Consider the following 72089-nt stretch of genomic DNA (forward strand, 5'->3'; position numbering starts at 1 on the left):
CCCTCCTGCCCACCCCACTCGGACTTCTGCTGCCTGAACTTTCATCCTTGTCCCGTCGCGTTTCCCCTGACGCTGCCGAGAGCCGTTAAACTCTAACAGCAACTGGCCACGCATCATGCCGACATTAAAAGCCGCCTTTTTTCATTGGTTTTTGATGCAGCAAGTCACCGCCCAAGTGCCGGAATTTGACAACTTGGGAGACACCTGAGCAAGACGCCTGCCAAGCTGCAGGTGTTCTTTTACGTCCCGTCACATTTTTTCCAGAGGGGATAGTGCCATGAAAAGCGATTGTTTTTTTACCCAGACATCACTGCATTTCCTGCCAAGATGGTGCTACAAAAAGCGAATGTTTGTTACCGATACATCACTGCGTTTCCTGCCGGGATAGCGCCCCCACACATGGTTGTTTTTTACAGAGACATCACTCCCTTTCTAGTGGGGATTGTTCCCTCAAAACTGGGTCTTTTAAGCTGAAACACAATCTTTTCCTAACCATAACCAACTGGTTTTTGTGCCTAATCCTCACCACAAGTTAACCACAGCACTGTTAAACCTGAACGTTTCAACGTGTCTGCTTCATAAAAACATAAGAATGTACAAATGTAATGTTTCTATGGTTTTCAGAAACATACAATGTCAACTTTTTTCTGGCGATTTGGTTAAATACCTCCATGCCTGGTCTATTTGGTGTACACATTGTGCCCACACAGCTCTGAGTGGCAGTAATTTGTTGAACTAGACCCACTCAAACAACTAAATTCCTTCCTGAAAACAACAACTGTTTCAAATTTGCCTCCTCGATGCAGCCATTTCACAAAGCGGATGCCTATTTGGTATAAAGTGGCAGTGGCTGCTGCATGTGTCCTAAATTAAAGTGCTTCCCTCTGTTCTATGTATCTTTAGAGACAGACTGTCCATCACAAAGAGTGAGCTGGCAAATCGTGTGCATCAGCGGTACACAGAACAGCCAGCGGACATCTGCTTACCCTTTGAATTACCTCACCTCTTAAAAAATAAAATTAATTTTAGAAGTTATGTTTGTTTGCACTCTCCCTGACCGTCTGGTAAACAAGTCAAATTAAACTAACAGCCCATGCACTCATACATACACATATAGTTTTATGCTTTCCTTTATTTATTTACATGCCTTTGAAATTTTGGAATAATCAAGTTATAGCTACACCAAACAACTTCAAACTTTCGGTTTCAAAATGTTACCAAAGGTCATTGGCATTTTAAACCCAGGTAATTGGCGGTAATTCTCACAGTGCAGCACACTGGCACAGGTCACCCCTGCCTCTCTGAGTGACGTCAGACGCTGACCTCAGCCGTGGCAGGGTCGCAGGCAGTGGGTCAGCCTGTTGGCAGTGCATCCAGTTCAGATTAACATTAACAGAACGTGACAGTGCTGAGAGGCTTTGAGCTCTCTGGGGCAGAGGATTAACTACCAACTGCTTTACCTGCAGTGCCTACCTACAACTAATGCTGTCCCAATTCCATACTACATACTAATATAAGAGGGTTTAGAGTATGGAGCGCAGTCACACTGGGAAAGTGACAAAATGAAGTATATTCAAAGATGTCAGCGGGATGTAGCTACTCACAGATGCAGATTTAGAGGTGATTCAGCTCCAGGAACATCTCTGAGCAAGAAGGAAAAGAAAATTTTGAGTCTTTGGAAAAACAATTTGCTTTGTGTTTGTTGGGAAAGGGGCACAACACCGATTTTACACGGAAAGGTCAGTTTACTCGTCATGGAGAGGACTACTCATCCTGAGAAAACAGTTATATAATGTCTACTGTAGACTTGAGACTTCAAAATATTTGACAGCAAACCTGCTTTATGAAACAGGGGCATGGAGTTTAAACGATGACGGTATTTAGCAGGCAGGGAGGAGAGGTCTACTGACAGATGCTACTGGGCTGCATTATGGGAGCTGAGGATCCTAAGTCAACATTCAATACTTTGTCAGTTCAACATAGTTAATGGGGATTTGGTTTGGTGAGCTCACACACACACAAAACAAGAACACTATTAACATACAATGAACACCTGAGGACATAAATAAATTCAGGCTGTTCTCATTCACTGACTGTATTTATACCTAAAAAAAATTACTGCGCTATAATTAATGTGTAACCCACGTAATCTTGAGCCAAGAGGCTGTGATCATGTAACGTTTGTGCTGCAGGCTGTCCTCCATCATACATTCTTGGAACCCATTGGCTGTATTCGGCGTCTGACTTCCAGCAGACGGCGATACAGCCTCTGGGGGCAGACCCCTGATTTTTTGGCATTCCGGTTTGATTTGGGCGGAGGAGGCGAATTTCCGTTTCTGACTTCCGTTTATATATAAGTAAATATGCTGAACCATTGCGATGGATTCAGAGTTTGCAGTGACGCCAATTATGTTCCGCCTCGTTAGTTCACCGCACGGACCGTTTAACCTGGCAACAACTGCAGCCGGCTCAAATGTGATTGGTCAATATCACGCGGACTACAAACAGCCTACCACCGGAAACCAGGGCTCTTCTGCTCATCTTCCAGAGGCAAGATCTCCGGGGTTTGCCTACAGACTCTACATTCACTGAATGTAGAGTCTGTATATAGAGACTATCCATCATATGATGTGAGCAAAGGAGAAAGTTAGGTAACGTAGTATAAAGAGAGACAAAGTCCATGAACATTGGGGTGACCTGGAGATTAAAAAACCCACAGGACTGGGAACAGGGTTAGAAATTAGCACCAGCCACTAGCCAAATGCTGGTAAAATATGTTGCTAGATTTGCTTCACTCACCAGCCCAAAAAAATAATGGTAGTCTATCGAGTGGCTGGTAGAGCTTTGAATCCATTAACAACAGTGGAAGGAGGACAAAAAGTTAATTTCCAACCGTGACTTTGACCTAGGAGACCACGGTTTGTGTTCCAGTGTCAACGTTGCATTATTTTAAGTTATGTAGGTACGTAACATCACGTTGTCACGTCATATCCTGTTACGTTGTCACTTCACGTTATGTTACGTGGCAATGCCAAACCATGATGTTTTTCTCAACCTAACCAGTAGGATCGCTAATTTGTAAGACATTATACGAACCGTTGCTATGATGCTGTGTACAGTACAGTATCTACATAACCTTGTGTATGTGACATGAAATATCAGTGCAGTATTCACACTTTGATTGACATCCATCACTGCATATCTTGTCATTCCCTGTTATGGTAAATGCTACTATACAGTATTTGTTGTCTACTTTCTACAAAACAGTACACTGCAGTTCGGTCCAGGTGTGTGGTGCAAAGAGTCTAAAAGCAATCTTTCCGAAGTCAGTGTTAGTTCTAGGAACCTGCAGTACGAACCAGTGCTGCGAATGTGTGTTATGTGTCACAGCTCTCCAGCCAATAAGTGACGTCAAATATGAGTCCTTTATAAATAAATTAAAACAAATACTAGTTCCTCCTAATAGAAAGAGAAGGCCAACCCACCTTTTGATAAAGTATACGACTGGATAAAAAGACTTGGAATATACTGCACGAGTTGTGTGAGAGTTTGTTAAATTATGTTTTGGTATAGTTTTGCTGCTGTTAAACATGGACGCCTATGACTTTAATTGATCAGGAATGTTTGCCACTTCTGGATTCTCATGGCGTGAGTAACTGACATACAAGTGATCATTTGGGGGTTAGGTGTTCCTTTAATGAATGTCAATACAGGTATCACTCCACATCTGCATCAGATTCTTTCTTTCTTTAAATTATTTAATTACATTTGATAAAGGTTTGAGCTTTGAGTGATTTGCTGATATCTTCACCGACTGTGACTAAAACGTTTGTGGGAGCAAAAAACAGGCCAGAAGAGAGAGCTCAAGCAAATTTAAATCAGCAGTGTAGCCTATCTGCCCATTAACCATGTCCCTGTTATAGGCTTATTGGCAGAGCTGGTCCTGAACCAGCTGTAAATATAATTAGTGACCACATTGTGCTGGAAGTGCCTCATGTTGAGTCCTGCTTTCCAGGCCACAGTTTCCAGACCCTCTCTGCTGGCTACACCTCAAACTTCTTGTAACACTAAAACTCATCTAATAACTTGTTTGGTGTAGCTGTACTTGATTTTTTATGGATTTGCATCACACCATCCACCGTACACTGTGACAAATTCTGCTCAACGCAGACAAAATAAGTGGCTGCGCCGCGTGCCAGCGAGGAAGAATCCTGAGAATCAGATTTCCTGTGGTAGTGCCAAGTCAGTGAACAAAGTGTAACTGCTCCCAGCCAGCTTTCGTCTAAGGAGAAAAATATTTTCCCTCAAAATATTATCATACGAATATTACAGACACAGACAGCAATGCTATTCACATCAAGAATGCACATTCATCACTATGTAAGAGCTCATAAAGTGGGTAATGAGGCGCTTGTAACAGTGTTTTTCACAATATGTAAAGACTCTGTTAATATAATATAGGTAGCAGAATAATACGTTTTACAAGTGCAGTTTGGTCATAGAGGTTATTGGGGTCCGTTCGCTGCAGTGTCTGTGGTGTAATTAAATGTTCTGCAAACTAAGCACAATGACATCACTATAGGGTTACAGAGAATTTATATCAGAAGTTTATAACAACAAAAAAGTGTCGGATAAAACACAGTGTACTGTTTCACTCGAAGATTTGTCTCTGCAATATTATCTGGCGTGTCCAGCAGTTATACTTCACAAACCTGGTTTTCATTAAGTGCATGAAGCAACACTTTTTAAGGATCACTGCATAGGTTACGGTATGGCCAAAGCCAGGACAAAGAATGTCATTCCTTATTAACAGAGGCTGCAGTTCAGAGCCGAGGATCCGATTTCATCAGAGGGGAAGGAGAGAGTGAGCTGAGCAGCCAACTTCGGCATCATCCCCCCTACACACACACATAGCCACCATCCAGAGATCTCCCCTATATTATGTCTGTGGTTTGCACTCATCAGTGACTGACAGGTTGTTCTACAGGTAATGAAAATATTATAGTAGACCATTTCTCAGTGCTATCAGCAGAAATGATCTTACAAGCTGTCAGCGCTCATTTTGGCAACAAAATATCAGTTCAATATAGTGAGAGAAATGAGAATATATTACATTTCTTTAACTGCAGGATAGGCTGTATGTTCACAAAATGGTGGATACACACACGTGCCTTTTAATGTATGTTCACATTGTCCATATTGCTCACTACTTTAATCGTAGAATGTGCATGTCTTTATGTTTTGCAGGCAGCAACCTCTGTGACTGAAAAATGAAGCCGGCTCCAAAATGCCAAAAACTGTAGTTCCTCAAATGACCACTTGAGGCTGGCTCCAAGAGCGAGTCAATATCCATAGATCCCCATGTTAAAATGCTTAACTGTACTGAGGGTGAATATTTTTAAATGTTATTAAGGCTTAAACGTATGCATATTTAAGAGTGGGGCCACTTTGAATGCAAAGCGCATTCAGTCCATCTATGTTGGTTGGTGTTACCATGGTGTTACCCCAGATTCACAGAGTATAGCTGTGTTTTCACTTCATGAAAGTTAATTATAACATCAAAGTCTTGTTCAGTGTTTGGTTGTACTAAAAGACCCTCTAAGGAGTCGGATATTCAGTTTTTCCGCTAAGTTTTGTTTTAATGGTTTTAAGCCTGTTTTTCGTTAGCAGAAATTAGCATTAGCTTTAGCATTATCACAGTTAAGCATAGCTGAAAACGTACCATGCTAACGATAGACTGTATGAAATAATGGACGTAGCTACCATGGCATCACCAATTCATTTGAGGATCACCATTTTGAAGACTTGAGTTCGGCATTTCAGCCGTTGACATCTTGTTTGTTTTTTGTGACCATATTTGGAAGAGACGGTGAAGCTGTGGAGGAGCGAGGGGTGGATCTGATTCACAGACTGTAGTGACACCTCGCAAACAGCCTGTCACTCATGCGGCCCTGCCCTTGAAAATGCATAACTTTAGCCTTAACAGCATATACTGTAAATGGATAAGTTATATTAAAATTCACCCTCCGCACAGTTGCCATGAACGCTGAAATTAGCCATAGAGCTAAAGTTTTTTTTTTTCTGCTTTAAAACTGGGCATTAACACGGAGCTCTATGGCTCTATGCCATATGTGGCATTTCCACATTGGCTTCATTTTTCAGCCCCGTAGGCTGCTGCTTGGTGCTAACTAAGCTAACAGCTAGCATGAAGATTAGCTCTACCCTGTCGTCCAGATATGGTCACTTCTGGCTCCAAAAATCCAAGATGGCTGCAGCTAAAATGCCAAAGTCAAGGCCTCATAACAGGCGTCCCTAAACCACTGGGTGAGGTCTCAGTGGCTATGTCCATTATCTTATACAGTCTATTGTGTTTTGCAGCCTTTTGGAAATGCTGAGACCTATTTGTACAAAACAGACCCCAAATAACCTGTAACTATATCCTGACTTCTCTCCGAGTCGTAGGACGAAGATTGTTGAAGCAGTTAGTTCCGCGCCCACACTTAAACCCTTACCTTGAGTTAACCATTCAGGTCTTAGATTCACTACTGGAGATAATTATTATACTCACCATTTTAAATGATACAGTTGGCTGGTCGGCCCTCCCTGCATGCAACATATAATAATTACCAGTATTTTTTATTTTAAGAAGCCCTGATCAGAAAAGCGGCATTGATACATTTTATCTCTACTTCTCTGGAACTGTGACTCATATTTTTGTTTTGCTGCAATGACTAACTGGTGTTTCAGGAACCATTTACCGGAAGTGCTTTGATAAAGATTACATTGACCAGAATTATTTGCAAGGCCACCAAAAATTAAAGCACTTATACCCCTCTGTAATTTCACGACCATTTTCAATAATCACCCCAAACCTGTCTGTGACTGTTCTAACTGATTCTGTTTGTTTATTGTCGAGTTCTGTTTATGTCTGTTCCTGTTACACTGCAATATTATATTCAATTTTCAGTATAACTGTAAACAGGGCGTCACTGCATGTTCAGCCAGCCTACACTGTGTAAATAAAGGGTAAAATGTGTGTGTATGTGTGTTCATGTGTGTGTCCGTGTCCATGCAAACACAGACTAAAACACTGTGGATGGACATGTGGCATTTGGAGGAAATAAAAAGAAAAACAGAAGAGAAACTACTTCGGAAAGACGATGATGTAAAAATTGGTTGAGAGTTGAGAGACGGGAAGCAAAACACCGTGAGTGAGTGAAAAACTGAATAAATAGAAAACTGACTGCAGCAGGATGTTTTAGCGAAGAGGGGGGAGGAAAAATGAATGCGCATGTATGGGAAAAGAGAACGAAAGAACGAACAAAAGTAAAAAGACAGAAAGAAAGCAAAAAGGACAGAATTAAAGAAGAAGAAAAAGAAAGAACGAAAAAATAACTAAATAAATAAATCCAATATGACAGGAAGAAATTTTGAATGTAAAAAGTCAAGAAGCAAATAAAAGAAAAGGAAAGACAGTATTAAATGACCAAATAGATAAATTCAGGAAAATAGGGAGGAAGGATGAATGTGAAAAGAACAAATAAATAAATAAATAAAAAACTGAAAAATAGACAGAAAAAAACTAAATGAATAAATAGATTAATTCAGGAAAATAGTAATGAAGGAAAGAAGGAAGGATGAACAAAAAGAGGCAAAAAAAAACAAAAAAGGAAGAAAATAAATAAATACATTCAAGACAATAGAAAGGAAGGAAAGACAGCAGAACACAATAATAAGTAAAAAACAGAATGAAAAGTGAAAAAATAATTAAATGAACATAAATACAGGGCAAGGAAGGAAAGAAGGAAGGATGAATGCAAGAAAGAAAGAAAAGTAAGAAAAAAGCAAGGACAAGAGGAAGGAAGAGAGGAAAGGAGGAAGGAAGAAATGAAGGAAAGAAGGAGGGAAGAAATGAAAAAAGGAAGGAAGGAAGTAATGACGGAAGGAAAGGAGGACAGAAGAAAGGATCAAATGAAGGAAAAAAGAGGAAAGACATAACAGATGCAATGAAGGAAGAAAGAAATTAGGGAAGGAAGGAAGAAAGAAATGACCGAAGAAAAGAAAGAAGGAAGGAAGAAATGATGAAAAGAAGGAAGGAAGAAATGAAGGAAGGAAGGTAGAAATGATGGAAGAAGCGAAAGAAGGAAGGATAAAAGGAAGGGAGAAATGAAGGAAGGAAGGAAAGAAGGCAGAAATGACTGAACAAAGGAAAGGAGGAGGGAAGGAAGGAAAGAAGGAAGGAAGAAATGATGGAACAAGGAAGGAAGGGAGGAAAGAAGGAGGGAAGAAATGAAGAAAGGAAGGAAGAAATAATGGAAGAAGGGAATGAAGGAAGGATAAAAGGAAGAAAGACATGATGGAAAGACGGGGGGAAGGAAGGAAAGGAGGGAAAGAAGGACAGAGGAAATGAAAGAAGGAAGGAAGGAAGAAATGGCCAAAGAAAGGAAAGAAGGAAGGAAGAAATGAAGGTAGAAATGATGGAAGAAGTGAAAGAAGGCAGGATAAAAGGGAGGGAGAAATGAAGGAAGGAAGGAAAGAAGGGAGGAAGAAATGACAGAAGAAATGAAGGAAGGAAGGAAAGTAGGCAGAAATGACTGAACAAAGGAAAGGAGGAGGGAAGAAATGAAGGAAGGAAGGAAGGAATAAATAATGGAAGAAGGAAATGAAGGAAGGATAAAGGGAAGGAAGACATGATGGAAAGAAGGAGGGAAGGACGGAAAGAAGGAGGGAAAGAAGGACGGAAGAAATGAAAGAAGGAAGGAAGGAAGAAAGCAGGAAAGAAAATAAGGAAGAAAGAATTGACAGAAGGAAGTGAAAAGGAAGGAAGAGAGGAAAGAAGGAAGGAAGAAATGATAGAAGGAGGGAAAGAAGGAAGGAAGAAATGAAGAAAGGTAGGAAGAAATTAAGGAAGGGAGGGAGGAAGAGAGGAAAGAGAAAAACAAACAAACAAGCAAGCAAGCAAACAAACAAACAGCGGTATAAACAGTAACAGTATGAGAGTAAAATGGTTGCCTGGTTATCGGCCCTGTGCTGAGGTACTCTGTGCTTGTGAGCTCTTGTGGCCACACGCTGCAGCGGGGGAGGGGCTCCCCTTACACAGAGGTTAACTGAGGACAGGACACTGTGCGTGTGCACATGTAGAGTACATATATGAGGCTGCAGCTCAAATCCTACTTTTATGGGAAGCAGTAAAAAAAGCCGAGTAATTCTCAAAATGGCACAAGCTGTGACCTAACGCCACATCTAGTGAGCCACTATAGGCAGAGAGGGATCAGCTACTGAACAGAGCCAGTCACACATCAGCCTGATGCATATGCCTCTCAAATTAAAACCATATGAGACGGCTCTGGTGGAAAGGACTTGATCCAGATTACACACAAACTGTGAAAGAAAAGGACTCACAGCAATTAGGTGCAATTGGAGAAACTCGGGTGAGGGCAGGAGCTCTAATGAAAGGAGCACGAATTCAGACGTTTATGGGAAACTGTTGCACTTCTCTGCATATGAGAATTATATAATCCACCGTATTTAACCTGAAATGAACTTATAGTGAGGTGCAGTGATTCAGTCCTGCCTGATGCACCAGCACTGTGTAGAGATTTGTCCGTCGTCACACATAGGTTCACATGCATGCTCACCTCCATACACACAGAGAAACCATTGAGAAAAGTAAGTATGTATACACACTCTACGAGCCAAATCTCCTTAAGCCTGTAATTTCCTGGCCGCACGTGCTGAAAAAGAGGCAGGACTTCGGGAATACATCTTGACTGAGTTACTCCTATCGGCCCTGCTCCTCTCGCACATCATCAAAAATCACCCAAGTGACAACAGTTCATTGATTTGTCTCCCAGTGCTGCATGTGCGAGCACGTGCAAACAGATACTTCATCTTGCAGGACTCTGACCTCCTACCTATCCCAGTTACAGGACGCCCGTGTGAAGGAAATTACCACCTTACTAGGGGAATGTTTTGGAAAAGTGGTATTTCCCAAAAGGCTTTTTTACAGCAGTGCACCGCTCCAGAGGTATGTGGAAAAGGCTCGTCCCAGGTGGTTGGCTGTGAATGTGCCCTACAGAAGGAAATTTTCCCTTACAGAGATCTCGGTGGTTTGTGCGCAGCGTGTTCCAGCATAAATCATAAGCCAATATATCTCTGATGGAAGCTTTGGGGACTAAACGGAGATGGCTACACTCTGACGTTTCCTGGGTTGGAAAATGGTTACCCTTTTGGGAATGGCAGATGTAAAGGGAAATAATATGAAGACCATAAAGAGTGATGAAAGAAATTGTGTAAGATTAACAGATACTAATTTTACAAGCCGTGAAAACACAACATAAGGAACTGAGAATGAAAGACAGAGCACACAGGGCAAGAATAAAAAAGAAAAGACAGAATGACGCCAGAGGATGAAAAAAAGGAAGGCTGAAAAAAAGGAAGTTCAGTCACAAACACATGATGCTTAAACTGTACTATATAGCCACTTTGACACACACACACACACACACACATAAAAGTGCTCATTCAGATACAGGCAGTCTGAGATGCATTAGATTGTTGCAACCGCCATTTTATAAGGTCTCTAAATGTCACTGGTTATACAACAAACATGCTTCTCCAACGATATTAAAAACTTATGAAGACCTTATTAACCTTTACAAATTTTAAACAGATTCTCAATACAGAAAATTATCTGATACTTTGGTATAATGATGCCAACAATAGCAGGCAGCAGCGGTTTGGGAGACAGCCGGCGGCTGTAGCGGCTCCAATTGACCTTTCGCTAAGCCCCGCCCATTCGTGATGGTCCGACAAGCTGTCAGAGTAAGCATGTAGCCCACACTGTAACTAACTGCACTCCCTGAAGAAATATGATCATATTTTTGGAGAAATGAAAGAGTGATTCCAGAGAGAAGCAGACAGAGGGGTCTACAGTCTGTGTTTGAAGGATATATCCAGGATGTCAAACTGACTCAGCAGCAACAACAGGTTAAAAAGACAAAGATAGTTAGAAGCTAAAGCCGAACTATAGGCTACAGATCACAGTGTAAAAGTGAACCACCACATCACTGCTGATCGCCACACAAGACAATGAATATAACGGGAAACTTTGCTGATATTGAACCAGCTGTGTGGCATCACAGTGTGTGCAGAATAATGGTGGTTGGCTCCGCCCCCGTGCCGATGGCAGCATCCGGACCTCCAACACCGGACTGTCAGGGATCTCCAGGGGAAGTCAAACAACGTTCATCCAGCTGCTTGAATATGAGCAAAGTTTCCCTGCTTCCCTTCACTGGTTCCTGTACAGCAGGGTCGGTCTTTGTTTCACTGTTATAATCATTAAAAAGCAAAAGCAGCATGTGTATACATTCAGTAGGCTATATCTTCAGTAGCTAGCTAGCTAACCCTACACTTTTCAGGGTCTGATTTTGGTTTTGGAACAGGGAAGAAACACAATCTTTTTCCAACCTCTCCAGGTAACGAGTATCATTAATACACGACGTGCCCCAGGCACAACATTTAGCTCCAAATCCACAAAATCAGCCTGAAAATGAAGGAAATCTGAAACAATTGCATTAGAGTGGTACTGGCCAATGTCCCATCCCAGACTAGACTTTTTTACAGCCTAAAAACAGAGCCAAAAGGAAGTGTCTAAGTCTAGTTTTCTCTCAGTCTACTTGAATTACTATATGCTTTGCCCAATGACACAAAAACTGCCTACCCCAGCTTTAAAGAATGCATGTTTGGCTCCATATTGTTTGCTGCTCTTTTTTTATTGTACCCATGTTCAACAGAAAGTTTGCTGATCTGGCGGGGAGTTAGGGCTGTTCTAGTCTCTATATACAGACTCTACATTCAGTAAATGTAGAGTCTGTAGGCAAACCCCGGAGATCTTGCCTCCGGAAGAAGAGTGGAAGAGCCCTGGTTTCCGGTTGTAGGTTGTTTGTAGTCCGTGTGATATTGACCAATCACGTTTGAGCTGGCTGCAGTTGTTGCCAGGTTAAACGGTCCGTGCGGTGAACTAACGAGGCGGAACATAATTGGCGTCACTGCAAACTCTGAATCCATCGCAATGGTTCAGCATATTTACTTATATATAAACGGAAGTTGGAAACGGAAATTCGCCTCCTCCGCTCAAATCAAACCAAGATGCCAAAAAATTGGGGGTCTGCCCCCAGAGGCTGTATCGCCGTCTGCCGGAAGTCAGACGCCGAATACAGCCGATGGGTTCCGAGAATGGGGCTGTTCAGTCCCCCCTGAGCAGCTGCCGGCTCCTCTCCTACAGATGTGGTCTGTAGTGGCATGGACAAACTGTGATTTGAGGTTCTAGCTCACATTAACTACATAAATGTGAACTTGAAGCCGCAGTCGTGAGCCTTTAGCTGGTGGGTGGCGGCAGATCTAAACTATGTAACAGCAGCAACAGAAAGTTTGCTGTTTCATCAGGGAGTCTGGGTGTCTGCATGGGTGGAACATGAGACAATGGGCCCCTGGGCAAAGACATGCAAAAGGCCCCACCACCTCTCCTACATAGGAGCAAGACACATGAATTCATAGTTTTTTGGCGTCTTTTTGTTGTTGTTTTGCGTCTTTGTGTGTCGTTGTTGTTTTTTCTCTCTTAGTGGTCTTTTCATTCTCTTTATAGTCAATTTGAGTCTTTTCTTAGTTGCATTGTGTCCCTTTGTTGTTGTTTTGAGTCTCTTCCATGTAGGTACATGTCGCTTTAAGTGACATTTGGGCCCCTGACACTTTGGGCCCCTGTGCCTGTGCCTGGTAAGTCCATTCAGGAATCCATCCATGGCTGTACAGGGTTTGCGCTAGCTAGATTTCGGTTGCTTTGGCTGTTGACTGGGTGTTCTACGCTGTGATTCAAGCTACATGAACATGAACGTGAGCCTTTAGCTCCAGTTAGCAGGAGGCCACTGGTAGGAGGCCCCGGGGCAGACCCAGAACACGCTGGAGGGATTACATATCTTGTCTGGCCTGGGAACGCCTTGGGGTCCCCCAGGAGGAGTTGGAAAGTGTTGCTGGGGAGAGGGATGTCTGGGGTGCTTTGCTTGGCCTGCTGCCCCCACGACCCAGCCCCGGATAAGTGGATAAAAATGGATGGATGGATAGCAGGAGGCTAAGCTATTAGCCACACTTTTTTTCCATCTCTGAAATACTACGCAAATGTTGGCACGTGTTTATTTTGTTTATTGTCAGATCCTCTTTCTGGAAAGTCCGTCTTGTATTTTTGGTTTGCAGCACAGGTAGTTGTTGCCAATGCTGGAATTCTCTGCAGGATTCTTCGCCATTGAGTCAGACTTTTGCTGAAGGAATGTACATGCACATCTGCATTTGTAAAACAGCCAACAGCAACGCCCTCTTTCTAAAATTACCTGTACTGGCCAGTGTCCCATCCCAGGCTAGATTTTTTACAGCCTAAAGACAGAGCCAAGAGGAAGTGTCGAAGTATAGTTTTCTCTCAGTCTACTTGAATTACTATATGCTTTGCCCAATCATGCAAAAACTGCCTACCCCAGCTTTAAGAATGCATATTTGGCTCCATATTGTTTGCTGCTCTGTCCTTATTGTACCCGTGTTCATGACTCTGTTCTCACTCTGAAATCTTGCATCCTGTTTCCTCGATCGTCCTATATGTCTTTTGCTATTTTTTCAATTTTTATTCTCTCCAACTTGAATATCATATTCCAGGTCTCTATATTTAACCACAAAACACCACTGAATCTCAAAAAGATATTTTTCATTATTATATTTTCAAAAATGTAACTATTTCACCCGCATATCACTAAGGGAATATATTTTTAAACACCACAAATCTGAGCAACCACAACTCAATGGGACTCACTTTCCAGATGTCACATGAGCCGTTCCACTCGGCCTGCTGCAGCCAAGAGTTGTTAGTGCACTATTCAGGGCTGTTCTAATATTAAGTGTATTTATTCACCCCGCAATCTGCAGCCAACCCAGCCCTCCAGGTTGCCCTGATGTGGTCGGTGGAACTACAGACGAGCAGTCATGACATTTGTGATTATAGGACCGCCAACGTGCCTCCTGCACATTCTGAATTTGCCGCATTCTGAATGCGCCAAACCAAAGGACCACACAGACATGAACGTGTGTGTGTGTGTGTGTGTGTGTGTGTGTGTGTGTGCAATTAAGGGAGGTAAGGCTGATAGTGTCCAGGCAGGCAGGCAGGCAGGTGAATCTGACAAAACCACAGCAGTAAAGCTCTTTTTTTAGAAGTGAAACACCTCATGAAAACTAAGTAGCAGCTCATTCACAAACTCACACATTCAAATTAACCAGGCTGTAAATGATCCTAATGGGGAATCTGTTCGGTCATTGTCAGACCAGTTCTACACGAGCCAACCTGCACCACCTAAAGGATGGGACAGTAATGCCAGCAGTAATTTAAGCTGCAGAAGTAGACATAGAGATGATGTAGACATAATTACACCTGCAGGCAATGAGCATGAAGGCTGCAAGCGGCCTGAAAATGACACATATCAATCTGTTACTTTGTCAACTCAATTCAATAAAGTGGAGCCGTTACAAAAGGTTAAACCTACAGACAAACACAGCAACCATGAGACTGTCTGAATTATGTTCTTTTGCAGCAACAAACTTCTTCTCCATGACCATGTGCTTTCTTTCATGCGCAACCCTAGGCCGGGATGGGGAGGACGATCTTAAGATTGTCAATTTTAGAAATGAGAGGTTCTCTGTTGCCTGAGCAAATAACTGCAAGTACTATAATTACAGTGCAATTGCAGTCATGAACTGAACCATCAAGGCTAATGTGGACTAAGCTGTGCCAGAGGAAACAACTTTTCAAGTGCATTCTTTGTAGTGTGCATACGTAATTGACTTTTGAATTTACATTTGCTATTATCCTTTCCGCACTAAGTGGATTAGATGGACATCTTTAAGACTCTTTATTGCGTTCATACACAAGCTGTGAATTCACAGCTAAAGTAAATGTGCATATGTTATCTTTCATCTGTGACATATCTAACAGCATTCAAACACAGCAGCCAAGAGGAAACAAATGGAAACACAACCGCCGCTTTATTCACACCAGCAAAAAACATGAGGTACCGTACAGTGTTGTTTTGTAGAAGTGTCTATTTAATAGTGCAGATATCCTGTATATTCTGAAACAAGGCCATATTCATGGAGTCAAATTTGGGGGGACCGAATCTGCCAGGTGGGTCGTATTATATTCTAATCATTTGCATATATGCAATTAATGAAAGCCAGTCGTGTCTACATAAATTACAAATGCAGCGCAACATTAATGATTGACACTTTACTTAGACTTCATGTAAGCTATCTGACAAATCTAACATAATAAAGACATTAACGCTTCAAGGTGAAGCTGCTTTATTCACTGTTTTTACCAGTTTAAATTAGAAAGGCCGTTTGTTTTGGAGAGGAAGAGACATGGTAAAAATCTCAAGGCGTCTGGATTGGAAATTAGGTGAGTACACAATAAATTATGAGAGAAAAAAGGTGACCACATACAGTACAGGAGGCGCTGGGTGAGCAGCCCATCTGTGACATGCCAAACTACATAGAAGAAACACCAATTTTTAACGTGAAACTGCTTTATTCAGTAATTTGCCAGTTTTAATTACCAAGTTTGCTCATTTTGGAGAGGAAGAGACCTCAGCGAATAATTCGGCTCATGGTAAAAATCTCCTGAGCGTCTGGATTAGAAATTAGGTGAACACACATAAGGTTATGAGAGACAAAAGGTGAGCACATACAGTATAGCAGGCGCTGGGTGAGTGGCCCTTCTGCAACCTGCCAAACAGCATAAGAAAAACACTGATTTTTAACGAGAAATTGCTTTATTCAGTGTTTTTACCAGTTTTAATCACCAGGTTTGCTCATTTTGGAGAGGAAGACACATCTGTGGATAATTCGGGTCCCAGTAAAAACCCAATGAAAAATGAATACTGAAGGAATAGGGCAAAGTTTCAATTGGTTGCAATCCTCACCACTAGACGCCACTGAATCTCCCTAAATCTTACACACTGTTCCTTTACATTTGTGCATCTGACAAACAATATGACTTCAGTCAAAGTAAGAACTACATAATTGAAACAGGAAAAGGACAGAGCGATGGAGCCAGGGGCCCAAGTGCAGTTGCACTGGGGCCCGTGGGATGGAGGGGCCCGCAGATAGAGCGGACTCTTGCAAGTGATTCAGATTGCCACCTTGAATATATACCCATCTTCAAAAAGGCATGACAGTAAAAGAGTGGTTCGAATTTAAAAGTTGTGCCATTTGCTATATACATCCTTAAAAAGGCAAACCTGTCTATGTCATGGTTTACTTTATTATAGTCAGTTGCTATGTAAAACAAAACTATATGCCTTTTCTACATAAGCTATACAATATATAAATAAACTATAAAAACATTAAATTAAATGATCATTTCTTACTTTGTTTGATATTTTTTTAGATATGCAATGATGATTGCTGGGTAAAATGTATGTTGATGTTGTCCAGTGTCAAATCTCTATTTGTGTCAAGACAATACATGCATGATACCCTGCACTGGGGCCCTCTGTAACTTCCTTACACCACTGAATAGATGGAGCCTCTCTGAATCAACCAACTACACATGATGTACTGCAAATGAGGCACCATGGGCACTCCTTCTCTTATCCCAACTAAATTTCACTCAAATGTTTGGTAATTAATTTGTGTTTGTACAGTGACTGTGCAGTTTTTGACACATAACAAACCGTCAGTGACCAACGGGTGTCTAACTAGCAGGGTGTTTGGGTGGACCACAGGGAAAAGGGAACTTCATTGTTGACTTACTGTAACAGAGTCTCCCTTCAAAGAAACCTCATCTCTGGTTGCTGGTGTGTGTCAAAGAGGGCAGGCGAAATGAAGATCCAATTATGGCTTGACGGCACCATCTAGTGGGATAACCCGGGCACTGACGCCATGTTGTCAGCTGCTACCTGCAGAGCCAAATACATGGATTTAGACAAGTGATTTTAAGATGTGGAAACATTAGCTTTGTTTAAATACACAAAAAAGAACATGGTGGAGGTTTATTAGGATGATTTAAGTAGTTTAGACGGCTAGAAGTTATTTTGTGGGTTAATATGTGTGTTAATTGGTCATTTAGCTGTATAATAATGGGAAAACGCCGAGGAAGAACAGAGGGAAATAATCGTCTTGTCACACAGAGCTGCCGACGGCTGCCGCGCGCGCACACACACAGACACACACACACACACGAGACGCGAAGGGTGAATTCCCGCATGCGCAATACCGTCTGGCTTCTCTGTGTGTAGGAGATTGCAAGAAGATGATGCGGCTGAGCGGCCGGCACGGACTGAATGCATAATTGGCCTATCTTAGTCATAGATTTTAACTTGCCTTGTCTAGTTTCTTGCCAAATTGCTGTTTAATGTCGAACTGTAGCCGGAGCGGCGTAGAAACTGAGTAGCAGTAACGGCAGCAGAAGAAGAAGAAGAAGGAGACGAAGAAGAGGAGCGCAGCCGTAACTGAGAGGAGTTGGGCATCAAATTGCACCGGATGTCATTACACGCTTTTAAATATCGAGGACGTGAGTAACGGTTTTTTAACGTTGTCGTAATTTGAGCATGCTAATGCTATTCGTGTATTTATATTTTTAAAAACCGGCTAACTCCCAGTTTTAGTGTCATTTTGGGGCTTAATTAAGAAGCCTTAATGGAGACGAGCCCAGCCCTTTGTTCATGTTAAAGCTAATTGATAATGTGGGTGACAAGAAAATACGTTTCTTAACATTTTTATAGTTTACAGTAACGCTAGCTAACATTATTGTCGTCTTAATTCGCTGTTAGCACCCACCCACCTGTTAAGCCTGGGCAAAAGGCACATTTGAATAGCATTTAAATTACCGCTAACATCCCTACGATTAAACAAAACGATTTAATTGACTGTCTGTAAGCTACAGCTTTTAAAACACACATTTATTAAATGTATTATTATTTCAGAATTACAATAAGAGTGTCATTGTAACAGTGTGGAAGCTTTATCCCCATATTTTTCTATTTTTATTGACCAGTAAAGCTTTTTTTAGTGTGTCATAGGGCATGTAGGCAGATAACCATCAAACAGGCTTGTGGGTCGTTGGGCATTTGTACTTAGGCCTACATCTAAGCTCGTTGATCAATTGAATTTAAGCCTCTTGAGCGGTCCGAGCGAAACCTGCTGACACATGCGCCCCTGTCTTTTTGTGTGCGCACAAACCCGGTTAACCCTCCTCTATCTGATTTCCCTCCGCCGGCCACTGCAACTAAACCAAACCCTGTGTTGGGTATGTTGTTTTATGAAGTCCTGCAAAAAAAAAAAAAGTAGTCCATGCTGCAGATTATATGGTGGGTGCTCACACCCATGTGCAATATTGCTCCAAATACTCAGCACTTTTCTTGTCAGCGTGGAGTGGACGCTCATTGGTGCACATTAATTATTGAAAGGGCAGCTGATCTGACGCATCGGATTAATTATAGATTAATATGGAGACACCTGCTCTCAGCTCTCAGGTGGATAAGAAGTGTTTGTTATGTAATGCTGCTTAATTACAGACAATAAGGTGCACATATCTCCCTTGATGAATAGGTACCACTATTACTAAGTTAAAGGAGGTTAATAGAGGAATTAAGTCTATCTATCCATCCATATCTATCTTTCTATCTATCTATCTATCTGAAGTGTCAGATACAGAGACAAAACTAATTACTCATTTCCTCTAATCATCTCAAACTGTTGTGACCGGCCAGCAATCATAAGAATCAATGCAAAGTGCATTAGCATCTTGCCATGGCTAATGTTACAATATTGTTTGAAACGACGGAAAGAGAAGAGAGGCCTAATGCCATCTTTTGGGATGTTTGCAGCAATGCTGAGTGTAATGGATTTCATCCATTCATTTATAATGAGCCGAATAAGTCCATTGTGTACTGTATAATATGACACAGCATAATACAGATCCCTGTTCAAAAGGCTCTTATACTTGGGGATGTCAGTTTGATATGATGCTGGCAAGTGTTCTCTTTGGCCTGATGAACATGTGCACATCGTCAGTTGGAAGTTAATTATGGCAGAGATGTGTCTCAGTGGTTCCGTAGCGTAGCTCCTCATGCTACTAGTTAGACTGATAGGATACGTATGGTTTGTGATTTAATTATGGTGGCTCCTCTCACCGATGTCTGCTCCCTTACCTCTCTGTCTCTCCTTTTCTCTCCCTGCCACAGTATAATCAGGACCAAAGGCAGAGCCATGGAGGTTGTAACACATCTTGTGAATGACACTGTAGAATTTTACAAATGGGGCCTTACTATAGCAGGTAAGATCTTTACATCACTCAAGAGCAGCATGTGCCAATTCATATATGTGACTGTCGACTGTCATTGTCATGCAAATTATCAGGTAAAATGGTATGGGTTATGATAAGATTATAGTCATCAGCGTACCTGTAGAGATAGGGCACAGAAAAGTGCCCAATTTAGGATGTTATCTTTCCGAAAGTTTGAGCATACTTGTCATGAACATAGATGGTTTTCATGCCACTTCTTTTTGGTTTGATTTACAGAAGACCCTTTCCACAAAAAGAAAAATATATCTTACTGAAAAGCTTTAGAAGTGTTTTTTTTTTTTTTTGGCATCAATTTAAAAGATAAAAAGGTTGATAACGGGGGGGGAAGAGAAAGGGGTATAACACGCATGTGATATGCGCTGTAATCAAAATGTTCCATACTACTCATTTTAAACAATCCTTATTTCTCATCAGACGAAAATTACATATTTAACTTAATTATTATTTTAGTAAAATATTATATGCATTAAACGATTTGCCTTAAAAGACTTTGTATTTTTTTTTTTTTAAGATACTTATTTTTTTTCCCCTTTTCCGTACTTTTAATTTATGTATTTTATTTGTTGTACAATTGAATTTATTTATTTTTTTTAATATATTTTTTATTTCTTTTGACAGCATTTTACAAAGCAACAACATAAAATCTGTTAGGCAAAGTAATTTCCCCTGCTGTCTCAATTGAATTTATTTTAAAGTTATTTCTATACTATTGAATATATTTTCAACAACTTTTATCATAAATTTCTGAAGTGCGCATACTGCGTAATGCATGTATTGAATATAATGGAATTTATGAACAACAACAACAACAAAAAGCATGTACAAGTTTGCGATAGCATAACTACATGATTAAATCTGGTAGGTCAAAGTTAAACCAGGAAGCAGCCACAGGTAGCCTGGGCATAAATTTAAAAACAATTAAATACATAGTTTAGTAATGTTGTTTTACAGGCAACCAAAAGGCTGTTAAGTAAATTAGAATATTGTATAGAGACACAAAAGAGCAAAAAAATGTATAAAGTATCTTTATAAAGCTAGATTTTACCTGAACTTTTCCTTCAAGTGATTAATACAAAACTATAATGTAGTAATCTAACTCAGTGCAAACCTGATACACTTGTGTCACACCAATCAAGTGTCATGTGGTTGTTACAGTGTGTGTGCATGTTCTATAACTGCGTGGGAGTTAACTGTACAAATTAACCTTAATACAGCAGGCATGACATGTGTTTGAACTTTTAAAATGAACCTTTTTTTCCTCCAGACAAGAGGGTGGAGAACTGGCCAATGATGTCATCTCCAGTCCCCACTCTGGCCATCAGCTGCCTGTACCTGTTCTTCCTGTGGGCGGGGCCTAGATACATGCAGGACCGCCAGCCCTATACACTCAGGAAGACCCTCATAGTCTACAACTTCAGCATGGTGGTTCTCAACTTCTACATCGCCAAAGAGGTGAGGACATGGAGATTACTTCGTGTATCACAGTACACATGACTTGTAGTCTTGTTTTTTGTTTTTGTTGCCATGGCAACTACATAATAAGATCCTAATATGTTTTCCCTTTACAAGTGTTAACAAATCTTTTTCCCTCAGGCTATATCAAAGAAACACTGTGACAGTCAAGTTTGGCTTTACGCTCAGATTTTAATATTATAATCATCATATTATCATATTATTAGTATTTGAATATTTCAAAAATAGAGTTTGTTTCTTTAAAAAAAAGTGCCGGGGGAGGTTTAAGATAAGCCCTAAATATCCTCAAATCCTAAGACACACCTGCATACAGCAAACGTTGAAAGGTTGAAAATGGCCATTTATTATATATACTGGTAAATAGTATTAATGTTTGGTTTAAGATTATAAACTGTCCCCTTGCCTCCTGTCATTTTGCAAAAGTGGCCCCTGGGCAAAGGAAGCTGAGTATCCCTGCAGAACGCGATTTATTTTTAGATAACGTCAAGTTTATTTTTCACTGGCCTGATCAGAAAACTGTATGAGTCGTCGGGCCTTGATTTCCTGTTTCTCCCTGCTGCCTGCTGAACAGTGACTCTCATTTGTTCTTCGGAGACTATGAAATGAGCAAAATAAAATGACAAAAATTGCCCAAAATAACCAACTGGCGATACACAGATATTCGTCCAATTGCCCTGTCGTATCACCGGCTGATTATGCATGTTTCATTTTGCTGGTTGCTCACACAGAATGCACAGAAAGGCAAGAAAAGACAATAAGGATGGTGCAGAGCAAACTACAGCAGCGTGTGTCACTGTTGATACTGCCCACTGTGACAAACCTACTACTTAATGTAAAGGGAGAGAACAGATACTCTCAGTTGAACCACTTTAATTTGAAATTTAAGTGGTTGAACAGGCGTTCTCTCTTTGATAATGGATTAATTGGTTTGAGTCATTATAAAGAAAAGCTTCTTTAATGTGAATGTTCTCTGGCTTCTTAGTCCTCTATGATAATAAACTGAATATCTTTGGACAAAACGAGACATTTAAGGACGTCATCTTGGACTTTGGGAAACACTGATCCACATTTTCAACATTTTCTGACATTGTATAGACAACTAAACAACTAACTGATTAAAGAAGAAAGATGAAAATAAACGTTAGTTGCAGCCCTACTCTACATATTTTCTTTTTCAGCAAATAATGTGTCTGGTGATACATCTACTCTAATGAAAAATAAGATGCAGCACCTCCTGCAATATTACAGAATACAGATTCTACTGTAGCAGTGATTTCCAATCCCTGATGTCTACTGGCGCTCAGTAGTGTCCGGTTTTATATAAAACTCAAAACTTATTGGTAAATTATTGGTATCCTTCTGAGAAAACAAATGCGCGAACAGGGATTATAGCAGTAGTTGTTGCATTCTTCAAAATATTAGGAAATGTCAGCCATTGCTCTCTCAGCCTCTCTCTGACTTTGTGGTTCCTTTCTTCCCATCAGCTCCTACTAGGCTCTAGAGCAGCCGGGTACAGCTACCTCTGTCAGCCTGTCAACTACTCCAATGATGTCAATGAAGTCAGGGTGAGCTCCCTCCAACACACACATCACCTCAGCACACACCTCTGAACACAAACTTAACTTGAGAAACCTTTGACCTCGAGGAGATCTGTGCATTTAGTTTTGCTGGGGGTTAAAGGAGGATATCAACAGATATATCTGTAGTGATTTCAGGACAAACAGGGCGTGGCCTGCGCTCAGATAGGCGGGGGTAATTGGTCTCACCACTGTAACACTCCACCCCAACCTCCACCCTCTGGCCTCGCTCTGTCACGGTGGCATGATGCCACAGCACCTCGGCTCAGAGAGCAGCCATGTGTACTATGTGCATGTGTTTAGCAGGCTGGTAGGAGTGAGTTGCCTGGTAGTTCACTGCGGTTGTTGAGCCACATTAAGCAAAACCATAGGGAGCAAACAATGCTCAGATCAAAGGGGACTGTGAACTGTGTTCGCAACAAGTTGACAAGCAAGATTACCCATCAGTCATTGCTCCATGCCTGCTTTTAAGCTAAACTTTATGCTAGCCAAACCAATATTGAAGTTACAGCTTCGTGTAACTTCAATATTACGATGAACATTTTTATTTATATTTCTGTAGCGCAACATTTCACAGTAGCCGCAACAGGTATGTGAGGTGTTTATGTTACCAGGGTAAGGTATGGAGGAAGTGATGTGTGCGTAGATAACATTGTAGGGTGTTCTGAATGGAGGAAGTTTGTGGTGGGAAGCTCCCAAAACCAACATTCCCTGAACAGGAAGTAGGGAGTATTTTTTATGTACACTGTGGAGCGGAGGGCAGCCTAAGATAGAAGAGCACAAAGAGTGATGTGTGACATGTTGCAGTGGGACAATAGGACATCTAATCGCGACTACATCTGCAATATATATACATTTATTCACATTCTTCCTGAGACCCGAACTTTTGTTTGGTATGCATTTTCAATTTCTCCTAGCAATTTGGGATCAGTGGGACTCGATAAGTATTGAAAACTAAACATTTACAGTGTCTGAGCTTGTTACTGTTGCTAAAATTGGTCAAATTTGTTGCCATATCGAACTACAAACATCAATAATCATATGAATATTGCGACAATATTGTAGAGTTGCCTTTTGGGGCACTCACAAAAGATTAAAGCATTAAACTTAAATTTTAGCATTTTGTTCCTTTTTTATACCTTGTTCACATATTTATTCTTAAAAACTGTTCTCTGCAGTGGTGATTATTCGTAGTATGTTACTCAACTGCCCTACATGAATGGAGTCAGGTTGGGGCTGTAAAAGGCTGATTAACCAGGGCCTTCAGTGACACTAATGAGTGCTGCACACTGTATCTGCAGTCTTAAGCTGTTATCTGTCAGTGCTGTTATCGCGAACAGATCCACCGGAGCGAGCTGCAGTAATTCACTCCACCTTATTTCATGTCTTCAGATAGCATCTGCTCTCTGGTGGTACTACATCTCCAAAGGAGTGGAATTCTTGGACACAGTGTTTTTCATCCTGAGGAAGAAGTTCAACCAGGTCAGCTTCCTCCACGTCTACCATCACTGCACCATGTTCATTCTCTGGTGGATCGGCATCAAATGGGTCCCCGGTGGACAGTGTGAGTAAAAGGATCTTGAGTAACCACATCCAGATGTCGAAATTATCAACTGATCTTGTCTTTTTTGCCACTTAAGAAGCGACTTTCACTTGCACACTAGCCAATTATAAATAACACAACCACCATGCCATCTTATACAGATTTAACCCTTCTATCTTTCCACAGCATTTTTTGGTGCAACCATCAACTCTTCCATCCACGTCCTCATGTACGGTTACTACGGCCTGGCAGCTCTGGGACCTCAGATGCAGAAGTACCTCTGGTGGAAGAAATACCTCACCATTATTCAGATGGTGGGTATTACTTATTTTTGCATGTGTCCTTTGAGTTGTAAAAAATTGCAGATGTGTATTGAGTGCTCCAGAAATGAGGTAACATCTATGCACTTCTGGTACCCTCGTCTTGAAGTTAATGGGTTGTTTAAATGGGTTTTTGGTTCAATGCCTGAAATAAAGCCTGTAGAGGTTTTCACGTTTTGTTCTACAGCATAAAATATGTCTGTAAATACCCCACTCATGAATTTTGAAGCTTTTATGTGTCTAAAAAAAACTGCTAACAAGTGGTGAGACTTTAGAACGTCACCATGCCGAACACAGTTTTATGGCCTTGTTGTGGTGGTGACGTTGAAGTCAACTTCTGGGTTAACGTTACCTTCTACCACTCATACGGCTGCCACGCCACAGCCCAAAGCACGTCACTTTGACAAAGAAAACATAATTGTGCCAACAAGGGCTGGGTATTGTTTAAAAAATTACAATAGCAGTACCTTTGAAGTGATACCAATACCAATAGAGCACTTCATTGGGTTCCAATAATTTGAATGGGTTGGTGTGTAGTATGGCTATACTTTCAAACATTTGGTGGCATCTCAGCATGCTGAACTGTCTGCTCCATCAAATACACTGCGCTCAACTTAACCACACCACAGACTTTGTAGTTTATAGCTGCTGCTGCAGGAGTGTGAGTTCCACACTGGGGACCATTGTGAGAGTCTGCCTGGCCACACACAGAGTGACAGAGCCAACTGTTGGCATCACACAGCTAACATTACCTGATGGTTATTAACAACAGAGTCGAGCCACGGATGTGTTGAGATCATTCAAGACCTCAGTGCTGGATATTAGTCACCACTGCTGTGTTAGCTAATGCTAACCGGCAGATGTTGAACTGACTGTTTGCCTGGAGGAGAGCAGCTCTGGAGAAGGCAGCAACAGAAAGTTTGCTAATATCCATCGGGGAGACTGGACGGTCTATGATCAGATCTGTGGTGCAAAAAGGGTTCTATGCAAGTAGCACTTCACTGGAGATGTTTTGATACTATTTAGTATGGGTCATTTCGATGGATACCTCTAAAGTCATCGAATACCGATATCCAGCCCTAGTGTAGTTGTTCATAACATTGCAGTTAGGTCATTGAAGAAACTAGAAATAGACAAAAGAGATCAAATCTGTAGATTTTTTTTGGTTCAGAGCAAAATACATCGATTCAGAAACAGTAACAATATGTGGCAAGTTAGTGCCCCATGTATACGGTTAGGTACCTAATGTAATGTTATGTACATAATTTAAAGTTATGTAGTGTAGGTTTAAGAAAAGAAACACGGTGAGGATGCACCTTAATGTGACTCAAGTTTACTTGGTATCAAACAGTTTTGACCACGGATCTTTAGGAGTAAGGACACATTCCCAACTTGTCAAATACAGACACTTTGGGTTGGCTGGCAGTCGGGCCGAACCACTAAACCAAAGCATTGGTATTTGACGACTTGGGCATGAGACTCAACAATCAACTATCTTTTGCATACTGCACCTTTAACCCTTTCATCATGACATTTTGTATGTTCAACAGATCCAGTTCCACGTGACCATCGGCCACGCCGGCCACTCCCTCTACACAGGCTGTCCGTTCCCCGCCTGGATGCAGTGGGCTCTGATTGGCTACGCCGTCACCTTCATCATCCTCTTCGCCAACTTCTACTACCACGCTTACCGACGCAAACCCTCTTCCACGCATAAGGGAGGCAAGCCTGTCGCAAACGGCACATCTACGGTAACTAACGGTCATAGCAAAGTGGAGGAGGTGGAGGATAACGGGAAGAGGCAGAAGAAAGGACGAGCGAAAAGGGAGTAAAGAAGGAAGAGGGGCCCGCGTGGCGATTAAAGGAAAGAGGACAGTTGTTTTAAGGGCCAGAGAAGCAGGGAGGGTAGGGAAGGGATAAACAGAAACCAGACCGGCTTCATCATCCCTGCAAATAACGTAGATGGATGTGATTTGTGACCAACTCGGGAAGGTGAAAGGGTAGAAGTGTGTGTGTTGTGTCTGTACGGGGGTTTGAGAGGAAGAGAGGGGTGTTGGTTGTCTCCATTACAGTTTTTTTTTAAATATCAAGAAAAGCAAGATACTGATCACGTAGGCTCCGCGCTCTGCTGTCCAACTGTGTTTTGGACCGTAACAGGACCAAAATATTAAAGGACCTACACACTGCTCAGCATCCTCTAACTTATCAACCAAAATTCACCTCCAACTTTTGTACTCTGGATTCCAGTATTGTTTTAACTGAAAGCTTAAATAGTCGTTAATATGCTAATTTATTTTATAGTGCTCTGAAAGAGTTTTAATGACTTTAACTATTACCAACAAAACACATGCAGATGTTTATACCAAAGGTTTTCGGGGGGCTAATTATTTTTGTTTACGAACACTTAGAGCAAAGGTAGCGAACGGAAAAATCACAATACGACGTTCTCACAACTGCCATCAACCAATCATCGACCAATCCAACATGTCACGGACATTCTCTGCTGTCTGATAAACTGATATAACTGTGCTGCATTTACAGATGACTATTTTCTTTGTGTTCATTGTGAATTAAAAACCTGGTTTAAAACACTTTGGGGGAGGGCGACTGTAGTTTCTTTTAGTATTTATGCAAATTTGTGGGTATCTTTGTTAATAATATTTTTTTTTGTGGGTCCTCACGATTTATTCCTTTTTTGCTGTGTGACGTAGCCGAGGTGCAAGAATAAGAGATTTGAAATTCAGCTCAATATTGTCTCACTGCCATGTAGGACTGAAGGGAAACTCCTCCTGACAAGAGCTTTTTTTTTTTTTTTTTTTTTTTGTAAAGAAAACAAACAGCTATTTCATTGTCTTAATAAGAAAGCGGACACAGCTTCTGGCTGCACATATAACTGAAATAAAGACAATGTCAGCACCCCATAGATCATGTTTGTGTGTCTTTGTCAAGTCAAAATCAGCTACTTTAACGCCACAGTAACTCAACATATAGGATCACGTTATACCCCATTAGGAGCCTAATCTGGAGCCAAAGCCTTCCCAGCCCCGATCTTCCCATTTCCTCTCCCTCGTCCTTCCTCTGCTCCCTTCATCCCTCTTCCATCCCGGGATCTGCGGCATGGAAAGGTCTCTTCTAGGTGTGTGTGTGAGAGGCAGAGGTAGGCTGTGTCTTTGGCCTGTCCAGACAGATCTGCCCTAATCTTTGGGGGTAAATTGGCTTTAGCTTCAAAAGAGCTTATTTCCACGTCACTCCATGAGTTACCCAGGAAAGCAGGTCACTGGAAGAGAAGCCTTCACTAATCTGCCACCAGGTCCCTACTGCAACTCAAACTGTATGGATTAGTTAACATTTAGCTGTTATACAGTGTCGATTTTTCATGCAAATGACTTAACAATACTTTAAAGTGATAACGGTTAGAGCAAAAAAGAGCCCTAAACATTAGCAAGATTTTATCTATTAAATTTTGTGTGGCATCTGTGCTGTGAATTTAACATCCTGGTTCATCTCAGGACTTTACCTCTGCCTCCCATCCACATAAATTTCACACACTCCGCATCCACTTTGTCATTAGAAACACTATATCCCATCGCTCTTTCACCACATTGTGGATTTACTAATGGCATCTATTAAATTATTCATGCACCATCTTTTTTTCTTGTCGTCCAAAAGTCTCAGATCACACCCATTGTGTTACTTTTCCCCACATCCTCCTCCCTCCAGCCTACGGTGCAGTACATGTAATGCACTACTTTGCAGCGGTCCACTTTATTACGCTGCAGCACCACCTGTCTCTTTGTACCCATTGGCACCAGTGTGGAGGTGGAAGTGGAAAGGAGGTCTCAGGGTGTAGATGTGAATGATAGACCTGATGAGATGAGTGAGAGGAGGAGTATTTGTCCTCCATGGGGACACAGAGGGATCTAAGCCAGGGACTAAGAGGATTGCAGAAGGGCCAAGGCTTTTCTATCAAAGGCATTTAGCTCAGGTCACTATAACCCGCATCCCTGCTGCTGCAGGAACATGCAGACATATACCTGTATGCTCACATATACTATGGAGTCCATAGAACTGTATGCCACATAACTAGCAGAGGGCTACAACATTTACACTTTGATACAGAACTCAATACATGCCTATAAACGTATATACAATTAAAGTCATAATATATAGAATGACATTTTGAAAATATGGAATGAAACTTGAATATATGAAATTAAATTTGAATACCTTGGCACCTTGGTTCGCTGCATTCAGTCTTTCAGGATATAAACAGCAAACAAATTTCTTCATCTGTAGAATACGGTAACCAGTATTATTTTGGCCGTACACGCATTCGCCAGGATGTTTATTAATTGTCGTTAGATTTCATTTAATATTCTCAAGTTTCTTCCATATATTCTGACTGTCATTCTGTACATTCAAATTTTCATTCCATATATTAAAACTTTCATTCCTTATGTTCCCATTATCATTCTATATATTTAAGTTTCATTCCATATATAACAAAGGTTTATTCCATGTATTCAAACTTTCATTCTGTATAATGCCTTTCTTTCAATATATTCATTCCATATATTTAAACATTCATTCATTATGATCTGATTATCATTCTATACCTATAGTCGAGTTTCATTCCAAATATTAAAGGTTCATTCCATATATTTGAACTTCCATTCGATATATTCTGACTTTCTTTACATATACTCAAGGTTCATTCCATATATTCAAATTTCCATTCTGCATGTTCCTATTATCATTTTATATCTATATTTAAGTTTCAATCCATACATAATACAGTTTTATTCCAAATATTCAAACTTTAATTTGGTATAATGCCTTTTTTTCCACTATATTCGTTGTGCGTTCCATATATTTAAACGTTCATTATGATCCGAGTATCATTCTATACCTGTAGTCGAGTTTCATTCCAAATATTATAGGTTCATTCCATATATTTAAACTTTCATTATGATCTGATTATCATTCTATACCTATAGTCGAGTTTCATTCCAAATATTAAAGGTTCATTCCATATATTTGAACTTCCATTCGATATATTCTGACTTTCTTTACATATACTCAAGGTTCATTCCATATATTCAAATTTTCATTCTGCATGTTCCTATTATCATTCTATGTCTATATTTAAGTTTCAATCCATACATAATACAGTTTTATTCCATATATTCAAACTTTAATTTGGTATAATGCCTTTTTTCCACTATATTCGTTGTGCGTTCCATATATTTAAACGTTCATTATGATCCGAGTATCATTCTATACCTGTAGTCGAGTTTCATTCCAAATATTATAGGTTCATTCCATATATTTAAACTTTCATTATGATCTGATCATCATTCTATACCTATACTCGAGTTTCATTCCAAATGTTAAAGGTTCATTCCATATATTTAAACTTTCTTTCAATATATTCTGAATTTCGTTACATATACACAAGGGTCATTCCATATATTCAAACTTTAATTCTTTATATTCCACCTTTCTTTCCATATATTCATGGTTCATTCCATATATTCAAACTTTTGTTGTATATATTCTTTTTTCATTCCATATATTAAAGGTTCATTTTATATATTCACAAATATGTTCAACATTCTTTCTCCATCTTAAAGTTTATTACATATATTTAAACTTTTGTTTTATATATTCAGTTTTCATTCCACCAATCCAAACTTCCATTCTGTATGTTTCGATTATTCTATTCTATACCTATATTCAAGTTTAACTCCATATATTCAAGGTTCACTCCATAAAGTCAAAAATGTATTTTAAATACTCCTAGTTTCCATCCATATGTTCATTGTTATTCCATACATTCAAACTTTCATTCTATATAATCAAGTTTAATTTCATATCTTTAAGGTTCATTCAATATATTCAAACTTATTCTATATATTCCGATTTGCTTTTCATATATTCCAGGTTCACTCCATATATTCTGACTGTCATTCTGTATATTCAGACTTCATATTATAAATATATCATAATTTTCTAAATGGCATGCCATAATGTATGTAAATGTGTGTATATACAGATGTGGATGGGTGACAAACTTAACACACTGAATAGATTTAAGATGAAAGTTTGGTCATTTGGTCTTATGGAGATGGTGGTGGGGTGAGCGTTATCTTACAAAATCTTCTCGGTGTTTAGCTGGGTTAAGGTGTAGTGACTGTGAAGGCTGTAGCATTTCAATACATTATCAATGTGCTGATACAATACATATCATTTTCTCACCAAGTCATTCAATAAGCCCTGCTGCACTGACACATCTGTATTTGATATATCTCTCCGCTCTTTTATTCAGGTTTTTCCTTCACTTTGCCCCCCCCCCCCGTATGTAGGCCTGTGGATTCATTAGCTGAGTGACTGCCGACTGACCCACCCAGGGTGAGAGGGCCAGTGTTTTAGAGGGTGAAGGGTTAGTTTGAAGGGGTTAAATCTCTGCAAACTCGACCCGTCACTCACTCATCTCATTAGCAATTATATGACTAAGAAGCTCATTCTAGCCTAACAGAGTGGAAACAGTCAGCGTTTTACTGGCTCTCCGTCTGTGGGGGACAGATTGCCTTCAGAGCTTGGGCTGACTCACTTTCATGTGTGGAGAGCGCCTCCTGCTGGGCCTGAATCTGCTTACACTACATATATGAATCAGACAGAGAAGGGTTCTCTCATCAAGCTCAGCATTTAGACACAGGTTAAAGTTGTAGAGGCTGAGATAGATCCTACAGTTTTCATGATGCAACCCAGTGGTGTTTTTTGTTGGACCCTCCTGCCTGATAAATGACTATGATATATTTGTACACCAGAATATTTTGGCTGGATGTTCACCATCATATAAGAAAGAAAAATGGGAAACAATTCAATTTCAGGATGAAGACATTTGTATATGTAATAAGAAGGAAAAAGACTTAATTTTATTTTATTATCTTGTTTTTTTTTGTACAATTATTGAATTATTGGGAAAATTCCACGTTCACAAAAAGAGATGGACTCCAAACACGAATTTGCACTTTTTTTTTCCTTTACTCAAGTGCTGCAACAATATGGCACCACAATAAGAGGCTTATTAAAACTGATAGACTGCTACATTTGATTATCTTTTTGATGGACTGATGATACATTATCTTGAATTTATATCTTTTTTTTTTTTTGCAATAAATGTGTTTAACAATAACCTCAATTGTGGCTAAAATACAATCAAGTGTGTAACAATACAAATTCAAACTCCGAAGTGAGCTTTGTTTTTATGTTTTAAGTATTGATATTCTTGTTTTTACATATTTTGTGTGCTCTTATGAAATGTGCTCTGATATATGTACAGTAGAGCTGTTCCTGTTTTTATGTATTTCATGTGTTTTTTGTAGCTTTCATCACACACACAGGAACTACAGTTGAGTAATAGCCAAGTTAACTAAATTGGCACAGACATTATGTGCACGGTCCCTGTAGCTAATCTTAAACCATATGAAGACACAAAAAAATTGATCTTTCTCTAAAGAAAACTAAAATAAATGCCCATGTGTTTCAAATGTTCAAAGTTCCTAATACAGGCTTTCTGTTATAAGACTCAAGAGAAATCAGAGATGTTATCTGGGTTATTTTCTCAGACATTAGGGACTGTTCCTTACTTATGTTGGGGGAGGGGTGGTGCAAAAAGAGAGAGGAATGTCAAATCATTTTTTAAGCCCTTGGGAGGGACTTCTGTTTTTGATTTTGGCTTAGGAAAGGAGGGATATACAAATTTAAATGGTTGTATTCTGTATTTTTAACAAGCAATTTTTAAAGAAATCAGCCTTTAAATTTGCCAAAATTAGGGGCTGTACACATGCCAAGACAGGAACAGAATAGGGTGCACAGAATCATTCCATAACTCAGACAGCTCACTTTCAACAGGTCAGATAGTAATATTCAGGTGGATGATGATGAAGAGGAGGAGGATGTGGAAGGGATACAGGGAGGGAGTGGTGACAGTCAGATAGGTAACTCCAGTGGAGAGAGGAAAAGGAGTGAATGTGTCTTTTTATTGTGTCACGTATTGCAAATTTTTGCAATGAATAGAACAATAAAACACATCGGAATCAGTGTGCAAGGTTTCTGTGCGTAAGGATTTTTTGGATGACGTATTAAAAAGCACATCTGAATAAACAGGCTCAGTGTGCAAAGGCCTTAAGTTTAAAAAATCTAATAACTCATTTTTGGTGGAGGGAGAGTCATGCATTTTCCACCTGTCACTCAGGGAGGCTCAGAGAAAAATATTTGCAGCTTTGGGTAACAGTTTTAAAAAATGAAAATAAAAAACGAAGTCACACCCCAGTCACCCACCCCTTCTTCTGATAAGTAAAGAACAGTCTCTTAGTGGGCCAGCTTTACTCATAGGTAAATTCATTTGTGGTAACTTGGGGGCTGGGGTGGAAAAGAACAACCGAAAGTAAATAAAAATGACTATAATATTCTGCTTGTTAGTTTAAATCTGTACAGGCTACTTGCATTGTAAATATTGTGCAGCCTGCTTTAACTTTAATGCACTGAACCACAGTCATGAGAGTAAAACTTCTTTGCAGCAGAGAGGGAGAAAGACAAGGATAAGGGTGCATTGATGGGCTGTGGGAGTAGTTTGCTTTCAGGGCTTTCTGCCAGGAAGGGATTTCTTCAGGGGGGGTGGCTGCTCACTTCCTAGTTTGACGTACATCTCTACGTCATATGGTCAGTGCCCCTGCAGTGCCTGGTGGTGCCCTGTGTCAGCGACTCTGTTTACTGCTCTGCGGTAAGGTTTCACCCATCATGTGGAGCTCTCTGTGAACATGCATCACTTTGGACTTTTATTATTTATAAAGGTGTCGGTCAGAGTGTGTCGGTCCAGCAGGCTGCAGGCCATCTTTAATGGACCTGGACTAAACAAGTAGGCCTTTGTAAAGTTGGACTGTGGGTCAGGATGAGTGGGTGAGAGTCTAAAGCGGCATCTAGTGGCGCCTCTATGGGACGCATCTTCATCTGAGTTAAAACTCTGGACTTGTGTGAATGTTATGATATAGTGACAATATAGTTTTGTAGTTAAATAAGTGTGAGCATCCTGTGTGGATATGTTTAGTGTCACTTGTGGTAAAGAGGAGATTGCAGCGGATGTTTGGAGTTTGTGTCAGAGGAGCAGAAAATGAAGGCTGCCGCCGGCGGCGCTGCAGATCCTCCATCATCGTCAACATCATCAGGAGACAATAGCGCAGGGAGGAGGAGGAGGAGGCAGCACCGGGCTCCCTCGCCGGCTACAGCCCAGGAAGGGCCAACCAAGCGAGCTCCGAGACGCAGAGACAGGCCCAGATCCCCTGCGCCCGCAGGAAGGAGCAGAAACACCGGGGTGAAGGAGAGTTTAAGATCCGCAGACGGAAGGGAGAGGGAGCCCGAGAGCCGCGGCGGGGCAGCTGTTCACCCGGATGGTGCTGAAGCTGATGTAGTCAGACCAAACAGGGCGGATGCTGTCGGGGAAGATCCGACAGATTCATCATCAGCATCAGCCCGTCGCTCCGCTTTGCGCCTGCCCTGCCTCAAAGGCGACTCCTCCCTGCGTCTGTTGCCCGGCAGAGCGTCGCTAGAGAAGGGGAAGAAGCCCGGAGAGGAGGCGGCCGGCCGCAGGGAGAGGAGCGGCGCGTCTGTGGGCTGCGGCGCGGGCCTCGGTTTGGGTTTGTGGAGAGGAGGATGCTTACAGGCTGAACTCATCCAGTTCCACCTGCACAAGAGACTGAGGAGGAGCGGGACGAGGATGCAAAACACGGCGGATAACATGGAGACGCAGGAGGCCGCGCTGGGAGAGCCGGAGCCGGCTGCAGAGGCGACAGAGGCGGGGTCCGTGACACAGCACGACCAGGCCTATGAAGACGAGATGGAGAGGCTGCTGGAGGAAAATGAAGATCTTAAGGTTTGATGCATGGCTGTTTTTATGTAGGATGGTGCTCTGGCATCAGCTAGGGACGATTTCAAATGTGGTATGAGGATGCAATTTGTCACCTCAACAGAATCCACTGCAAAACAGCCATTCTTGGGACAGAAAAACATGTTTGCATTTAAAGCCTGTGGGCCCATAACCACATTACATTACTGCACTGAATCTTGTGTTTGCACTGTCATAGATAAGCAAGCATCACTTGATTTGTCTGGTAAACATCCTCCCTGTCTTACAGAACATGAAGCTAAGACCCAAGTTGAACATACCCCAGCTACAGATAATTGGTTATTGATCAAACTGGTATGGATCTGCTAGGATCAATGATATCATGTGTCAAAATGAGGGACAACCAAGAGAGCTGACAGCTGGGTTTGCATGTTTATATGCCAGCAGCTGCAGGAAACATCTACTGCAAAGTAGGCACAGTGATAAATAAAATTCAAGTAACTCACATCTATTAATTTCAGATAATTTTCAGATTTAAAACCATGTGCACGTGTCTGAAGCTGCCTATATCTGGCTCAGCTCCAAAACATCCATTACTGCCTCTGTGGAGTCAAAAGTCAGATTTCTAAAAACCACAGACAGCCGAGATTAAACCATCTCATAACTGTGACACATAATCTTCACTCTGCACCCACCAGTGTGAAATCGAGGAGATGAGGACCGAGATGGACGAGATGAGGGACACATTCTACGAAGAAGACACGTGTCAGCTGCAGGAGATGAGGCGTGAGCTGGAGAGGGCCAATAAAAACTGCCGGATCCTGCAGTACCGTCTGAGGAAGGCCGAGAGGAAGAGGCTGCGCTACGCCCAAACGGGAGAGATCGATGAGGAGCTGCTCAGGAGTCTGGAGCAGGACCTGAAGGTGCAGAGGAGAGGGGAAGGAATTAGTATTCTCATTAATGTGCAAGCTGTCAGTGTAATCACAAACACAGTCACCATGGTTTTAGCTTTGACTCCTATGCATATGGCAGGTTTTTAAGTTGAGTTTATTTATTATTATTTTGTTTTAGAAGGGTATGCAATCACCCAAAGATAGCAGAGTTTACTGATTGTATCCTCACACTAACCATACAATGCAGGTAGCGAAGGATGTGTCTGTGAGGCTGCACCACGAGCTGGAAAAGGTGGAGGAGAAGCGCACAAAGACAGAGGAGGAGAACGAAAAACTGAGACAGAAACTCATAGAGGTGGAAGTGACCAAACAAGCCCTGCAGAATGAATTAGACAAAACCAAAGAGGTAAGACAACACTGACATAGATGGCTACTAAATAATGTCATTATCGCCCAATTTTAGGCCCCCAAAAAGTTGTAAACCATGCACATTCATTCATCAGTTCATTTTCCATAATCCTGTCAGGGGTCGCGGGAGGGCTGGAGCCTATCCCAGCTGACACTGGGTGAGAGGCAGGGTACACCCTGGACAGGTCACCAGACTATCACAGGGCTGACACATAGAGACAGACAACCATCCACACTCACATTCACACCTACGGGCAATTTAGAGTCACCAATTAACCTGCATGTCTTTGAACTGTGGGAGGAAGCTGGAGTACCTGGAGGAAACCCACGTTACACTGGGAGAACATGCAGACTCCACACAGAAAGGCTCCCCCACCCCAGGTTTCAAACCCCAACACACATGGGAAAAAAATATAAGATATTCAAGCATTAAATTTTCATTTTACCACCCTCCAACAGTCTCAGAAGAGAAGAGGAAGCAAGGACATCCAGAAGACTGGGAAATCAGCACAGACTCCTACAGAGGTGAGATGTTTGTACAAATAAAGATGTAATTCGTCATCTTTTTCTCTTGTTCATCGTGGTGAATATTTGCGAGAAGTCTTGTCATGAAGTTGTATGAATTCCAGACATCAATAAGACTCATTAAAGTAGAAACAGACTTCTTTCCTCGCCTGATATCAGACAGAATTGTCAACTCATTACACTCCATTTCTATTTTCAGTCTGACATTGTGTCCACTCTAACGGATTTCTGTTGGGAGACGGAGATTCTATTTTCCCTAACCAATCACTAGGGACCAACATATCCACCTGAATGTAACATTATTTTAAGTCCACATTGATGCGTAGCCATGCCAACATACTTGATTGGCCCGGGTTTTAAGAGTGGAGTGGAGCAAATAAAAGTAAACTATGATGTCAGGTAATATTGAGAGGACGTAGATACAGACCAGCCTCGACAGCAGCGTCTATCTTGTCTATAGTTCTTGGCATTGCCGTTATTATTTCTCATTGGTTCGGGTGCACTGCTTGACAACTCTTGACAACACCCTGCAAATGGTATTAGTCCTGCCCCTGGCGCTGATTGGCTGATTGAGTCTCCCTGTTGTGCTCATTGGTTGTTTTTTATTTTAACCGAGAAACCACTGTTTTATGTCACAATACCAGACGAGATTAGTCAACTCAAACTCGGCAGAAAGGACAGATTTAAAGTTCTGGACCCAGGCATTGGTCCTGCCCATGATGCTAATTGGCTTATTGAGTCCCCGCATGGCGCTCATTGGTCTTTTTTTTTTTTTTTTTAATTTTAACCCAGAAACAGCTGTTTCGTGTCACAATGCCAGACGAATCAGCCAACTGGAACTCAGATGGAATGGATGAATTTAAAGTTCTGGACCCAGGCAAAACTTTTTCCCTTTAGTGTTTCCAAGTGGTATTATTGTTGACGCCACTGTCACAAAGACAACAAACTGCTTTCCGTTTTCCTCAGAGTCTAGCAGAGTCAGTTTCCACAGTTACTTTGGTTGGTCCATTGTCCACCATTTCTGCTATGGGGTAAGAAACTGCAAAGACCATAAGTGCTTTATCGTAGGCAATTGAACTTGTTTGAGTTTTCTTGAAGATGTTTCGCTTCTCATCCAAGAGGCTTCTTCAGAACTGAAAAAGCCTCTTGGGTGGATTAGATAGGAAGTTCTCGGATGAGAGGCGAAACGTCTTCAAGAAACTCAAGCAAGTCCAGTTGCCTACAATATAGCACTTATGATTACCATGACCTGGATGACTGAGAATCTTCACCGACAAACTGCAAAGACCTTACACTGATGCTCTATGATAACTAGGGATGGCTACCGATAGCTACCAGGGAAACAAAAGTGTTATCCTCTTGTCTTGGTTGCGCACTGGTGGATGCACTTCCTTTGTGGCAAATATCCAGCCTTCATTTTCCTGGTTCATCGTAACAGGTAGCAGAAAGACTTGCATAGTGAAAACAAGCCGCATAGGGAACCAATTGAAATGCTGATGACACCATTATTCTATAGCCATTACGTTATGAGCATTTACTTGATATTGTCGAGTCAAAGCAAAAACATGTCTGTTTCCACTTTAAAAGAAGAAGAAGTTAAAACACAGTGGTTTAGATCATATAATAAAATTCTGAATTGCCAGTCTCCCTTCACGCAATTAAAGTTATATTCTAAGAAAAATAAATAACCAGAAGCACATAACTAAGTAAGAAAACCTGAGTTTAAAATCAAAGTGCAGGATGCCGTCATGCCAATATTGCAACAAATCAGATCAAGTTGTAGCAGTCAGTGAGTGCAGTGGGCAGTGTTTGATTATGTTATTCAGCAATCTGATGGCCTGTGGGTAGAAGCTGTCGGTCAGTCTTGTTGTTCTGGATTTCACACTCCTGTAACATCTGCCTGATGGCAGGAGAGTGAAGAGACTGTGGTTGGGCTGTGTACTATCCTTGATGATGTTGTGGGGCCTCCTGATGACCCTGGTGTTGTAGATGTCCTGAATGGATGGGAACGCTGCTCCTGAAGTGAGTTGTGGAGTTTTTATTACACGCTGGAGGGCCTTCCTGCTCAGGACAGGAAGGACCCTTGTAGATCCCGCAGGTTTACAGTACCTCACATCCTCACATAATGCTCAAGTCAAACATTCTGCTTGGCACCTCAGGCTAAAGGCCAAAGCTCCATTTGTTTGAAGAAAAGTATATTTAAATGAAAGCTGAGAGTTTGCAGAGCTCTGGGAATTACTTTAGACTTAGCAGACCTCCTTCATCCTCTCAGTCCAATGATAGATAACGACTGGCTGCGCCACAAAATCTTCTCTTTAATCTTAAGTCCTTCCGTCTTTACGTCTTATTGCGGAGACCAACCTTGTGAACTTCAGGATTAGGTTTTAACTGTTTCTACTTAAATTCTACATAGTATTTACAGTCTGTGTTGTCTCTGTGCTCCAGGAGGACAATGAGGACCTGAAGTGCCAGCTAGCTTTCATCAAAGAGGAAGCGGTGCTTATGAGAAAGAAGACAGCCAAGATCGACAAAGAGAAGGACCGTCTGGAGCAAGAGCTGCAGAAGTACCGCTCCTTCTATGGGGAGCTGGACAGCACCCATCCTAAAGGAGAGGCTGGGGGTCCGCCCACCACCCGTGAGTCAGAGCTGAAGCTGCGGCTCCGCCTGGTGGAAGAAGAGGCCAACATCCTGGGGAGGAAGATAGTGGAATTGGAGGTAAGAGCAGACAATGCTACATGGGGCTATTAAGGTAGTAATGTGGGATTCATGTGAGTGTTGAGTTTTTGTCCCTCTACCCCCACAGGTTGAGAACCGTGGCCTCAGGGCCGAGCTCGACGACCTCCGTGGTGAAGGAGAAGGCGCTGGGAGCTCTGGGTGTGGAGCGATGGGTGGGCCAGGTGCAGGGCGAGGCCTTGGTGATGATCTGACGGAGCTCCGACAGCAGCTGCAGCTGGTGGAGGACGAGGCAGAGCTGCTGAGGAGGAACCTGGCTGACGCTGAAGATCAAAACAAGAGAGTGACCGCCGAGCTGAACAAGTTACGGTTCAAAGCCGGCACCCACGAGGGAGGCGCCAGGCATGGGGGAGGAGCGGGAGGAGCGGCAGGAGGTGGAGGGATTGATGGAGCAAAGGCAGAAGTCCTGCAGGAGGAGTTAAAGGCAGCAAGGCTACAGATCAATGACCTGAGTGGCAAGGTAGCCTATTACAGGATTATTGATAAAACTGACATTTATTTGATATTTGCCTTTTAGCTATGCGCTGACATAAAATATTGTAAAATATTATTTACTACAGCCATAAAATTAAAAGTAAACCATACTGTATCTTCTTTAACCAGGATGTTGTGAGCAATACTAGCTCTAGCCAGGTTAGCCAGTGTCAGCAATACTCGTTGATTACACTGTATTTTGCGCATACAAACACTGTCGCAACACAGTTGAACAGTACTGTGTGTACGACTGTTTTAATGAGACACAAATAAGACAGAAGTGCTAACGAACAGTATATTAGCACAGCTTTTACTACTGTTGAGGCGCAAAGTAGCCATCTTGGATTTTGATGTTAGGGTTGGGGAGGTTCCTCCGACTTTGCGAGTCAGAAATCCGACTTATAGGGGAATTCCAGTAGAAATTTCTCACTTGAAACTCAGAAATTCTCAGAAAGTCTTCCCAGTGCAAATGAAATGCACCATTAGGCACAGCATGCTTTGAGTGACATGCTAATGCTAGCATGGCAACATGCTAACACTGACAATGCTAAAATGTTGATGAATCTTAATGATTTGTTTACCATGTTAAACATCTTAGTTTAGCGTGGTGGCATGCTAACATTTGTAAACTAGCATAAAGCTAAGTTTGCGTTCGTAAAACTTACCTGATGCTTAACACTAAAATTAGAGTGCTGTTGTTTGAAGAAAACTGAGCACTCTATTTCGTCATGAATCAACGAACGTTTTTGCAAAAACAAATACAGCTTCCAGCTTCTTTATGAAATTCCCTATCCCTTTCTAACACAGCTAAGAGTCTTTAGCCATGCTAACTGCTCTGAGAGGTTTAACTTTGAGCTAAATGCTAACATCAGCATGCTAACATGCTCATATTAACAAAGTGAACATGTCGAAGTGCAGCAGGTGTAATGTCTACCATGTTTATCATTTTAGTGTAGCGTGTTTTTCTAATTAGTATTAAAGGAGGTGTATTCAACATTCAGAGCGTATTTATGATTCAGAGTCTACGGCAGGATTGTCTGAGCACGGCTCTCAACATGGAAGTGGTTGAGCTGGCAGCTAGCAGCAAATGATGCTAACTTAATAAACAGTGCTAACAACAGCAGTGCTGACAGAGCTAACATTGATAACTAAGGGGGAAATCAGAGGGTGGGTGTTACACTTCTGTGATGCCATCATCTGGTTATCAGCAATAAGAGCCATATGAGCACAGTGCAGAGCTGTGGCGATTAGCTAGCCAGTGGAGCGATGTTGTCATGTACGTCTTATTTTATAAACCTTATTACGGTAACATTTCTTTGTTTTTATTCAGGTGATGCAGCTGCAGTACGAAAACCGCGTGCTCCTCTCCAACATGCAGCGCTATGACCTGGCCTCCCACCTCTCCCTGCGGCCCAGCCCACGGGACAGTGACGCAGAGAGTGACGCCGGCGGTGCGACAAGTGGTCGCCGTGAGAGTGATGAGGACTCCACCTCCTCACGCCTCGTCCCACCACACCGCAAACGCGAGGGCCCTGTAGGCGGGGAAAGTGACTCCGATGAGGTCAGAAACAATAACGGAAGCAGCCGTTGCCTGACGCCCACACGGGGTCTCTACACCCCCACGGGGCCCGAGGGTGCCGCCTCCTCCGCCTTGGCCCGCTTCCTGCCTGGTGGCCGGTGCAGCCTGCGTGAACGGCAGCAAATGACTGACATCCGTTTGGAGGCGGAGAGGCTTGTTCGGACCATCGACCGCCTCATCGCTGACACGGCCACCATCATCTCAGAGGCGAGGGTCTATGTTTCAAACGGCGACCTGATGTTCGGGAGAGGAGGAGAGGAGGGCGGAGAGGATGATGGGAGCAGGATCAGGGAACATGAGCTGCTGTATCGCATCAACGCTCAGATGAAGGCCTTCCGGAAAGAACTGCAGACCTTCATAGACAGACTGGACGTGCCGAGGCCTGAGGACAGGGAGGCGGAGGAGCCGCTGTCGGTGAGACAAAAATTAAAAATGTTTCAGACTTGTATGTAAAATGTCTCAAACAGTTTAACGCTGATTCTTTTTCCTCCCTTTTCTCACTAAATCCAACCTCCTGATTCGTCCCTCCACCCGTCCTCCACCCAGATGTTCCAGCCTATCATTTTGCTCATCCTCATACTTGTGTTATTCTCCTCCCTCTCTTACGCCACCATCTTTAAACTAGTCTTTCTTTTTACTCTCTTCTTTGTTCTGTGATGTACGCCTCCCTTAATTCACATCATCCCTTGTTTGTTTTTGGTCTGTTGTTTTTCTTTCCTCCCCGCGTCATTTGTTGCCAAGGTAACCAAAAAAGCACAGGAAAAGCTCAGCACTTGCCAAGGCTGCAGTCACATTCAAGAGAGTGTGACTAGATTCAACACTGGAGTCGACATTATCCACAACACATCACCGACCACGTCAGGTCCTCAAGAAGGTGAGTTACACTGTGTAACTGTGCTTTAAGAAAGATGACCAATCCTTGATAACAATGGTGTTTTATTTTGGGCCATATTATAAAGGGTAGGATTGTTGCATGACAGCAATCGACAGAGAGTCACATAATATGTCCTCTGTGTTAAGACATTTTGGTAGTTTCAGGTTCAGGCATGTTTGAACCATCAATACAATTAATACATTGCAGGTGCTGGTTTTACTGAAATTCAAAATTCACAGGAACATAATAAAGTTTTTCTTAATGTGCACCTGCACGCTGAAATAATATGCTGTACAATCTACCTTACTTTTATCCTTAAAAGTCCTTAAATTTTATTAGCTGCATTTATCCTTTAAGGTCCAGTGTGTGGGATTTAGTGACATCTAGTGGTGAGGTCACAGATTGCAACCAAGTACAACCTCTTCAGTGTGCCGAGTGCATAAGAGAACTATTGTGGCTGACGCAAAAACGCAAACTGCCCTATCTAGAGCTAGTGTTTGATTTGTCTGTTTTGGGCTTCTGTAGAAAAAAACATGACAGATTCAGTGGAAGAGGAAAACAGTGCCAGCTGTGGCATAGGCAGTATAGGTGAATATTTAGGGTGCCATCATCCATAGGGGACGCCACAAATGGAGAAAGAAATAAAAATCAAAGTGTGTACTATTTTTTACTAACACTATTATTTTGAAATATTACATGGTATTACATACAAGGTCACAACAACAAAACTACACAGCAAACCCTTCTAAATAATAAGGAGGCCCTTTTTTCTGGGTTCCTGCCGCCCATTGTGTTTGCATTACTGTAGAATGAGCCGTTTATATCTACATACAGAGCAGGTCCTTGTCTAAGGAGATCGCCATGTTGCACTGCCATGTTTCTACAGTAGCCCAGAATCGACAAACCAAACACTGACTCTAGGTAGCAACATTTGTGTTTTCACGTCAGCGTCTGTAGTTCTCCTACATGCTTGGCACACGGGGGAAGATTCAGTTAGTTGCAATCTGCAACCTCAACACTAGATGCCACTAAATCCTACACTTGGGACCTTGAAGTTACTGCTAATGCAAACGAAACATTTCCTGTTGTTAAAGCTTCACATTAAAAGCATTTAACTGTCAAAACAGTTGACGTTTATCATGAAGTAGTCACAGGGAATGCAATAATACTGCTATTGTTCATCAAAAATGTGTCTACAAAAGAATGGTCCAAAAAGTGGATCAGTTTGAAATGTTGTAGGGAGTAATGTCAGAAGAGGGAGCAGCCACAGTGAGCTGTTAATTGAGAAGCTGCAGGCGACAGACTGCACACCTTTAACTTAGCGAGATACCCAACTCCTTTCACTGTCTGCAGCCTCATGGCACGCGCAGTGTAAAGTCAGATCAGGGTTGCTTACCGAATGATGGAAACAAGCCGGTTATCGCCTGACTTCTTTATTAAAACGACAAGTTTGTTTTGCTGCTTGCAGAAATCTGTGTCATATTGAACTGCATTTATTAACCCTGTATAACTACAGGTGTCACCAAATCAACCAGGACTGAAATCTTTAGATTATCACTTTAACATACATGAGAGCGGTACTTATCTTCTCGTCTCAGTCCTGGCAAGAAAGTGAATGAACGTAGCTTGCCAACAGGAAAGTGGCCAGCTGCTATCACTGGTGAGAACCATGAGATGTGGCTGAAAGTCTGGAAAGCTGGTGGACCTTTGAGTTGAGGTGATGTGGTTATTAGATAGATATGCTTTAGATAGAATATGATACAGGACGGAGGTCATTCAGGGTTATTATTGCTCATACTGAGCTCTGAGGTCACGAGTGTAAGGTAGGGAACCTAAATCACCTTTCCATGCTGCTGGTTTAACCTCATCACTAAATCTATTTTCTCTGGTAGCCAGTTATGTCAGCAGTCGCCTCTTCTTTGTGTTTCAGAACGACACTTGCTGTACCGTCCCGCTGCCGCTGCCTGAAGGTAAAGTCAGGATACGGTTTGTTTTTATCTCGTCTCCTTAACTCGTGCAGGATTTGTCATTTATTAGGGAACACAACAGGTGGAGGAATAATGGTGATGATCCCGGGGCTTTAAAGTGGAAGGAATTCTGATGATCTCGTCCAGTGCCAAATGTCCCTGACCCCTGATTAGAGGCAGGCATTAGTAATTGATGGTGTGTTGGATGAACAGAAGCAACTGTCTTCAGACGTCACGGGATGAGTCAAGAACACAGGTTCAGGTTATTCCCGGACATTGTATGAGATTTCACACATTTTGCTCTTTTGAAACAGAAATGTGCCAGAAAATATTTCAAAATGACTGATTTCTGACTGACTGATTTTTGAAAGATATAAAAAAAAAGATGACTGAAATGTTGCCAAACATGCCAGGCATGCACCTTGCAGTTTCCTTTTAGTGACTACCTGCAATAAAGATATTATTGACTGTGACACATTATTACTCACTGTGTCACACACACCCATTTGGCATCCCTTGGAAAAATGATTTGCAGTTGGGGGGCTTGGTCACAAGACAAAATCTGCCCAAGCATCCTAAAGCAGAGTAGCAACAGAGAAGCCCATTGGCCGGCAGATCACAGCAGCTGAAATAGCTATGTAAACACTTTCCCTCTCTCCGTGAGCCCCAGTAATTATAGCCAGGATGCTGGTGACGACAGTTGTCCCATCGAGACTTCAAATGCTGGAATAAATTTGACATTATGATATTTGATCTCGGCTCCATTGGCGCGCCCACGTAAACAGTGGGGAGCGGTATAAAGGCTGGGGACCCCGGCTGGAACAGAAGTTGTTTACCCTTTAGCTCAGCGCTCCGGACTTAACCCTGACACCGAGGCGTGACTGTAGGGGAACTGGGGCCCTTTAAATCCAGCTCGCGGGGGGTTTACGTAACAGAGAGGAGGAAAAGTGAGGGGGAAGCACCGCAGAGAGGGGACTTGACAATTAGGAGCCGAGGGGAGTGAATGTGTTGGAGAGGACAGTGCGCAGAGCAGACTGAGGATTAATGCTGGAGCAGTGAAGACATTTATTCTGACAGAGGTAAGGACAGCTGCTTATTACTGAGGCAGATGTAAATTTATTTTACTTTAATGCCTTATGGGATGATATAACTTTGAATTAATTGCACATAAGCTTAAAATATTACAATTTAGAAAGTATAAATGGCAAAACATAAAGTTGCCAGACTCCACAGTTGTCATGTTTTGTTATTTATTATCACATTTCCCTCAAATTTATCTCATTTATTTTAAATATTTAAGCCTGGGTTGTCATTTTTTATGTTTTATTTCTCTGACATACATCCACTCTCTGTGTCCCACTCCCATGCGCACAAGCTACGCAGCCAGTTTACTATGCATAGCTACAAGATTATTAATATCTCTACTCTTACATCACAGGTGGGAGGGAGGTGGCTGGTACATTCGGGCACTTTGGACCAGGATACTTGTCATATTTAATGATGGCAACAACAACAAAGCCAGGCGTTGCGATAATAGTTGGGCAATTAGTGCTCTCATTGGGACGCACCATGCAGTTAATGACTGTTAGAGTGTTTTGGGATACATCTGGGCATTGTTTCTGTAACACTGGGGATTTGGTGGTCCTCTGCTTGAAGATTTTGAGTGTCAAACACTTATTTCAAGTATTCTGGTAAATTTTTATGCACCATTTTGCACCTATTTTGCATCAAAGTCCTCTACTTCTTTCAAGATTTTGTAAGAGGAGACAAATGAACAGATTCTAAATAGTGAGGGGGGCGTGTTCCCTGTGTTCCACCCCAAAATCTGTGCTTATGCATCTGAGATATGACACACAGCAGTATTGTGAGGAAGACATTTTGCTGTTGAATCCTGAATTTGAAACTCTGCGTTTAAGTTTACCTTCGCCATGTGGTGTTCGGAGGCATCCTGGAGGTCAAAGTGACCACTAGCTGTCATGCAGCATTCTTGTCCACACGTGCTGCATAGGTAGGCTTACATGCCTGAGAATTTTGAGGAATGCAAAAGGAGAGGGCTGTAAATATCTGACCTTTACGTGGGAGGAAAAGTGTCCAGCACTACCGGTCATTTAAGCAGTGAGACAAAAAAAAAAGAGAAATTCAAATGCAGTTTAACCTCAGATAGGTGTCAGTGCCGCTGGTGCAGAAGTATGTTTTAGTCTACTGTGGTTGAAGATGATGAAACAAAAAGCTTGTCTAAAGAAAAAGGAGATTTGGTGCTAAATGACATCCCAAAGACAAGATCAAGAAGAAACTTAAATCAGGAAGTATGCCAACCCTCTTTTTTTTTAACCCTCATGTATTTGTCGTTATAGTGTTTCCAGGCCATCGATCCCTCCGAACAGACCGTGACCTCTGACAGGAAACAGGAGAAAGGGGAAATTGCCATTTAAAGGGGGCCTCTGGGTATTGAACGGCCTGCGTCATGGCAGCCATTGATCTGGAGCGTGGGCTGGAACACGGAGGCAGAGGCTGGGGACAAGAGAGGCCGGAGCTGATGGACAACTTCGACTCGGAGATGCAGGAGTGGGAGGACCAGCTGCAGGACATCCAGAGGAAAATCGAAGAGGTACGGTTTTGTATAAAAATGTGTCAAATCGAACAGAGAGTGGAGTCCAGAGATTGGATCTTAAGCTGCTGTTTGCCCTGAAAACACACTGATTTAGAGTGATGACACCTTGAAACAGTAGCCTAATGTGCATTATTGGACAATCTGGAGAAAATGGAAATTAAAACGGGATTTAAGGAGCAGCCAGTGTGGCTGACTCCTCTTATTGATCTCTACTGTACAATCCTAGACTTACTGATGTAGAACTATTTAGGTAAAACTCAGCTCATGTTCATGCTTAATTCTGTTCTCCATCTTTAACTGTTAAGTGGAGTTATTCAAGTTTTTACAAGAGCGATAAAGAAATTCAGCTTTTGCTTTTAACAGTCGTCCAAATGTGGTTCCAACAGCCTCAAATCTGACACTGCTTTCAGCGTGTGTAAACACGCTAATGGTTTTGTGTCCAGATTATGAAGTGCTTCTGGAGTCCCTTGAGTGTGTGTTAATTGTGTAATATGTGTGTGTGTGTTGTGCGTGCATGTGCACCACGATAAACTTTTGGCAGCACGGCGACTGACTCAACCTCATGGCCTTGTTGGAGCAATGATACAGACAAATGTTAACAAGCTAATTAAACTGTGATGTGCCGACAGACATGCTGAACACACACACACACACACACACACACACACACACACACAACACACACACACACACACACACACACACACACACACACACACACACACACAGTCTGAAAGCGGATACTGAAGGAGTATTAAAGGTTGCGATGGGAAACAGATGGTTGTGTGAAGTGGAATAGCATGTGCTGATCATAAATATAGTTTAAGCTGTGCAGATATTTTGTGGTAATTATAAAACATGTTTGTTGTGTAAACACACTTCCTGTTGTCGAGCTGCTGCGTGGCGTTGTGGACAATGTGTGCCTGCAGGAAGTTGTTTATGTTTTCCTCTGTTTTTATTATTTGCAGTTGTACAATGAAGTCCAGGCCCGCAGAGGAGCGAACGATATCACTACTGACAGCCAGAAAAATGGCGGCGAGTTGGAGTGCCACCACGGCAACGGTCTTTTTGCACCCGGCCATCACGGCAAGAATCACGCTGGAGCTATAACTGTGCCACATCACTATAGCAACGGCTGCAACTACAGCTCCAATGGGTACAGCTACCCTGTTAGTCATCAGAATGGCTACGGTTACTGCCACGCCAACTCAGAGATCGGAGACTTGTTGCAGGATTACTTGGGGCAGGGGAAGCAGATGAGCCGGAAGAACAATGGAGCTCGCCACGTGGTAAGTAAAGGCAATTCTTATCATTTCCCCGTCTTGTGCTTCATTCTCTTGGCATCTGCACATCCAAGGAAACCAGATACGTGGGAGTGATATGAGTCAAAGCTGGGGTTCAGTCAGAACATATTGATTACAGTTAGCTGGTTCCTTCCAGTCTGCTTACATAGACAAGGCACCAGATAGGAGTTAGTTTCACATGCTTTCACTGCGGTCTCCTCTAACTCCTGACAAAGCAGTCAAGAAGACAGCCAAGACGTTAAACTGTTTCCTGGTCCACATGGAAAGCCATGTGCACAGCTACATTAAAGTACAGTAGATCAGAGTAGTTTTAGCTGCGCTATATCAAGGCATGATCGAGGGTCAGCTGAGGTTCAGTTTTGGGAAGATACAGTGAACGGAGCGTTGCCAGTGATCCTGAAGTAGCACGCTCATTTAAAGCTTCTAAATATAGTTGGTGGAGGTTGATATGGATGTTTGTTAAATATGTTTCCCCCATCTCTCTCAGCGCTTCAGTGACACAATCAAGGTGAGCCCAGGAACAGAGATCAGAAGAAGTTCTGGAAATGAAAGGTGAGCACGAGAGCAACATTTAGGTACCTTTTATAGAATGATGTAATGTGCAGGCCCCAAAGTCCCGAAAGGTGATATATTTATATCTTGTAGAAACAAGTTATCCTGTGGGAACAAGATATTATCTTGTGCACATGAGATAATAACTTCATTCATTCATTTTCTGTGACCGCTTGTCCTTTTTGGGGTCGTGGGGGGGCTGGTGCCTATCCCAGCTGACAATGTGCGAGAGACGTGGTACACCCTGGACAGGTCGTCAGACTGTCACAGGGCTGACACTCTTATATGCTGCCTGTTTAGGGTGGTAATGCAGCGCCATTATGCCACCTCACTGTTCTGTATATAAGGTACGATCACCGAATGGCAGACTTAGTTGTCTCGCCTTTAAGTCACAGCGGGAGGTAGTAACAACACTGAAATGGTGTCTGTAAAACCAGGAAAGCCTGCGACCCACTGCGGAAGATTTTAAAAATTGCTGTAGCAGTTAGCAGCTAACTCAAAGCAGAAGAACAGTAACTAAAATGTCCTCTATATGCCTGCCATATAACAGGTTTGGTAAATCATTGTTATTATTTATAAAGCGTTGCCAATGCAGATGTTATAGGTAAAACTAGAGGCGGACGCTGTTGTGCTACATGTCATGACCGTCATACCTCTTTTGATTTAGCAATGCTGCGATGTGATGCAATCTTTAATCATGCATCGGAGCAGAATGATGCCACCATCGCTTCAATCTGTGTAAAAATGCAAAGGTGGCATAAAGATGGGACTTTGTAGCAGCACTGTGGCGCCGCGTGACCTTTGTGTAAGCTATAGACAGACAACCATTCACACTCACATTCACACCTACAGACAATTTAGAGTCACCAATTAACCTGCGTGTCTTTGGACTGTGGGAGGAAGCTGGAGTACCTGGAGAAATCCCACACTGACATGGGGAGAAAAGAAGATAATTAACTTGTGGACACAAAATAAAAAATGTCACCTTTTGGGACTTCAGGGGCTCTGTAGATGGAAACTCTTGTTAATCTCATGTTTTTGTCGGTTTGGTTTAGGCCTAGTCACGAGCAGTTTTTGGGTAGTTTTGAGGAGACTGAAAACAGGAAGAACCAAGTGTCTCACATGAAGAGCTCCCCCCGCAGAGAGAGTTCCCCCAACAAAGAAAACACAGGTGCCAAGCCCCCTCTTGGACAAAGGGATGCTCCTGCAGTACAGCCACGCTCACAGCTCCCAATCACAACAGCTGAATCTCCTGCCCTGGACAGGAAGTCCATCGGCCCTGGCGTCCTGGGAGACAGGAAGTGTGGCAGCCCCTCTGTCCTCAGGAAGTTTGGAGCCATGCTGCAGGAAAACGAGGGCAAAACGCTCACCGAATCCGGGGTGGTGACCCATCAGGGGCTGGCTCCAGAGCCAAAGTGCCCCACCCCTGGCTGTCAGCGCAGAGCTCTGGGAGCCACTGCAGTCGGCGGCAGGGCGCCCATGCGCGTGCCTACCCAGAAATGCCAAGCAGATTCCGACGTGCTGACAGCAGAGGTAGAACCTGGCCAAGAATGGGGGTTAGCATCAGACTCTGGTAGACAGAACCACGGCAAAGATCACAGAGGAGGCTACAGCGGTTCTAAAGGGTCCCAGCGGAGTCCACAGCTGGCCCAGAGGAGATCACAGGTGGCGGGCAGCCCAAAGATTAGACCCAGGGCGAACAGCGGGGCAGACAGAGATGGAGCTCAAGGGGAGAGAGCAAGGAAGCTTGCACCCCAACATGGGGAGTCTAAAATGGACTACAGGGTCTCAAGTGCTTCATCTGGAGCTCAGAAGATCCAAAGGGGAGGGTTAGCTGGACAGGAGTCGCCAAGTTGTGGCAGAGTGAGGGATGAAGGACTTATTGAGCTGCTGGACATGCTGGAGATCCAACATGAGTACAGCTCCAGTCCCAGAGCAGGAAACACAGCTTACAGACAGGAACCACAGCAGGTAGGGTGTTGTTCTGCTTCCTTTTGTTTAGCTACAGAATCAAGTTTACAAAAGCAACTAGGAAAACTTGTGATGATACCTTAAGCTTAACTGTCCCATTATGTCTCTGCTCAGGTAAACCCAGCCCAGTTGTCCCCAGCCAATCTTAAGAAGAGCTTCTCTCGTCCTGCGCGGCCAGCCAACCAGCGACCTCCCTCCAGGTGGGCTGGCCGCACCCCTACTGCCATCATCACCACCCCATCAGGCCCAATGTACCGTCCCCCAAGCCCTCTGAATCGCCCCCCAAGCCCCATGACCAGAACCCCAAGTCCCGCCCTGAAGCACCGGCCTCTCATGACCTACTCTCTTCAGACTGAGACGGTCATTATGTGACACTTTCCATTTCAATAGGAAAACCCTCTCTGTGTAAATAGTAAGGACTTTTCTGTGAAACAAAGTGCTTTAAGAGAGTTACAACGAGATGCTTAATTTCACCTTGATGCCATGTTCGAGAGAAAAACACATCCACAACATTCTCCAGTGTTGCTGTGGCTTTTTGCTTCTTCTGTGCTGAAACCTTTGCCAACACATTAACATATTGCTTAGTTGCAGTTCCCCCCCTTTATCCTCTTTTTGTATTGAATTTCAGGTGTTTTCTGTATTATGAGATTTTGCATGCAGCCCCAGTTTGAGGGTGCATGCTCATGTGTTTCATCCTCATGGTTGCCACGTTGAATCAAATTCAACCTGACCACCAGCAGGAGCAGATTAAGTCGCAACTGTGCTCCCAGCAGCAGCAACCTGCTAACTGTCAACAACAGTGTGTTTTACTGTATCATATTGTCAAAGTAATATATTTAAGATGTTCAAATAACAGCTGTGACAAATGACTATGATATGCCTTTAATGTATTTTTTTTTCTTGGTAATAAATATGACAGTGCTTTGACTTGAAGACTCTCGTCTCTGTGTATTGCAGCATTGCATTGTTCCATTAACGATGGCTCATATTTCGGGGTGTTGATGATTTACTGCATGTCAAGCCTATGGACATCGGATACCAGCTGCTCCCTGCATGCCAGAGCAGTGGCAGCTCAAGTAGTGTCAGTTGCTGTTGCAAATGAGCTAACTGTCCGCCAACTTCAACACATCAATTGGTTAAAACATGCCTGAGGATCTGCATGAGAATATACATGTAATGATTTTCAGATTATCTATAAACACAGGATGTTTTTGTGGATTTAAAGGGATAATCCACTTTTTCTGAGGTGTGTTTGTTGGAGGTACTCATCAATTGCTGGTGTATTACGTACAGATGATATTGGTTGGCATGACGCCAGTCTGGGGAAACAGGAGTGCCATCATGGAAGCCAAACAATGTGCTGCTGTGGATGGGGGGCAGCAGCAAAACCAGTATAGCCACCTAAAAAAAAAAAATCAAGAGTAGGAGTTGGAGTGCGCTGTATTTAAAATATTTTCCCCGAGATCTATACAATCAGCAGTTTCAAGGTGGACACCCAAGATTAGTGTCACCAATTCAGTATCTGACCAAATGTCTCTCTCCCTCTGTTTCTGAGATATGACGTTGAGTAAAGGCCAGAAAAGTGTTTTTGCAGAATGGTAGTTGACCTTTGACCTTTTGGATATAAAATGTTATCACTTCATCATTATATCCTATTTAACATTTGTGCAAAGTTTCTTCATAATTACCATATGAATTCTTGAGTTGTGGCCAAAAAGTCTTGTGAAGTCACAGTGACCTTGGCCTTTGACCTTCAACCACCAAATTCTAATCAGTTTATTCTTGAGGCAATTGGATGTTGGTAGCATATTTGAGGAAACTCCCTCAAGGCCTTCTTGAGGTATTGAGGTATTGCCTATTAAAATCTAATCAGTTCATTCTTTAGTCCAAGTGGATGTTTGTGCCAAATTTGCATTTACAAGAATGGGACAGATGGACGGACAACCCGAAAACATGATGTCTCCAGCCACATTATCATCAGCACAGAGACATAATAACAGTAATTTTATCTAACAGAACACGGGAGTTGCTTGTAAACCACTGCCTTGATCAGTTAGTTTGTGTTACTGTGTGACTTTGGTGTTTTAAAAGGTGAGTTCAGATTCACTTAAGTCACAGTGAAGCGGGATATATACTGTTGTGTTGAACTGACGCCACACCTAAGGAGTAGGCTCTGTGTGGACGAATACCCTTCGCCGTAGCCCGATGTGCTCCTCCCCAAAAATGTTACTACATGTCGCGGCAAAGCAGACCTGCTGTTTATGTTTGTAAAATGAATTTACCATTTACCTCAGCGAGGCTTTTATTTACTTTTATTTCACATATAACAAACAATAAATTGTGAAGACAATAAAGCTTCCACAAAATAGCATTTGTAGTCTTGTTTGTGATTCATCCTGGCTTCATATGGAGTAGAGAAAAAGTCTGCTAGCCTCTAGGCTAATTTACACAGTGGAAAATGTCATAGGCTTATGCTAATAGCGTTAGCATGTTGTGTAAGTGGGGAAAATGTGTTTAGTTTAAGACAACTGTTTTGTTGATGAACCTTGTGAGTTGTAACGGAGTGCAATTTTGTAACGTTACATTTGTTAAATGTTGCTGTTGTCCCTGGCCTCATATCAGTAAAGGAAAACTCCTCTAGCTGCTAGGCTAATTTATGCAATGTAAAATGTCATAAGCTTATGCTAATAACAATAGCATGTTGTATTTGTGGGGAAAATGTGTCTAGCAAAAGACAAGTGCTTTGTCTGTGGTCCTTCCAAATTAAATATGGAGCCGAATTGTATGCTTTAGTTAAATGTTGTTGCTATTAAGTCATGTTTTTTGTGTGTTTTAAGTGTTTTAGGTAAATCAACCAAACTTACAGAAACTCAACACAGTGAGATAAAACCCCACCGCCAACTAGTGTTTAGGAGGTGTTATTGCAGAGTGACATATGCAAACCACTGCACATGTATAAATGCTTGGCGTAGGCCACTTGCGAAGACTACTGCGAAGGGTTTAACACAAACAAACTAACTGATTAAGGCAGCCGTAGACCACCAACTCCTGTGTTCACTGAGGTAAATGTACTGTTTTTGTGAATGGAGTCTTTTTGGAGTCAGCTTTAATTCCCTGTCAAAACTCTAGCAAATGCTTAAACTGATATTGATGTTTTTAGGTGGTTACATACATTTAGCTGAAGGTAATACACTGACTATGCATAAGTACCTCATACAACCCCACTTCAAAAATTCCATTTAATTTACATTTTTACACACTTTTGTCTCACTGACTTTGCTGTGAGGTACATAAATACTGCGGAGCGTTGGTTCAAGAGCAGTTATGCTACATGTCGTTACCAGGATATCCAGTGTCCGGCACACACATGGTGATTCTGTACCATTCGGGATCACTTTTCATGCTCTGTGTTTCTCGCCTCATAACACCGCCATCAACAACCTCTGGCTTCCCTGACACCTCCTGCCCCGTGGAAGGCGAGGAAACACACTCTCTCAGCTTCACACGTACAAACACGACAAGCAAAAACTCAATCATACACGCAGCTTTCTCACCAAATAAACATTTTCTGGGCACAAAAATCACTCGCTCTGTCACACGTAAATATGCACACGCTCTTTTCTGGCAGAGGTGGTAGAAAAGTGTGAAATGTCATGTAAAGGCTGGGCGGGTGTGCGGAAGTCCTTTGGCCCCGTGATGCCTCAGCCTTGTCACCCTACCTCTCGGTGCTATGTGGCACCTCTGACAGAAATAGCAAGCGTGACGTGTGTTTTGGTGCCAGAAATCTTACCCTGCTGTCTTTGGGGGTATAAATAAAGAGTGGGAGGGGGGCGTTGGTTCCTCTATCTGTCTCTGTAGCTCTTTCTTTCATCTTAGCCATCGCTATTTCTACCTCTCAATGAGACATCAAGCATGTATGTCAAAAGAATGTCCACAAATTGGGGATTTATTGAGCTTTGTCCTCTTGTTACCTCTATCAGTTAGTCAGATTGCTAATAATCATCTTCATTTCTTCGTCTTCTTTTTTTTCTGGTCATACCCAACTGGTTTTAAGACACCTGTCCTCTATATGCCTCTCTGCAAATGCCTCCTTTCTTCCTCTCTCCCTTCTTACCTCTTCCTATCTCTCCTCTCAGTTCATGTGTGTGTGTGTGAATGAGAGCCCATCTTACAGGTTGGCACCTACTTGGGCTGCATGAGGGTATTTTAACAAGGCGTCCTGTTGGCCATCACTCCCCTGTCCTCATCAGGCCCCCTGCGAAGTCCTGGCAAGCTGCAGCCTGTACGCTCTGCCTGCTCAACAGGAGCTCCAAAGACACATTCTTTGCTGTATATGTTTTCCCCTCCTGATGCTTCACCCTCTGCTCCTTTTTTCCCCTGACAGAGGACACTCTATGCAGACAGCATGGCAGAGCCTGGCACAGCATGTCCTCCAGTGGACGGGCTATTCATGACAGACAGATGACAGAGAGAGAAAGAAAGAGAACACAAGAGCAGACAGCTGAACTGTAGCCATGGCTCCCCTGACGTCAGCAGCACCACGTTGTCACACCCGCTGCGACGCTGTAGGAGGCAATGCCCATCAAAAAATAGCTTCCCATCACAGCGCGGAAGACTTCTATGAGTATCTTCACTGAGTTACGCAACCTTTATAATATGCTTTTGTGATCCTGCACAAACACACGTATGTACCACCACCTGCAGACACCGCTGCAGAGGCGTCTTTTTGACATCTGGGTACCAGCTGCATCTGTTCTCATGGCTTTGATCATGTTAAGGGTGCTGATCTGCCCTTTTGAATGAGTTACTAGCGTGTGTGTGTGTGTGTGTGTGTGTGTGTGTGTGTGTGTGTGTGCGCGCACGGCCCGCCCAGACATCCGAGGACACCCACGTGCATTTGTGTCCCATGATGCAACCAAAGGCAAGGTGGTGATGTTCTACATTTAATCTTATAAGTCTTTATTTTAAAGAGACCACACTGCGATGTACAGTTAATATTAGCAGGAGACTCTGGGGTGTCAGTGTTACAAATAGGCCTTTTCCACAGCAGACATATTGACATGCAACAGCAGGAAAAGACTAAGTGCAATTAATAAACCCACAACTACTGTGGTTTCTCTGCAGTGATTCTTAGATCAACCACTGGTTGGTTGAATTTGTAGAATTCAAGCAATCACTGAAAAACACCTCTGTAGAAATGGGCTGAAAGGTTCATTTTGAGTTTGTTTTGCCACCCAATTTTGTGGAATATGCGCATGTAGCATGGAGCATTACAGAGACTTAAACAGGACCAATAATATACAGCGACAAATAAGTGGAGAGGTTGGCCCGTCAGGTGTGTAGCCAGTTTGACAACCCATTATGCACGCACTCCATATGTTACACAGCTAACGTGCTACCAGTGTTAGCTAGCTAAACATGCTGTTGCACTTTTCACTTAGAAACAATGTATAAATAGAGCTGTATTACAGTTAGCAATCTGTTAGCTTATAGGATTTATGCTAACTTCCAGTGACAGAGTGCACACGGTCTGTCCGTATCTGTGGCTAAAGTTCAACTTTTGAACATAACATACTTGAGGCAAGTTACGGACCGAGGGGGAAAAATGGGAGGAGTTTTGCAAACACATCAGAGACGGCAGAGTCTCTGATAGGAATTATAGGATATAGGATAGAATTGGACTTCCAGTTGACTGTGTACACAGAGCTAGGAGAAAACGAATCTGCAGTGACGTCAGCCTGATATCAGCAGTGCAGAGAGCAGTGCAGAGAGCAGTGCAGAGCAGCGGTGATCAGTTAACACTAACATGCGTGTGCGGTTGGACCATTTAGCACAACAAAGCACAAAGAAACACCAACAAGAAAAGCAGTCCTTTCACATCAGCAAGATATATTGATATGTGGCCAGTCACTGTTATAGTTTAACAGCACACAGCGGCATCAGGAGGGAACACGGCAGGACAACAACAAAAGTTAAGACAACAAGGTCCAAATAGGGCAGGCGGGAGGTGTGGTGGATGGGTCCAACAACCACTGACTTTCACCCAGGAGGCCGGTGTTCACCTCCTCTAAAGCCCTATTCGGACGGGATTAGGTTAACGTGGAGACGTGGGGTAAAGCAATTATTACCAGGGATTTTAGTCCCGTCCGAACGCGCCATGTCTGTAATCATTACGGATAATATCAGTAAAAATTACGGCGACTTTTACCTTCTGTAAAGCGGTCCGGAGAAAATACCTTGGGTAATATTAATGCAATCCTCTATAAAAATGTATGTAAATATTTCGTCATGTCCTGTTTAAAACCATTTTTTCTGCGTTTTTTCGTTGATGGAGGCGTTTGAAGAAACATTCAGTGTTGTCGGCAGTCGTGATAGTGGACATTCTTCTAATGGTCGCATAGCCCTACGTAGAAGACCAATCAAAAAGGTCGAGAAGACAGCACGAGAGCCACGAGACTTCTGGTTGTGTTAGGTAGGCCTAATATAAATCCATATTGCTAACCGTTGTGTACACACAATCCTGATCATGGGCAATATTTCATATTGGGCTAATCATTAATCATTATTATACATAAGGAAGCAAAGTAGCACGCACATGCCGACAGGGAGGGGATGCCAGGGCGCAAACCGAGTTACCACTCCCACCACTGGTAGAATTACAGAGATTTCTTGTCCCGTGTGAATTGGACATTTATATTACAGACATCCTGTGGTAAACTGACATTAGTCCACATCCCTATGTAAAACTAATCCTGTCCAAATAGTACTTTAGAATGTAACCCAAACCCTGTTCTTTTTACCTAAACCCAATCACATGCAAGTGTTGGCAGAACGTAACCACGTGCACATTAATTTTGAAAGCGACTGTAGGCAAACTGTACATTTACTGCAAAAACAGAGGTGTATCTTGAAAACAGACAATGCATGCAACAGGCAGAGCTTGACACAGTGTCCCAGAACATCAATAACCAACACATCCAGGGTACCTTGCACGTCATATGTGGACATGGAAAGCCCATGACTAAACATCGATATACAAGGTCAGAGTGAGAATATGTGACATTCTCGGCTAAGGACGCCATTACACCACTATATCTCTACATAGCAAATAGTTGTTGGCTGCTATCTTAATGCTTTTTGTATTATTGCAGCTCCTTTAACATAAATCTGTCGATAAACTGTTGATACAATGTTTTTTGACTAGCTTTATTACATAATTTTAAATCTCTACTTTGTTATAGGCTACACCTTATATCATAACACCTTTATTCCCAGATATTGAAATGATAAACTTGTGATGTCAAAATAATATTGGAAAAAGAAATTATTGGCTTCTGTAGATTTGTGTGTTTTGTTTTGTTGCAGTTTTTCCAAAATGAACCAAACATCTATCTTAACTTTTAGTGCAACATCACAAAGGCCTTTAGGTAAATGTTATTGTGATTAAATGGAATGATGTTAGATGCATGTGCCCCGTTGTTTTAAGTTCTCTGACACAGACAGGCCGTCTACATGAGTTACCAGGCAGATTTTACAGCCTCTATTCATCCAGACAGGCTCGATATATCTTCTATACATGCGTGATTATGAGTGTTACATCTGTCTGAATGAGCCCCTGGTGACTAACTGACATAACGTCTTCTTGGCTGTCTGAGGCATGTGTGAATCTCACGCTCCTTCCTGCCTCCTCTTGTCCACGTCCACCTGTCCCCTGTCCTGTGCCCTCTGCCCCCGAGCTGCATCTCTGTCCTGACAAGCCTCTCATTCATTGGAGCCGGGCTCTGGGGGTCCGCACTGAAATCCTCAGCATGTGTCAGTTGCTACTGCGACAGGCTCAAAATAGAACGTTAACTGCCGCTTGTATGTGTGTGTGTCTCACAAAAATGTGAACGGAAGAGTGACAGGACCACCCTGTTCCAGAGGTTAAACATAAAGGGGACCACGATGACTCGAAACTGAGCTGTTTAACAGTTGTTTTACAGGGTTCTCTAATCCTTCTCTTCACGTTATACAGGACAGTTTCTCTTGTTAAAAGTTAACAGTCCGTGGACGTTTGCATGTCTCAAACAGCAGGCATGTTAGGGTACTTTTAAGTTCTACAGTGTTTGCATTTTTCCTCTGCTTTAAAAGGATGTTCCCCCGTTGGCATCCACCTGCAACGGACATGTGAGCGCGTGGTTCTGTAAACAAACTGGGAGGACGGACACCTATGTGTGGCCATGATGTCATGATCTGTTTGTGGTCTTTCAGAGGCTGAGCACAAAACTGAAACACAAACCAGAAATCCAAATTTTTTTTAGTGGACCTGAGATATAAGGAGCGCTCTCCTTGTATGTAGATTTTAAAGGGAGAGTTAACCCCAAAATTGAAAATACATATATTGCCTTTTACCTGAGGTTCTGTCTATCAGTCTACATTGTTTTGGTGTGAGTTGCAGAGTGTTGGAGATATCAGCTGTAGAGATGTCTGCCTTCTCTCCAATATAATGGAACTAGATGGCACTCAGCTTGTGGTGCTCAAATTGCCAAAATATTTCATTTGAAAAGTGGACCTGCACTTGTATAGCACCTGTCTAGTCTTCCTACCACTCAAAGCACTTTTTACACTTCGCCCATTCACACATTCACACACACACATTCACACACTGGTGGCCAAGGCTGACATACAAAGTGCCACCTTCAACTCAGTGTTTAACACACTCGCACACCGATGGAACAGCCATTGGGAGCAATTTGGGGTTCAGTATCTTGCTCAAGGACACTTTGACATGCCGACTGGAGGAGCCAGGGAATGAACTGCTGATGTTCTGATTGGTGGATGACCCGCCCAACCTCTGAGCCACAGCCGCTCCTCAACAGCAATGTCTCTTTCCAGAAATCACTTACTCAAGATAATCCCCAGGGGTAGGTAGTAACCATGCCGCAACCTCTGGGGCAAAAAATGAAGCCAACACAGAAGCGCCAAGAAAAGACACTAGCTACGTTTCCATCCAAAAGTGATTTAAATCATTGGGAAATGCGCATTAAAAGAAATACGAATCCTGTGTGTTTCCATTAAATGTACGGACTTTGGTGAAAACTACGAACTCGCGCGAGTTTTCCACAGAACCGGAAACAAAACAAGTCTCGCATTCTTCTTCTACGTTTTCTGGCGGTTGGCAACCAGCTTGTAAATGCATTACCGCCTTCCCGACCCGGACTGTGGATATCACCATGGAGAGAGGTGCGCTACGTCAGACTTAATTCGAACATAACTGTTTCCATCCCCCGTTTTGCGAATCAACATTTTTTCAAATCAACCAAAACCTGGCTAAAGCGAGCGTATTTTAGTTTGTGCGAATCAGGGGATTTTAATTCGAATTTTGGCATTTCCATCATAATTTTCCGATGCGATACTTCTAGATGTGCATCTAAACAGGCTGATGGAAACATGGCTACTTTAGAGATGAGCAACTGGGGAGACAAGGAATTGCGTGCCCTCCTTGCCCTCGCAAACGAAGAGGCCATTAGAGAGGCCGGGGACGGTGAAGGACGGGCCAACTTATGAGAGAATTGCCGAAGGACTGACCAGCCGCAGCTTCCCTCCCACGTCACTGGTTACGTCACACGCTGAGCTACACGTTTTGTTACTTGCTCACGCCCCCCATTGCCCCGAAAAAGGCACATTTTGTATGAACAAAAGTAGGCAGGCGGTGTTTTGCTGCACTCCCTGATTTTGTTTTTACACTGCCAATGCTGAAAGAAGACTGATTGGACTTTCCTGCAAATTTGCACAATTCCTATTTAAAAAGGGCTATTAATGGCGTCCTCTTTGCCTGAGCTGTAACGTTAGCTAGCTCAGTGGTGCTAGGTGAGCTAGCAGTAGATGCACTCTTCCTTCTGTTCAGAAATAAGGTTGGTGGGTGTAGTTTGGTAGAAAGAAAATGGTTCCTACATGAAACTGCTCACAATGAGGTCTGTGGATTATCTTGAGTAACCAGGTCATGATTTCTGAAAAGAGACATTGATGTTGAGTTGTTCAAATGTATTTTTTGGCGCTTTGAGCACCACAAGCTGAGTGCCATCTAGTTCCATTATATTGGAGAGAAGGCAGACATGTCTACAGCTGATATCTCCAACACTCAGCAACTCACACCAAAACAATCTAGACTGATAAAACAGCACTACAGGTAAGAAGAAACATTTGTATTTTAGATTTGAGGGTGAACTGTCCCTTTAATGATATTAAATGTGATGGATGAGAGCCTTCTTGAGATTCACATAGCTGCAACAGTTGCTGAGGCTCTTCCTCTTGAACACCTGTATCAATAACAGGCTCAACATGGATCTCTGCTCCCGTTCATCTCCTGGGAGCGTTGACGGCTTAAATTATGAATTCAGGGGTCAACCCTGTTAGACCAGGGGTGTACTTTAAATCCTACCACTCTGCACTTCCATTTTTCACCCACTTTATCTACAAAGTACAAAACGTCCCATCTGCTGGACCGTCGCTCGAGTCACGGTCCTGCTCGCTCTATCTTCGTCCACATGTCCGAACTGTCAGTGTGTCTGCGAACATCCATTGAAACGGCCATCTCAAATACCAGATGATGAGTGTAGCAGGACAAGAGGTGGGACCATCAAGGACAGCCAGGAGGGCTCTAAAGGCGTTCTTGAGAATTTCAGACCTCTCCATTAAAATAGAATGGGGCCCAAATATCTCCTCTTTGAAAGACAACCCGCGAGGCTCGCCTTTCAAAACAAGAGCGGGGTGCTCTCGTGGGATTAGCTGGTGTTGCCCGGCAGAGGTGACTATAGTGATCTATTTATCGTGTGACAAATGACCAATTTTAATTTGGTTTCAGCGGAGTGGTCAGCTGGGAGCGACTACATGGCCCCGCCGTCTGGCCTGTGGCCCGTGCAAACATGTTCACCTCACACACTCACACTCACACACACACACACACACACACACACACAGTTTTAGCACAGAGGAATAAAGTGCATTGAACTAGAGTAGACTTTAAGTCTGCGGCCATGCTAACGTCTCTGTGAGGCGGCTCAGTGCTGTCAGCATGCCAACATGTGACAATGTAAACACGCACCAATGGCCCATATATCACTCTACATGATGCACATACACCTGTATTAGATGGTCAAAGAGACACATCCCTCTGTCTTCTGCCTTCTTTCATTGGCTGAACAAGACTAAGACAGACGAGATACAAATGCTATATAATAAAACGTAAATTAAAGCTGGAGTCAGTGGGTTCCTTTCACCAGTCAGTGCTGAGGGAACAACAGACACACATGTTTTTGAGTGTCTTTGTTGTGCAGGACAGACTGACAGGCTGGAATGGAGAAGGTGCAACTGTTAAACCTCTCCAACCGAATACACAGAAACTCCAGCGGAGCGCGTGTGGTGACAAATGCTCTGAAATATTTAGTGGCAATGTTTCCGATGAACACTCTTTGTTATTTTTACTGTGGTGATTCAAGGTGACAATGAGCACGCTAATGAGCCTGATAAATCCCCCGATAAGCCCACTTATCATTAAAGCAATCTGTCACACATCTACACCCCGCTGACAGTTCATATGGTACACTTAGCTAAAACTAATTCTGGCCCTGCAGTTAGTTCTGCCTTCATGAAGGTTTTATTATTTGCAATATTATTTGTACTCTGATTTGTACTCATATTACAGCATAAATTGCAGTGCAGAATTTGGCTTAAATATAGAACTGCAATGTTGAGATAGTGATATTGTTCTTGTTAATGTGGTCCACTATAGAGGATGAAAGTGTTGGAGGTGTACTTGAGTACTCTGTCTGAAAAGGGAAACCACAGAAGCCTGCAGGGGTCCTGACAACAAAATAACTTTCCCACTATCTATAGATATACCATTCACTTGTTGATGTATTTATGCTCTTTTTTAGCTGCGACAAGCAGCTCTTTAGCTCCCTCTGTCAGTTGGTTGATTGTTCCACAAAACTTTCCCAGACCCTTTTTGCAGTTTCACACTGGCCACTGAAGTTTGCTGCCCCACTACAATGAGCAACATTGGAAAAACACTGATTTATTGAGGCGCCCAGAAGCTCAGTGAATAGAGCAGTGTCCCATGTACAAAGGTAATTCAGTTCAATTCAATTCAATTCAATGGAACTGTATTAATACCGAAGAAAATTCTTGTGGCAGAGAATGCTTCAAATTACAGTAACACTAAGTACAGTCACCACAATTTAATGTTCAACAGCCAGTAACAACCAGAGGGTTCCCCGGGTCAGGGTCACTGACTGGGCCCAGTTTTAGGCCCTGTTTAGACGACAACGGTTTCTCTAAAAAACGGAAAAGTCTGTCCTTTGCGTTTTAAAAAACTTCTGCATTTATATGACAACGTTACTGAAACGATCCCCGTTCACACGGAGCCACAAAATCTACTGCAAATGCTGTAGTATGCACGCCAGGCCAATGAGTGGCAGTGTAAATTTGCAAAGCAACACCACGGCATGACGCCACGCGCCTGCGCTGAAGCGCCTTCCTCTACAACGCGGTGATTACAAACCAAAACAAAGAAGACACAATGGCGAAAGCATGCACAGATAACTTTGACTGGATGGACAACGAGGTGGAGTTGCTACAGTAACAGATCTACACTTCACTTCAAATCAACAGGGTGAGCAGCACAAACAGAGCTCGGCATTGTTGTTGTGACGGTCGGCATGCCTAGTGACTGGAACCGTAATGCGCATGTGTGAAAAGTCTCCGTTTTCAGAGAAACTGCATATTGCAAGTTTACATGACAATGGAGACGCTGCCATTTCCAAAAAGTTGCACTCTGGAACCCGTTTTCAAAACGTTAAGTTTTCAGGCACCCAAAATGCAGCTGTCGCCAAAACGCAACTAAAGTTTACCGTTTTCAGTTGAAATCGTTGTCGTATAAACAGGGCCTTAGAAACACTAGAGTCTTAAACATCTGGCAAAACATACAAATATACAAGATGACAAGTGTTTTCAAGGAGCAAAAGCAAAACCAGTGCTAAATAGAGCAACATAGAGGTAACATAAGTATAAGTTACTGAAAATGAAAAAAGCAGACTGTGCCTGATAATCAATGTTATATTAAATATTATATAATGAAATAGATGGATAATGAGAAGAGGTGTTGCACATGATGTTGAGAAAATATTAAACAAGATATTGAAAAGTAGTAATATGCATCATATAAAGTAATAGTGCACCTAATGTTGGTGAATATTGTTGTCAGTCTTTGCCGCAGAGGCTATGGGTTCTAACGGGGAGTTCACGCCTGGCTCATAGGAGAAGTCTCAGCTGGTTACAGTTTGTAATCCTCAATGCAAGATGCCACTATATCCAACACACACTGCTCCTTTAAGGAATGGTTTGACATTTTGGGAACTATATTTGTTTACTTTCTTCTCCTCTTAGAGTTATGGTGTGTTCACAGGGAATGCGATGTGAGCTTTATCCGCGGCGAGATTACAAAGTACATGCCTGAAAATTCTGTCTACATCTTGAAGTCTTACAGTCTTCTTATCATGGGGTGTCAGGCAACCAGCACAAAATCCAAGGAAAATGTAATAATATGATAGTTTCTTGAGCTGTGTCTCGACTCAGAGGCTGCGGCCTTCGAAGGCAGCATTTGAAGACCAACTGCGTCACATCAGCACAACCAAGGCTGTCCCTTAAAATACGTCCAAGAAATGCAGCCCTCTTTCCCAGAATTTGGAGGATGCAACAGATGAATCCTTCATGGCCCAGCCTATCACAAGATGCATTGTGCACTGGTGACGATTATATATTAAATTAAGTTGTGAACTAGCTAACGGTTAACTGTTGTTAACAATACTATTAGCTAAAAGCACACAGCTTAAACAATCTTAAGTTTATTTGAAAACAGTCCATCAGCCTGAAATAAATCAAACAGTGGTGTCTCCGATGGTGAATCATCTCCTCAAGTATTAAATAAAAAATATACTGTGTATATAACAATGTCTGGGTCCATGATTTGGGGCTAACTAACTTACTAGCTTACTCCTTCTGTCCAGCGCAGCTGGTTACTAGGTACCAGGAATGCCAGTGGGTTGGGTCGAGAACAACTGGTGATGAAACCAGGAAATTCTCCATAGACCAGACCGTCCCATTTCAGAGAACGTTCAGTTTGGCTGATGGGCTCTTCAAAAGGACGTGGCCGACATCGACCACGAGGGCCGCCGTCCTCAAAGGCTGCAGCCCCTGAACTGAGACACAACTTTTGACAGAGTCCAGGAAGTCACTGAGTCACACCAGGAAATAGTAACAGCACATGATCTAATGTAAAGTCACAATTATAATGTGCCAGAAACCACAATATAGAGGTGCTGACACTTCGAACAAAGGCAAACTTTTTAATCTGATTCTAGTATTTACACTGAGCTAAGCTAAGCTAAGCTAATTAAGTTTACATCATGCCATCAGTAGGCTATCTTGTGCTTCCTACCGAACATTTCTGTCTATAAATAAAATTATATTTTTAATATCTAGGTCAGTGTATGTAATAAAGTGACCCATAAAGTGTAAAGTAAATTCCAGGTTCAGATATCATTTAATATCTGACCTTTCACAGCCTCCTTCAGATAGCAGAAACGATAAAACACAAACCAAAAATGGCCTGTGCAGTCATACTGTATTACTGTACTGTATTTAGGAATGAAGAATACCCATCATAAAAACTTTATGATTTTAGAAGTCATCATAGTAAAGACGTGACGCATCGATGTTATAAATGGTTCAGTAGCAGCAGGCTTAGCGAGGCGTGTTACTTGATAGGCTCTAATGGTGTTAGGTCGATGATGGTTACAGTAGGAGTGAGGTCATTCCTGGCTCCTGCAGCAGTGAGATACCCCGTCTGTGAATCTCAGCATTATGGTTAGAAATACTGATGACATACTGTACACAGACGCACAGACGCAGCATGCACAGCTGCAGCAAAGAATCCAAATACTAGAAGTTCTAACTGCAGCGTTATACTGACACAGATACCGAATGTGCTACACAAGCGGGCGCAGCTATTAATATGCACGCATGTTTATCATTTTCTCACAGAACGAACAACACAAACACTTAATGGACACAACCGGTCGACCTTGTTCAATAAAAACAAGGTCGTAAATAATCCATGCAACAACAATGCTCTGCTGCGGGCCTCGGGGTGCCGAAAGACGTGGGTCTGACAGGACTATTTGTGGAGGGATTGGAGACAGCCGTGTATTTTCTGTAGCGTGAAGAACGAAGCTACACGAGGTATTTGACCAGGATATGATAGCACGTATGAAGGAGTTAAAGGGCAGCCATGTGTCTGAAAACATATAGTAGTGTTGTCTCCTGTCTGTCTGTCTGTCTGTCTGTGTGGACCCTCGGCTGGCCCCATCACATGGAGCAGCGGTCAATGACTTATCACGCATGCTAAGAAACACACGCTCAATTTCTGTCTTATTTTAACTCAGACGCAACGTAATTGTCCTTCGCATGGACAGATGCTGCTCTATACAGGTTCAATCTAAATACAGTCTGTTTCCATGATGGCATAAATCTGTCAGAGTCTCACAGTGTGCCAGCTCATGTTATACCCTTCATATTATATATGACATATGCTTGATCTACCTGGATACAGCCTCAGCATGCATGTCCTGCTGCTGAGTTCGTCACTGGAAGAGTATCCCACATATGGTGATGTATGAAGGTTTTAAATGCTTACGTGAGAAGTTGATGGACTGATTTCATGATCAGTGGGCTTAAGTAATTCAGATATTATCAGTATGTTCATCGGCACCTTGGATCACCATAGTTAACACAACAGGTGGACATTCAGTCCGACCTCGTCACATATCAACGTTTGGTCATGGACCTTCCATGTCCAGATACAACGAATGGTTCCCTGGGTGTGTTGGTTGTTGACGTTCTAGGACATGGTATCAACTTCTGCTTGTTACATGCATTGTTTGTTTTCAAAATACATTGATCTTCACAGGAACTTTATCGTTTATGTACAGTCTCTTTCAAAACAAACACACGTGGTTGGGTTTAGGAAAAAAGAACAGGCTTTAGAATCTTATGGGACACAAACACTGCTCTCCTGGGTGAAAGTCGTGTTTGTTGGACCCATCCACCACCTGTCTGTCCCAGTCTACTTGGACTTTCGCCGCTTTCACTTTTGTTCTTGTCCCGCCGTGTTTCCCCCTGACATCATGCAGGCTGTTAAACTCAAATGGCAACCGGCTGCATATCATGCTGATGTTAAAGTAGGGCTTTTTTCGTTGGTGGCTGAGGCAGCAAGCTACCGCCCAAGTTCGATGACTTTGGGGTGAGACCGGGTTGCATCACCACCAAATATAAAATATTTTGTCACCTATCTCAATATACAGAAGCTTAATGCATATAGATGAAAAAAAAAAAATGTTGTTCAACAAACATAGGTTGCCATATAGACTGCAACTTTAATTCATACATCAAATTTGGGTGTTTCTTTTTCAAGTGCCATGTTGTGAGAACAAGACTTTTATTTAAATATGTAGTAGTGATGACATTTTTCTGTAGACCAACTCGGAAGTTAGCATTGCCCTGGTTCTCTCAACAAAAAGCCAATGGGATTTACCCACTGGATTTTGGATTATTGCTCTGTGTGTGATACTTAGGTTTTGTTCAGCAAGATAATCTTTACAAATCAACACCACTTTTTTGATTATTGAGGCCTAAGTGCGATAACCAGAAGTAAAAGCTAATGTTGAGCTATAAACAAACTACACCACAATTGCACAATTTAACACTGCCACTACAACAAGGCTGTACAATCGTGTTCGGTGTGATGACGTGCTGTAGTCGCATTTAGCTTTTTGTTAGCAACCATCTTTTTTAAGACACACAGAGGCTTCAAAATTAACAAGTGCGGTATTGACTGAGAAATTTTACAAAACATGAAAGTTTCTTAAACTTGTGTGAACAACAGACCTTACTTCAGGCATCTAACCAAAAACCCATTCGACAAACTGAATTCAAGACGAGGATACCAGAGGTGCAAAGACGCAAACTCATTTCCAGGTTTCAGGACTCATTTCGTCACCACTTTATGGAGAGCACGAGGCATATTTGAGGATGTAGGTGCAAATTATATCCAAAGCAGAATCACACTGTGCATTCCAGTACCCATTCTACTGTACCATATACTACGCCAGAAAAAGATTTAGTATGTCCCAATACTTACCTGGCTTTTAATTGGACTTTGTCTTTTTTAAATTTTGTATTTATTATTATTGTGTATTTATGTAATTATTTATTTTTATTAATCTGTATTTCTAGCTGGCATATTCTTCTATTTTGCTACTTATTTATTTACTTATTTATTGACTGATTTAAAACTGTTTTCTATCCCAAAATTTTATCCTCTTGTTTTTCCTCACTTATGATAGTGCTTCCTCAGTTCCCATTTTTGTGCGAGTGCTTTTATATATATTTTTTAATTTTTTTAATTAAAAAAGTAAAAAGGTAAAAAATATGGGTTTTTTTAACTTTAAAAAAAATAAAATAAAAATCTTTTCCATTAGTCTTTTCTTTATGTGTATGTATGTGTGTGTGTTTGTGTGTGTGTGTGTGTGTGTGTGTGTGTGGGGGGGGGTGTATTGTTTAATTGTTTTTGCGTGAAGCACTTTTTGTTGCATTGTTTGTATGACAAGTGCTATATAAATAAAGTTTGATTAAAAAATTGGCAACTATTTGCATAATTATTTGTCATTTTTAAAAAATGCAAACACATGCTTCAAGCTTTTCAAATATCAGAAATTTTGCTTTTCCTTTTATTATTCTGATTTATTATTATTGATTTACATGTTTCTGCATTGGGTACTTTCACTTTTACTGCTTAAATACATGTTCCTAATTGTACTTACATACGTTTACTAAACTAACATTTTAAATGCAGGACTTTTACTGGTTGCAGAGTATTGTTTACAGTGGGGTGTAAGTACTTTTACTCAAGTAAAGGATCTGAATACTTCCTCCACACTCATGACAGTTGCATGGAAGGTCTGAAAAGGCCCTAGCCAAAGTCTGGCTCATTAAGACGTGTTTCTAATTCAGGTCACGATCCATCTGCACACTGAGCCTGTGGTTTTGTTCAGCTGGCAAATACTGAAGCTCAGCTGCACTGGTGCAAGCAGTCTTGCTCTTTCCCAAAACCTGTACATTCAGAAACTTAAACTTTAGTCAGCACTGGTAACTGTCTATCAACTAATCACAGTCCCAGTGCACCTGTTGGCAGCATTAGATAAGACCACGGCAACACAGTTGTATAAATAAGTGATGCTGTACGCAGGGAGAGGATTGACAAAAAATGTTATTGCTCTCATTGGCAGGTTTTCAACCACCCAACTTGTCCAGAGCCTCAAACAACAGGTGGTGTGAAGCACTGCTTTATCTGTGCAACAGCTCCATCATGTGGACTCTTTAGAACACTGCGTTTAAAACTAGGACACACGTTGCAAACAGGCACATGGATCAGCGCCACTTTTGTTTCCAACTTCTTCCGATAAATCTGTGATAAATTCCACTGTGTATTCCTCCACTTATAAAAAAGACAAATCATCCAACATATGATTTTAAATTAGATATTTAATAACTTGACAAAACACCACAGAGGCAACACCACACGGACAGAAGTTTGCTTTAGGTAATTCACATAGTTAAGACACCGACAGTGAGAAGGTTGACAGTTAAAATTATAGCAGCTGAGGCGAAAATGGAACAAACAGAGTGTGTGAGGACAGCTTGAGATCGTCCAAGTACATGTCAGTGCCAGTGCTCTGATAGTAGCCCCATCCAGAGTACTATGACAAGAAATAGAAATCCAAATGTGTCTCTCTACATATATAGCCTAACACTTTCCAGTGGTTCTGCCAGTAGCTTTTCAGCACCCAACACCGCTCATGACAACACAAACACACGCCATTATTAAAACAAGACTTTCACACTAAAACACAGGGAACACAGCCTCTCCTCCCCTCATAAACATGTATACACACACACACACACACACACACACACACAAACTCCAGTTTAAATATTATTAATTAGGTCCTGTTGAAAACTTCTTACTTCAAAAAATCTAAGCGGCAAAGCAGAGAGGGTGAGCAGTTTTAACGTTCTGTAACTTGTACATAAGCTGCTACATTAAGCTCGATTTTTACACCATCAAAGTATCAGCCAGGTTAACCATAAGATCAAAGAAAAGGAAGTTGTGGTTTAATGTGAAAAGAGGTTGTATTGCCATGTCACAAACTGATGTAAAGGCAGTGACAAATGACCAAGAAGTCACCATAGTCATAGTTCGTCACCTTTTTTTGGCCTGAACAAGAGCCTGTTTCCACCTGGTACCATCATGCGTCTTGGGTGATCTGATCCCAAGTGGTCAGCTCTGAGTCCGTCTGTTCACACCTGACATTAGAGGGCGTCTCCACATGCATCTCGAGTGACCACTTGTGATCAGATCTCACTTCCCCTCTCTATATGCAACTGAACACATACGTCATTGCCGTTTGCAAAGACCAAATGTGTTGTTTTTAACTGGCAGGAGATTTGTCTTGCTGTGTGCACACATACAGCCTTTACTCAATACTGCTGCAGAAGCTCCATGCTGGGGACAGTTGGTTTTACACTGCTTGATCAAGGTGGCAATGTCACGCCATCATTCCACCTTACTGTTCTGTTTAAAAGGTACGATCACAGAATGAGGGGACAGAGTTGCCACGCCTTTAAGCTGGCAGCAGAGGTAGTAACAGCGCCGATTAAACATCTGTGTAAAAAGGACAGCTGGCAGGACGGGGTGGATGTGATGTTTTGATGACGTTAGGTGTGCGACCCCAGGGAGATTTATAAAGCAGCTAGAAGCAGTTAGCAGCTAACTCAGAGAAGAAGAACAGCAGCAGAAAACATCCACGAATTGGTGAGACACTGAGGTCTGGAAGTTCCTTACTCTCCAAGCAAAGGACGAGAGTAAATGACTGTTATTGCCATATTATCCCATTATTACTGTTCAGAAAGCACAGCCGGTGTATATGTTGTATGTCACACTAGAGGTCAACGCTGTTGTGATACATGTCACAACTGTCACACTCTTGCTTTTAGGATGCAAGCATGCTATTTGAAATCACACACTGGTACAGCACAATGTTGTTTGTTTGTTTCTGTGTAAAAATCCAAAGGTGGCATAAAGACGGGACTTTGTAGCAGCCCTTTAATGTGATCTCTGTGTAAAAAGGGCCAGTTAGCATCACACAGCTAACGCTACCTGATGGTTATTAACAGGTTTAACGTCAGAGTCGAGCCACTGCGATGTTAGTGTGAGTTTGTTTGGCCTGGTCAATAGCTGCTGCTGTGTTAGCTCATGCTAACCTCGCAGACATTGAACTGACCGTTCACCAGGAGCAGAGTGTCTCAAGAGACGGTCTCTCAGCGCTGCGTCAGTGCAACTGCACCACTAAAAGTGTTCTTATTCGGTGGGGCGTCAGATAAGCAAATACATCAGCGAAGGAGGTATTCCTTCAATGTGGCCCAGGACACATTAGCGCACACACTGCTGAAAGAATGTGGCCATTTGCGGCCCAGACCACCTCCAAATGTTGTCTGGGTGATCCAATCTCAAGAGGCATTTAGGACGCATTAGGTGCACTCACATCTGTACTTAAAGCCATCCACCTGTGATCCGATCAGCCGGGACGCATGTTAACACCAGGTGTAAACACAGCTCATGAATGTTATTCTTGACTACATAACCTGTTGCTAAGAGCGATGTATAACTACCACTGTTCACACTGTATTGCTGGCTGAAACTAGTTTTTGAAGTCAACAAAAGGCTTTAATTTGTTTGTTAAAGGTCCCTTGAAATGGCTTTGATGTTGTAACTGTTTCAGCATTTCTGCATGAATCATACATTCAATTTGATGGAGATTTTTGGATATCTCAAGAATATTTTACAAAAATAAGTAAAATACATTTTAGGATCATATTTGGCACATGATCGATGGGGCAAAATAAATACAGTGACTTAAGTAACAACACAATAGATGTATTTCTCATTTCACGGGACCTTTAAAGATGCATACTGGTTTTCAAACTTTTTTGCCGACCTGATTAAAGTTTAAGCACTGTCATCTGCAGAACAGATTTCACTGTCCAGTTGCAGTCACACTTCTGTCACAGTGCACTGTCCATCAGGACTGCGTGAGCGGAGACTGAGTGAAGAGCTGGAGGGCCCGCCCCTCGGAGGCATCCTGGCTGGCTGGTTCTCTCTCAGCGGCCTTTGCCTGTGTCTTCTCTGTGGCACTGATCCTGCTCTCCCTCTCTCACACTCCCTTTCCTCCTCGCTGTCACTGCTGCCGGATGCGTAGTCATATGTGTGTAGCTCATCGTCTCCTTCCACCTCTTCACCTTCTGGCTGGCTGATTAGGAGCTGGGAGAAGGACTCTTCCAATGTTGAGGGTGAGGGAGGAAGGGGACTGGTAAGATGGCGCCCCAGGAGTGTTGGAGGTCGAACAGGGGGGAGAGACGCCATAATCCCAAAGGATGAAGACTGTGATGGGCCATCAGTGTCCGATCCATCAGCTGAGCTGATGCGTTCTGTTGCAACTGGGGTGACAGCTGGTACAGCAGGAGTGGGAGCAGGATCTGGGTCTAACCTCAGTCCTGCAACTCCCTTCTTGGGGATATCGACTACGTCCCGCTTTATTTTGCGTCTCCGCCCATGCTCATTCCGCCGATACTGCACCATGTTCTCCAGGTCGGCCACGTAAAGAAACCCTGCAATCAGCATCTCCGTGCTCTTCCTGCCCTTGGCGAAGGCCTCCTCCAGCTCACGGCTGGTCCTCTCATCATACTGCCACCAGCCGTTGCGCCCCTCATAGTACCACGCATGATCTCCACCCGCGATCCCTCCACTGCGGCTCACCCCTGCAGCCAC

At 42.4% G+C, this 72089-nt stretch overlaps 4 protein-coding genes across 5 annotated transcripts in view; 3 read left to right on the forward strand and 1 right to left on the reverse strand.

Moving 5' to 3' along the window:
- The first annotated feature begins 17316 nt into the window (after window positions 1-17316).
- On the forward strand, window positions 17317-27230 carry LOC126399028 (elongation of very long chain fatty acids protein 4-like). The gene is made up of 7 exons (XM_050058751.1): window positions 17317-17602; window positions 19275-19366; window positions 20661-20848; window positions 22354-22434; window positions 23839-24010; window positions 24176-24303; window positions 25860-27230. The coding sequence occupies exons 2-7, from the start codon at window positions 19300-19302 to the stop codon at window positions 26139-26141; spliced, it is 918 nt and encodes a 305-aa protein (XP_049914708.1). The 5' UTR covers window positions 17317-17602; window positions 19275-19299; the 3' UTR covers window positions 26142-27230.
- A 6113-nt stretch (window positions 27231-33343) lies between these two features.
- LOC126399060 (protein SOGA3-like) lies at window positions 33344-41696 on the forward strand. The gene is made up of 8 exons (XM_050058808.1): window positions 33344-34243; window positions 34915-35139; window positions 35357-35515; window positions 35977-36042; window positions 38488-38757; window positions 38846-39235; window positions 40580-41242; window positions 41375-41696. The coding sequence occupies exons 1-8, from the start codon at window positions 33485-33487 to the stop codon at window positions 41483-41485; spliced, it is 2643 nt and encodes an 880-aa protein (XP_049914765.1). The 5' UTR covers window positions 33344-33484; the 3' UTR covers window positions 41486-41696.
- Window positions 41697-43652: 1956 nt separating this feature from the next.
- On the forward strand, window positions 43653-51057 carry LOC126399061 (uncharacterized). 2 transcript variants are annotated; one of them, XM_050058811.1, is made up of 6 exons: window positions 43653-43672; window positions 46024-46277; window positions 47249-47569; window positions 48072-48136; window positions 49192-50107; window positions 50222-51057. In XM_050058811.1, the coding sequence occupies exons 2-6, from the start codon at window positions 46134-46136 to the stop codon at window positions 50477-50479; spliced, it is 1704 nt and encodes a 567-aa protein (XP_049914768.1). In that variant the 5' UTR covers window positions 43653-43672; window positions 46024-46133; the 3' UTR covers window positions 50480-51057. The 2 variants fall into 2 exon arrangements, with proteins under 2 accessions (XP_049914768.1, XP_049914767.1); XM_050058810.1 differs by lacking the exon at window positions 43653-43672 and adding an exon at window positions 44237-44748.
- Window positions 51058-68728: 17671 nt separating this feature from the next.
- LOC126398795 (E3 ubiquitin-protein ligase rnf146-like) overlaps window positions 68729-72089 on the reverse strand; it is a 4451-nt gene continuing 1090 nt past the window's right edge. The window contains exon 2 of the mRNA XM_050058391.1: window positions 68729-72089. This exon is cut by the window's right edge and continues 301 nt beyond it. Within this exon, the coding sequence (XP_049914348.1) occupies window positions 71316-72089 (774 nt within the window). The 3' untranslated portion in view covers window positions 68729-71315.

The sequence above is a fragment of the Epinephelus moara genome, chromosome 12 (genome assembly GCF_006386435.1).
Source record: "Epinephelus moara isolate mb chromosome 12, YSFRI_EMoa_1.0, whole genome shotgun sequence".
Taxonomy (NCBI): domain Eukaryota; kingdom Metazoa; phylum Chordata; class Actinopteri; order Perciformes; family Serranidae; genus Epinephelus; species Epinephelus moara.

Excerpts from the sequence above, each read along its gene's own strand:
- LOC126399028 (XM_050058751.1), top strand. The coding sequence starts at position 19,300 with ATGGAGGTTGTAACACATCTTGTGAATGACACTGTAGAATTTTACAAA. Across the intron at positions 20,849-22,353 it reads ACTTCTACATCGCCAAAGAG|CTCCTACTAGGCTCTAGAGC; the intron begins GTGAGGACATGG and ends TCTTCCCATCAG. Across the intron at positions 24,304-25,859 it reads ACCTCACCATTATTCAGATG|ATCCAGTTCCACGTGACCAT; the intron begins GTGGGTATTACT and ends TATGTTCAACAG.
- LOC126399060 (XM_050058808.1), top strand. The coding sequence starts at position 33,485 with ATGAAGGCTGCCGCCGGCGGCGCTGCAGATCCTCCATCATCGTCAACA. Across the intron at positions 34,244-34,914 it reads AGGAAAATGAAGATCTTAAG|TGTGAAATCGAGGAGATGAG; the intron begins GTTTGATGCATG and ends TGCACCCACCAG. Across the intron at positions 36,043-38,487 it reads CAGCACAGACTCCTACAGAG|GAGGACAATGAGGACCTGAA; the intron begins GTGAGATGTTTG and ends TCTGTGCTCCAG.
- LOC126399061 (XM_050058811.1), top strand. The coding sequence starts at position 46,134 with ATGGCAGCCATTGATCTGGAGCGTGGGCTGGAACACGGAGGCAGAGGC. Across the intron at positions 47,570-48,071 it reads ACAATGGAGCTCGCCACGTG|CGCTTCAGTGACACAATCAA; the intron begins GTAAGTAAAGGC and ends CATCTCTCTCAG. Across the intron at positions 50,108-50,221 it reads ACAGACAGGAACCACAGCAG|GTAAACCCAGCCCAGTTGTC; the intron begins GTAGGGTGTTGT and ends GTCTCTGCTCAG.